The 61,096-nt window shown below is 37.6% G+C and overlaps 1 protein-coding gene across 2 annotated transcripts; it reads left to right on the top strand.

Annotated features, from left to right (window-relative positions):
- The first annotated feature begins 810 nt into the window (after positions 1 to 810).
- tsc22d3 (TSC22 domain family, member 3) lies at positions 811 to 34,674 on the top strand. 2 transcript variants are annotated; one of them, XM_044126913.1, is made up of 3 exons: positions 811 to 1,537; positions 32,363 to 32,414; positions 32,956 to 34,674. In XM_044126913.1, the coding sequence occupies exons 1-3, from the start codon at positions 1,197 to 1,199 to the stop codon at positions 33,223 to 33,225; spliced, it is 663 nt and encodes a 220-aa protein (XP_043982848.1). In that variant the 5' UTR covers positions 811 to 1,196; the 3' UTR covers positions 33,226 to 34,674. The 2 variants fall into 2 exon arrangements, with proteins under 2 accessions (XP_043982848.1, XP_043982849.1); XM_044126914.1 differs by lacking the exon at positions 811 to 1,537 and adding an exon at positions 31,106 to 31,998.
- The last annotated feature ends 26,422 nt before the right edge of the window (positions 34,675 to 61,096 follow it).

Here is a 61,096-nt window from a genome sequence, read left to right as displayed (position 1 = left end):
GCTCAAACTTGTTTAGATGCTCAATTTAAAAATCTGTAGTCTTGAACATTTTTTTAACATATGGTGGTCAAATGAGACTAAAACTGAAGTTTATTTTCCATGTGACACGATCTCAGCGTCTCTACTGTGAAATGTGGTGGTGGCATATTGTGGAGATGCTTATTTAAAGTAGGAAAAGTAGGAAACTGGAAGCTGGTCACAGTTGATTGGAAGATTGAAGGAGTGCTGCAAAAAATCTATGATTGAGGCCACAGGTTTTTCTTCCAGCAGCACAATAACCCTAAACATACAATGAGATCTACAAAGGATTTGTTTAGATCGCACTTTGTGCTCTAAAGACATTTATTTGAGTGACTGCAACGTGACAAAATAGGAGAAAATACAACGGGAATTTTTTTTTGCAAGGTCCTAAACTGTGTAAAGTCATAACCAGAAGCAGGCCTTTTCAATTAAAAGTGCCAAGTTTAGCTGAGGGAACCCGTGTGTGCTTTTATTTTCACAACTTAGCACATCTTATCACAGTTTAGAGTTGCTGCAAAACTTTCTCTCTCAGCCGCTCCTTGGGCTGTCAGCAGGGTGAGGTGGAGCTTAGATAGCTGCACATGTTTGAAGCATGCTCAGCAAAGTCCCCTCCCTCTCTGTCTCTTGTACTCACTCTGTTAATCTGAAGGAGGAAGAAGGAGGGACCAGTTTCTGCAAACAGTGATGCTTTTTACCAATCACAGGTCTTTCCACTCCCTCTGTGTGTCTTTCCCTCCTCTTTTGCTCCCTCCTCCGTGTCTCTAGGCACGCCAACTAAAAAAAAAAATAAAAAAAAAAGTTCAGGGAAAGCAGTGATAAGCAGCAAGCAGCTTCTGGGTTTTGCTTACAAGAGGACTCCCGCTGAATCGGCGCGAGAGAATGTTTGCAAAGAACTCTATTTTCCTGCCACTGTAGCAAAACAGTGCAGCAGCGTCGGCTCGGAACAGAAAGCTGTAACTCAGGACAGCCACAGGAGGGGAGACTCATTGACAGAGGCAGGCAGAGTGCGTGGCGACTTCTCAGTAAGAGCTCAACCTGACGTTTTAGCCTCACTGGCCCAGGCGAGGGGACAGGATGACACTCTAGACTGTCCCTGAACTTCTTCCACTTTGTCCTCACATCAGTCTCTGTCATTCCTGCACCTGCTCCCTTTTCTCACTCACCTACCCACGAAGATGTCAGACGAAGACTGCCGCTCGCCCATAGGCCTGGACTGCTGCAGCTGCTGCCTGGACCTGGCCAACGGGTGCGATGACTCCCTGTCCAGCAGTGCAACTCGAAGCCACGGCACTGCGGGGGCCCTGCCACCAAGCCCCACCAGCCCCAGTGTGCACCACTTCCGCCAGCTCCGCAGCCAGCTGATGTACCAGAACCTGAACACAGACAAGCTGAACAACATCATGAGGCAGGACTCCCTGGAGTCGGTGGTGAGGGACCCCTGCTTTCTCCTCAATGAGGGGATCTGCAGCAGCAACATCGACCAGACTATGTTGTCCATTCTACTCTACTTTCACAGGTACGTTTAATATTCCTGATTTGATTAAGACATTCTTTATGGTTCTTGAAGAATATTTATGAAGAAGTTTGCCTTATCACCTGTTGAAGTGTGCATAAAATTATCAATGAAACTGTAACTTATTTTTAGTTATTCAAACTGTTTTCAGATTTTATTGAAAACAGTTGTCTGAGATCTATAACAGCTAGGTGAAAAGATCCAACTTCTAAACTAAATGATTTCAAAACACTTGCACACCTTCTCAAATTCTTGCATGTACTGACATGTGCAATCAATCGTACGCAACTCTGACAAATCTGTGATTTTACTCTGTGATCTGTGATTTTATTTTTGAACTTCCTGACTTTACATGCAGTGACTATTGTTTGCATTACCTCGAAAATAAATCCCTTTGTTGGACCAATCGGGAGGGAAAAAGTAAAGTTCATTGTGAGAAAGCAATTTCTTCCCATAAATTTATGAAAATAATTATTTTATGGTTTGACACTTTCAGTTGAAAGTGTCTCATCTTAGGTCTTTTTTATAACATATTTTTAAACCTCATAACTGAATTCTTGAGACGGACCAGAACCTATTAAGTCTTAGTGATTTAAAGTTTGATTTGCTGCAACAATAAATGAAATGCTGCTTCAGTTTTTTTCTAGCAAACTGCAGTTTTCAGTGTTGTTTAATTTCCTGGGTTAAGGTCAGGCTGATGTAATTTTAGAGAGGAAAATCAATACATATTCAGAGAAATTAAATCCCAATAACAACATTCATACACAGTATGCGAAACACAAAAACATCAAGGTCGACTGTTGACCAATGAAAGACATATTTTTATTGATTTAATTTTACAGGTAATCTTGAGGACATTCTTGATATTTATCTCAGCTTTCGTTTTCTCTTTATAAATACTTAGTTTCACGTAATCTTGTATTTTCTTTAACATTTACAGTCACTGTTTCATTGTTATCAGAGAGGCTATTATTTTATTGCTGTTCTTCTGTTATTACATATAATTACCATGACAATAAAAAAATATATAAATAAATTAGTTGTATTTGTGTGAAAATACAAAAACAAAATAAAAGATCATAAATGTAAATTCACTGCCATCTTTTCATCTTATTAACAAGTCAAACAAACCCCCATTTTGTAGGTACTGACTATTTGGATTTAAAAAAATCTATACAATTGTTTGTTTTGATTCAACCTTTAGGCTTCACTCTGGAAAATGTAGTTGCTGTTAAATTGTTCACTTGTTTGGAAGAATTACCATATCAGTTATGTTCTCTGGATAAGAGCCATAATAATGCAGATTATCCATACTAGTTAAACTTTAACCATGCCTTTGCTTTTCTGTACTGTATGACTGTTCTAATGTCTTTGGCTCATGAGTACAGACCATGCAGAGGACATAAAGCCATTTATTGCAGACTTCACCTGATTGGGCTGCACAATTATTACTATTACTGTTTCTTTTGGAGTCCTGCTGATGGAGACAATGGTGATAATTATAGTTATTCTTTAGCACAGCCTGGATAATGTTTGTATTTGCATGAAAACACCACAGTGGCAGCAGTCAGAAAATCTTCTATTATAAATGAAACAGCACTTACAGGAAGTTTCTAGGAGGTCTTGTTGGGGTGATTGTTGTTTGAAGCAAAGCCAAAAAGTTCAGACTGGGCCAGGATTTGTGATTCAACAGAAATGAACCAAACAATATTAATTATTTATCTAGAGGCGACTACAGGTGACTGCAATGCTGGGCCACTTTTGTCTCATTTTCAGTCACAAAAGTGCCATCATGTGACAAACTTGAAGAGTTGTGAACACATACCGTACAATGACTGATCATGAGACTTTATGTTTATGAAAAGAGCCAAATAACAGTCAAAACACAAAGGAGTGAAAAACAGCAGCACAGTGTGTCAAAGACCTCATAAAAACCTCCCCATGAACTTTCTGTACAGGAATTTGCTCCCTTCACACAGCACTTACAAGCAGTAGGACAAATGTCTGTAACAAACCAATTATGCAATGCAAAGGTATGAAGAATTTTATGTTCCTGTCTGAAACTTAATCACTTTAAGGAGTGAAAGCCTCAGCTATGCGTGAGAATGTTCAGTAATGATGGGCTTGAAATAACAATGAGCTGATAAAACAGCACAGGCAAATGTTGCATAATTCACATAAAGATGAGATTTAACCTTAATCTCCCAGATCTTGCCTGCAGACTTAATTTTCCAGCTCCATTGGGAAAATTGTGATAAATGGCTAATAATGCTTTAAGAGAGTATAGGGAATGACAGACAGTAACACTGTTTACATTTTTGCAGAAAACAGCAGAAGTGGGACAGAGACAGTCACTTTCCTTAGTTTCTGTTTTGTTTACAGCAAAATCAAAACCTTATTGTATGGAAAATTGTTGGCCAGTTTATCTTGAGTTTATTGCTGGGTGTGTTCAGGAAACATCATGATCTGACCATCTCACAGAGAAGTAAAGACATGATCAGGCTTTTTCATAATGCCTTTCACAACATCTTGGTTCAAGTACTGTATAAACAACCCAAAAGTTTTAATGTGAGATCTATGTTTGTTCATCTTTAATGCTGCCTTTCTAAAGTGCTTGCATTCCTGTCCACATTTCTTGACAGTTGGTGTAAAACACAGTTAAAACACTCATATTTTAATGCTGCAGCATAGCATCAGATGAATAAATAAATTAAAATCCAGCCTTTAATTTGAGTACATTTTGTTCCGATTATTGTTTAGAGATAAAATTGGCGGCCTCACAATTAGTGGCACCTATAGAACTGTTTACTATAAAAACAAACGTGACAAAAGCCTTTATAAATATAAATAAATTAAGCCATGCTAAGATGTTTTTCTAATCACTGAAGCCCTTGGAAATAGAGAAAAGAGTAACATTAATTTCTTCTAGCATTTATTCAAGATTGGGAATAAAAGAGAACATGCCATTCCCATCAGGCAGTTGTGTGTTGACCTTTTCAATATAAGAATATGACTAAATGGAGCACTTACGTCCTTAAACTTGCCCATTTCTACAATCGGTGAAATAATTAAAAAGCTTAAAACAACTGGAATAACTGTAATAAGCGAGCCTGGACGAGAACATCAGCTCATCTTGCCACCATGTATGGTGAAGAAGAAGTTAAAAACAATGTCCAGAGCTTAGAGAGAGCAAATCTTTCCATGTGAGATTGTGCTGTTTTCAGTAAATATTCCTTTATTCCAAGGTTTTTTAATACATCTTTATCAGGTGTGCAAGTAAAGAAGGAGGCAAATAATACATATCAGTTCACTTGGAACAATCTGTGACATTCTGAAATTACAGTGCATCTAATCTCTGGTGAAATTTCGATAAAATGCTCCGTCAACAAGACTTCCTTGTTGCTTTTACATCACTATAAATATGCAGGAGACGCTGTAAATTCCTTCTTAATCCAAGGTGTGCCCAGACAGAGACCAATTTAGTTAATTTATACACAAGTCACACCTGAAAATGTGCCTCTTATCAGTGAAACTTGACCTGACTACAGCTCCTCAGCTTTAAATGATTTGCATGAATGGTGAAACAGACATATAGAAAACCAAAGAAGGCTCAGTGTGCACTCAGTTCACCCATGCTCTGTGCAGTTTGGCTGCTTTATGTGCCATTCTTTGAGATTAGTTTCTGTATTAACATCTCAGAATGAAACACCATCTCTTAAATGCCTTTCTATGCAGCTCATATTAATGTGGAACAACTCAAAACAGTCTGGAGTTCACTTTCCAAATCCTTGCCATATAATGCAAAATGTATTTTCTGGCATGCGGGTTAACAAACCAAATGGATTGCGTGCTGAAACAAGCCCAGAGATCAGAACAAAATCATTGCGCCACCTATAACAGTTAAACATCCAATCCCTTTTCCAATGTTACAAAGACATTCTTGTGCAAGAACGATGGAATCTTAAATCCTGCAAAGACATGGCACAATACATGATCTGGAAGAAGAAATGCTGTTCCCAGAAAACTGTTATAAGCTATCCCTGCGCTGCCCACATTAGAGGCAAAACATCATCATAACATTTCCAAATTACATAACTTGATCTGAGCTTTCTTAAGAAAAACAAACCACAAAGACAATTTATTACTTGTAAAGCAAAGATGACAAGTGTGTTTCACAAAGGTCTAAATAAAAAATTAACTGTATTATAATGATTAGTGGGTGGAAGGATAAAAGGATCCAAATACTTATGAATTATTAAATCTAATTGGATTTATATTTTCTATTACTCATTTAATAAGAGAAATACAACTATAAAATAGATTATGTTCAATAAGTTAGCAATTGTTCTTTTAGTTTTTCTTTGCACTATTATCTGAGTTAAGTAACACTGGTGATGGTTTCAAAATCCATGTTGTTTCCATGTAAGTAAATATGTATAATATAGGTAAATAACGATTACTGAACAAAAAAGCAATATCATTATAGGACAACAATTTTGGCCCAAATTATCATAAATTTCCATTCCTAATTATCATATGTAAACATTTTCTTAAAAGAAACATTTTCTTGAAGAATTATATATTTATATTCGTTTTAGAAAATATAATATTCCATACAAAATTAGATATTATTTGAAACCTTGGTCTTAATAAAATTACCACCGCTTCTCTTTTCAGTAGACCCATGAAATGACAGAAATTCCCTAAATGCACACAATCTTATTATTGATTTAAATAGTAAGAAGAAAAACATGTAAAATAATACCTGAAGTATTTTAAAATACCACCATTAGTAAGAATCAGATGCGACCCAGCTCTGTTTCTTCTTGGCCTCCCTTCAAAATCAGTCACACTGACACAATTGCACTTCAAACTTTGTGACAATTTATTACTTTTGGCTAGAAAACACATTTTAATTAATTGGATTAAGGATAAACCACCAACTATCACACAATGGTATAGAGAAATATTTAGGGTCCTCCTTTAGTGCAGTTCTTAAGGGTAATGAGAAACATTTCATTGATATGTGGTCTCCTGTGCTAAGCTGTTTGCCTAAAGAGCTGACACAACTTGTGATGAGAGGTCAGAATCCTATAAAGTGGAAGGTCTCACCAGGTCTTAACTAATGAACATCCTCCTTTGGTATTACTATGCGTCTTTCTTCTTTCTTTGATCACCCGGCTAGTCATGATTGTGTTGATATCAGGCTTTAAATATGTTAATGTTTGGCGACCACTGAAGACATGATTTAACTAGAATGTGACATTGCGGGATGTGCTGTGGTGGCGCAGGGGTTAAGCACAACCCACATAAGGAGGCCTTAGTCCTCGACGCGGCCGTCGCAGGTTCGATTCCCGGCCTGGCGACCTTTGCCGCATGTCTTCCCCCTTCTCTCCTTACCCACTTTCCTGTCTATGAACTATCAAATAAAGGCCACTAGAGCCAATAAAAAAAAAATAAAAAAAAGAATGTGACATTGCACGGCGGCTTCCTTTTATTTTATTTTATTTTTTTATTTGCTCTTTATGTTTGTTTGTTTTCTTCTGTTGTTTTTGTTTTTGTTCCGTGTCCCATATTCATGTAAGGTGACTGGCTGCACAGTGTACAATTTTTTATTTTTTCTGTTTGTGAAACACAAAACTAATAAAAATGTTTTTAAAAAAAATAAAAAATACCACCATTACCTCACAACATGAGCGTTTGTACATAAATTCTGCTCCTTTTGAATGACATAACTATCCGTTTCATTTCAATGCTCACATGAGGTCACATAGCTTCAATTTTTAACTCATACTCCCTTAAATGCATCTAGTGATGTAAAGTGCAGATGTTTGATGGCCTTCTCTTCGACAGCTTGTGAAATGTCTTTATGCCCCAGGATACAAAATCCATAAAAAATAAAAATCTGCTCTTTTCCTGGTCCTTCATGGCACACAGCTAGTTTGATTTTATGCATTGGGTATTGGCTTAGAGTAAAAGGCACATTCAGCCAATAAAAAGCAGATTTAGTCACACTCTGGACCGAGGCATTAAAGCCTAAAATGGAGTCTTTAAGGACACCTGGTTTTTGAGTTGATGCCTAGAACAAAGTGCAGGCACACTCTGGTCAGTTTCTCTTTTTACTACACTTTATTTTTTTGTGCTTGTTGAAGAAAAGTCTGAGCTGTTGGAGCATCTGTGTTTGAAACACAGTTGCAGAGGGCAATAAGGCCAAAAATGTCAGGGGGAATGTAATAGATTCATGGCTCTGACAAATAAAGGCCATGAGAAGCAATGCCAGGATGGAGAGTTGAAGCCTCAGTAAGAGTCAGGCTGTCAGACAGGGGGCTGGAAAGAAGACAAAACATAATCCGGACTAACTAAAAATAGGGTACTGTTGATAGTGAGCGGAGGTAAGATATAGGCAGAGTGCTGATGTTTGTGGTATAAATCAAACAGAGTGCCAAAGAAAGAGGAAGTCTTCATGAAAAGTTTTTTCTTCTCGCTTTCCAGAGTTCCCTCTACAATAACAAGAGGTGGTCGGGGATCACTTTCTAGCATAAAAGACTACTTTAACAATTTAGCATGTATTTGTTTGTCTTTGAAACACATAGTGAACCCTTTTGTTCACTGGAGGACCTGGTTAAAAATGAATGCATAATAATTTCTTTTTAATTGGGCTTTTATTACCTTGTTGTGCTGTGTGAATAGCATGGGAATGTTCTTGGTGCATTGCCAGACAATTCTTGGAACCACCTTCACATAGTTGGTGTTCCAGTTTATAACTGTGTCAGACTGCTAAGTGCCTCAGACACCAGGCGATCCTGTCTGTAAGAAAATGGTTATTAGACCAAAGACAAAACATGAAGAATACATACATTTTATTTCCTAAACTTGCACAAACACACAATGGAAACCATTGTTATGATCCTGTTGTGCAGACAGAAATGAATGTGTGTATAAGTGGGCGTGTGCATGCATGTGTGTCTCAATGTATTAAATGTACTGACACACCCTGAACCACAAGTTCATGCAATCTGGGCTGTACAACTCTTTCTGTGGCAACTGCTGCCACTTTGTGCTCAGTTGCTCTTAGCAACATTACAAATATTAGATATATTGCAGAGAGCTGTTCCTTTTCTCCATAAACTTTGTTTAGATTATTTTATCTCAATATCACTAAACAAATTTTTCTTCTGCACAGACATAATAATAGTGTGGTGTAATTGCAGACTCACTATCTTATTGTCACCAAAGGAATACAGGTTATTCAGTCAATAGGTGCTGGAAACACCAGAAAAATTGCAAAATTTCCTTCTAAGATTTTCTTAAATGAGTTATGGCAATAACTTTTCACCTATATTTTAACAGAATTATATATTGTTTTCTCAAATGTTTGCATAACAATTTATTCCAGTTCATTTTGGCTCAGATTCCCATTTGCGCCAGCTGACTTTTGACAGATTAGGACCCCTAATCAAACCAAAATAATTTTGAGAGAAAAATGCATGATGAATCTCAAAGCTCTATGTTAGACTGTCATGAGAATACAGTATAAGCACTATGAAAAAACATATAGGTTATATCTGTGGAATGCAAAAACTTAAGTATACATTTTCAAATTTAAGACTTGGATGAAGCTCATTTGCTGAAAAAATAATGAAATCTTCTTTTCAATAAAATAAAATCTGTTTGTGTATTCTCTGTGCATAAAACAACCAGGGTTTATTACAAAATAACCATTTGTAAGTGGTCCAAATAAATTTTCTGCCAAATATTGGCCAAATGATAGGAATAAACTTGGAAACTGGTCTGTTATTAGTCGTTTCAGGTTCTGCGTTGAACTGACATGAGGCATTTTAAAAGCACAGCAACACTCCTGAATACTCCTTTATTATACAGAGGTGACCCAAAGCATTATTAGCACATCACAACAACTGAATCCATCTAAGCTTTTTTGTCCCGAGCGTAGATACCGTATGTACCAAAGGAGGATTAAAAATCTATGAGTAACACGTGTTAGTCATTGAAGTCACATCCTCAAGATCAGATTGTGCAGAGAAGCAATTAAGAATTATGACAAGGAGCTGACCATGGCCTCTTTCCAAACCATTAAAAATAAATGCAGTCAAACTCAACTTTGGCCAAACTATATATATATATAGATCTATCTATATATAGATATATGGTGTTACAGGAGGTAATTTCTTGAAAGCCCAGAATGACCTCATCAACTCCTCTTGCCTAAGCAGACACAACCAACTAAGCCCAAACATAAAGGGAGGCATTAAGGAGAACAAGATATCAGATTGCAGGACAAAGGAAATTGGGCTACCAGTATGTCAAAAATGCGACAGTGTTACTGAGCACTCAGACTGACTCGCTGGTATTTTGCTTTGTCATCTGAGGAGCAGGATTCCCCTGTGGCTCCCAAAAGTATGCTTCCTGCTCACTGCCAATGCTATACAGGTTCACAAAACTTTCCCTACTTCACAAAATACTAGATGCATGTGTGCAGGATATTTTAGTCCACCTTCTATATTGTCAATGATAAATTGGCCACAGGATCATGTAACAAGAAAAAAATGACAGGCAATTTCAATTGTTTTGAAACGGCTTTTTGTAATATATGCTGGAAATTCTCATGACTTACTGGACTGATTGTGTAAAAGAAACCCCAAGAACGTTCTTTTAACACTGCTTGAAATAGAATGTTGCTGTAAAACATAACAATTGACCAGAACCTAAAGAGAATGTGGTGATTTTATAAATGTACCCTCTGAAACTATATATTTGTGGTTTAAAAAATGAGAGGAAGTCCTTCAGGATCCAATGCTCATTATTGCCTTTTCTCTCTCCTTGAGTTTTGTTCTACTCCACATCTCTCTGAGTTCCAGTTGGCAGTTTCTGGGATTATGCAAGTGTACAGAGAGGAGGTGGTGATGTGGTGGGGTGGAGCAGCTCTGACTGGTGCTCCCTGTCTTATCTTTCTGGACCATGGCTATGGCGCCTAATTAGATAATAAGAGAGCCTGTCAACACACTCTCCTTTGCATGCAGCCTAACTCAAATTGTAAGTGTAGTCATCCTGCCTCTATTTATATAGATGTTTTACTGTATTTAGTTTGGAAAGTGATAAGGCTCAAGGGATGGCCTCTAAGGTTGTAAAATATTCACACGACACGAGTCTTTGCACATTTTGACACATTACAACCACATTACAACCACCAACATAAAGTAGCACATAATTGTGAAACGGAAAGATAAAGGATGTCAAAACATCCTGATTTAGATTTTAAAATCTAACAAGTGTTCCGTGCCACCTTGTCTCTAGTTGTATGTTTTAGTTTCATTTTCCAGCTGGAACATTTTGTATGTGAGCTAAATTGTTTAATTTTGGCCTCCTCTGAGCAGAGCACCTTCTTCCACATGCTTCCCATGTCCTACATGCTTTTAACATTCTTCCTTCAGAAATGGCTTTGTTTCTTTCTGCCACTCTCTTCATCAAGGACAGGTTTGTGTATCGCATGACTCATAGGTGACTAGTCAAGAAATTCTCCGTCATGTTCTTTTTGCGCAGTCTGTCAGCATTGGTGGACAGCCGTGTCTGGTGTGTTTCTTTGTCTCCATTACTGAGAATAAATTATGCATCTTGTTGGACTAAATTTTCTGTTGGGGTTTCAGATTAAATGTTTAATATAGATTTCAAACTGCTTGAAAGAAAAAAGCATGAATAAATAAATTAATAAAACCCTCTAAGACTTTAAAAATGATGCATAATTTTTCCATGTAACACACTATTTTGTGCTGCATGGATACAAAATCCCGACAAAAATACATTCAAGTTTGAGTTTATAATGTGACAAAGCATGTTGTTACATGATGTCTTTATAGTAGCCTTAGTGGAAACTGATGCAGGACTCTGAAATGTTCACCGTATTCTGCTTTCCCACTTGTTTTCTGACTTTGTGTTAGTTGTGATGTTTTGACTTTCCTGGCTACAATTTGCTAACTTAAAGAGGAGGTGAAACGTAGAGACAGTGGAAACAAATTACTATTGATGAGCATTGAGCACTTCAGCAGGTATATAATAAGTATGTTGCTTGAAAAGCTTAAACTCTTTGTGCACCTAGTTCATGTAAGATAGAAAATATTTTCCAACAACAATATGTTTCAAAATCCTGAGGTAATTATACCTTTCTATCGTTAAAAGACTGGCATCCTCAGACTTTATTTGAAATTAATTCTGATGTTGCTCCAACTGTTTTTCTTTCTGTTAGATGCCTATTTCATAATCCCAAGTGTTTTCATCTCACACTGCATCACTTTCTTTTTTGTTTAACCACAGTAGCCAGCTCCACACAATGCACCCAGACAGTGCTTTTGTGGAGCAGGTCTGAGCCAGGACTATCATTAGCCTATCTTATTCTCCCTGGGTTTTATTCATACGCAGGTTTGGGTACATGCTGTACTCTCAGTGTACACATGCACAGACACAAAGGGAGAGTGAGAGAAAGAAACAGAGAGAGAGAGAGAGAGAGAGAGAGAGGTGCAAAGCAAATACAGAAGAACTGTGGCTATGCTTAGATTAACTACATGAAAGACCACAAAAATGTGTGCAGCTTCATTAATAATGGCTCAGAGAAACATACATCAACCTGGGGGATGATCTTGTAACTCGTAATGAGATATACTAAAGCAATATTGACCCAGCATATTAGTAAACTTTGCAGCTTCTCAGGGCCTCATGCTGGCCTTGGAGCTACAAAGAAAACTTCAATTCACACAAGACCAATTGACAATTTCACTTATAGTGTAGATCCTGAGAAAATCCTTTTTTAGTTTAAATTCATGTGTGCATAGTCATAATTTGAAGCCAGGTTAATAATTTATGCTGCTTGAATCTGAGCTAAAAACAACTTTATGTACACAATAGCTGGTTACAAATAAATCAGAAAGTTACAGTCCTATTTTCTTGTTTTCATTCTTATTTAGAACAAGTACGAGTTTAATCCCAATGTTAACCTAATGAAAAAACTGAAAAGTATTTATGTCACCAGCAGTATTTAGATTTAGGTCTTAAAACCCTTCTTATAACTGCAGACAAGCTTTACAAGAGTGCTAATTTATAGAATAACGTGATGTTTTGCTGAAAGTAACATAAAACACAATACGGTAAATGCTGCTAAACCACTTGCATTAATACAAAATGCGCAATTAACCATGAACAATTTAAAAAGGGTAAAAGTCAGTAGAGCTGAACTCACTGGTGGGCTCAATTCACCCTCCAAATTAAATTCCTCTTGAGGCTTCCTATAACATTGGGGCATCTCTGCAGACGCAACATCTCATTTCTTAGAAAAAAATAATAACTTCTCAGAGCTTCAGCAGGTCTTGGATCTTTCATCAGGACTCAAAAGTTGCCACATCAGACCCCAAACCCACGTTCTGCTTTTAAAGATACAGGATGACTGCAGTTTGCCAGCGCTGATGAAATGTCTGTGTTAGTAAACAGCTTTAGGTTCTTGGGGTGGAGATGCAATTTAGGGAGACCTGACTTTCCTAAACAAGACTCTTCCTGTCGTGCAATGCCTAAAACGGTAATGAGTTTGGTAATAAGAGAGGGAACATAATTTTGGCCAAGCAGCCCATCTTGAATTGAGTTATGCATCACAAAGTTAAATGGGTACAAGCGTTCTCCTTATATTTCTCTCTGCGGAATAAACAGTTATGTACAGAGGATGTTTTGAAAGTAGAGGTAAGCAGGATTTATGTTGAAACATCTCACATGTGATGTGTGGTTCCAACAGCACCTAGAGAACGTCTGGGAAAAAGCTTCATTAAACTGTGCAACGCTGAAAGATCAAGAAAAAAAGGTAAACAAGCTGTGCACCTCACCCAGGTGTGAAGCTGGAGAAAATATTGGGCAACCTAAACGCTCTGTGGTGCAATGGGTTTGTTTCATAAAGTTGGCAATAAATTATTTTTTTTATTATTCAAGAAAGCTAATTTCCCTGTTAAAATATACTGGAACTTTGCAGACGCTGAATAAAATTTATCTGGCATTGAGAGTTAAGGTTAGAGTATTCATGCCTTGTATTAAAATCGGCTTGCAGATCTCCATGAACCATCAAACTCTGGGTTTGATGAATAGAGTTTCCTGTTTTACGGCAGCAGTTCCAAATTTCCATGATTTGTTGTACATGCACTGGGTTTCTGCACTGGCAAAGAAAGCAAAAGAGAGCAACTAAAATAAAATAGAAGGGGAGTTTGGGCAGGGTGAAGATTAGAAAATATTTGCAGACAGGTAGGCCTGTTCAGTCTGGCTCTACTCTTTCTGGGAAACAATATGTTATGAAGGAAAATCTGAACATATCGGCCAAGTTTTAGATAGTCTGTAATTGTTTCTGGCTGTTTGACAGAGAAAGAGATGAGACTGAAAGAGTGGGAGGCACTAGCCAAGTCAAATGAGCGAAAATAACAAGATGCATCCTGTCCGTGACCTCACTTCTGTCTGCTTCGCTCTCCAGCAAGGAGCGGTTTAGACTGGTTGGATCTAACAAGATTCTCTCTCTCTGCCCCTTTGTGCCATCCCACCACCAACAGGGACAATTAACACTAGCGACATTAAATGTCCTCCTTCTGCATTCTTTCCAGTATGGTGTCATGGAAATGAATGACTCAGGGATTCATCATTATGTTTGCACTCTTTGTTATGTCCACAATCTGGGATTAAGCGAAACAGTAGTCCTGCATGAAGCATGTCGATGTTTCTGGAACAAAACACAGTCAAATGCAGCCATGCTGATGAGAAGAAGGAAAGGTTGACTATTTTTCTCTTACTTAACACTATTTCTACTCATATGTACCCAGATTCCATCTAGGCTGCCACCCACATCCATGACACAAGCCTTTCAGGGGCCTACAATGCACACAAAGACCTATTTATTACTAGCCTGAATGTAAGGTGTCACATAACGGGAAGCCTCGGAAGAAAAGAGAGACAGAGAGAGAGAGAGTCGTTTACGTAACGCTTAAGGTTGCAACCTTTCAGTATTCGTTGAAGTTGTGGTTGGGGTCAAGTGGTTTTCGTGTCAGTGGGAGGATCTTTTGTTGTGGGAGTGCCTGAGCAAAACAGGAAGTCCAGCATCTACGCCCTTTCTTCACCGAAACTTTGCAATCACAGCTGGACATATATCACAAGTCAACTGTAAAATGTCAGAGGAGCAATAACACAAATGGAAAAAAAATGGTTCCATGTAGCCAGCAGTACATATTCAGTTTTTCAGTAACTTTCCACAAGTGCTAAATTCTCCCACATTTACGGGGATCCAGCAGGAAATAATCAACTGCTGCAGGAGCCTTTCCCTCTTTGCCTTGCATCGCCTGTTTACATGTCAGTTCCACACACTTGCTTCATCTGACCTTTAAGTGCAAATTGATCCATCATCCTTAGGCTTGTTTAACTTTCATATGAGCAATACTTCTTCTGCAGGCTGCTCTCATGTGCCAGGTCATGGTGTGGGTGGGAATAGTGCACATGCTGAAGAGGAGGTTACTAAACTCTGCTTTTTTGCGTTGAATGTTTATAAAAAGTCTGAAATGTTCAGTCAAGGTGCAGAGAAAAACATGTTGTTATGTTTTAAGCAGTTTGAATATCAGGTGTGTTGTTGTGCTGCACAGACCTCAAGATGGTAAAAATATCCTGAAAAAGGGGATTTAATAATGACGCAAGCAAGTATTGTTGCATACATGCAGTACCTTGCAAAAGTTATAAATAGCCTTTGACTTTTGCCACACAGCATCTCTGTACCAGCTGCAGAGATGCGTAGTTCTGGTGGACGGATCTGTTGACAGAAAAACACTCCATAAAAACATCACCCCTATACCAAGACATGGTGGTGGTAGCATTGTATTGTAGGATGTTGCTCTAGGAAGGCAGTAAGCAATAGTGGTTTCTGGTGTGGCTTTGGTGGCTCTCTGCTGAGGGCAGTACTGTACAGAACAGGATTGTCAAATAAGAAAAGAAAAAAGTAATTTATCAGTTTTACCCTTAGCAATTTTTCTATTGCTTACAGGCATGTGCAGCAGAACAAAGTGGAGTTGGTACCAATAATGTGCAAGGTGTATTTGTAAAAAAAATATGGCTGTATGCCGGAGCTGCCTGGAGATGCTGAAGACAGTATATGTCTGAAGTTTCTCCATTAGCACCCCGAGTATAACTTAACAGACTTTTAAAGACTTTAGTCTGAGCTTGACAATCAGTAGTTCAAACTGTGAATACACATTCACAAAATGTTATCTCTACTTAGCATTAAGGTTAAGACAAGCAAGTAAACAATATAAACACAGGACAAACCTGGACTGAATAATTTAAAACTGATCACAGATTGTTTTATAAGGTGCAAAGGAAGCAGCTGGCCTTGGGCAGCAAACATGCAGGAATCCCTAAAGAATATTGACTCAGGTTGCTTCAGACAAGTGCTGTCCACACTTTGGCTTTAATGTGACAAAATGTTCATCCTTTTTGTTTCAATTTCAAAGATTGGCCGGACCCTTACTTTGAATGTTGTGATTGGTTTTTATGCTGATACTAAAGTTGATATCAACAAGGTGTAGTCTTTTTGTTGATGAACTGATGCTAAGAGAAAAAGTGGACAAACCCAAAAAAAAAAAAAAAAAAAAAAACTCACTGCTTCAGCAATCACGCTATGAGTGATGAAGATTGTCTTGGATTAGGATGACCCGTGGTTAATGTTCTGACTCTCCAACCGTGAATGATGTGTAGATGTGCTGTAATGGCAGAGTGCTCCCAAGGCTGTCCTGTTCTCACCAGAGGTTACACAACAAACACACAGAAAAACTGTGTGACTGTGTTGGCAAAACAACCCTTCAACAGCTTTGTTCATTATATCACCCATTGAGTAGCCAGCTTGAATGAAACTCTTGTTATTTGAACCACCATTTTTTTACAAGGGCTTTTTGGGTTTTCTTCTGTTTTTGTTCTCAGACTTACTTTCTGGTGGTTCAGAGAGAAAGGAAGTTACTGTAGCTCATATCAATGGGAAGAGAGCATTTTTTCTGTGCTTTTCTGAACAGTTAGGAAGCATAAAAAGAAAACCGAAGCTGTGAGCTTAGCAAGATACTTCCACCTATTCAAATTTAAATGTTTCGCAAGGAGGAGATATCAAATTTAGACAAAGGCTTTCTTGTGCTGTGAGTGTTGTTTGCACCTGAAAAAGCTTCCTGAAGCACCTCTTAAGATGCAATTCAATTTTGGGGAGCTTTTCCTCTCCTTTTTGCACAGACATATTCTTCTTGTGAGACATTTTATTGAAGCAGATTGAGAATATTGTAGCTGGTCAAATTAGACACTCAGCTTGGAGTGAGCATTTAAGATGCTGCTGGAGGCAGCATCAGGTGTGCTGTCAGGATGTTTTTTTTCCTCCAGGAAGCTAGTCAAAGTTGATGGGAAAATGGATGCAGCCAATTACAGCGCAGTACTGAAAGCAAACATGTTGCAGGCTGCTGGAGGATATTTTGGTGGAGGTTCACCTTCTAGCGGGTCAGTGTAGGGCTCTGATCTTGAGCTATTTTACAAAGACGAATAGGTAAAAATTTTTATTTTAATCATGAGTAAAGTTTGTATAAACACACCACAGAAGAATTACAACTGTAATGCAGCAACAGGTGGTTCTGTAATGCACTGACTAAAGGGGCTGAACACAAATGCACTTATGGAGATTATTAACAAAAACCTTTGAAGACAAAAACTTCTTAGTTCAGTGTGTATTTTTCTTAGTCTTAAAATTGTAATGAATTACAATGATGTTGTAAGTGGTAATTCATCTCATTCTGGGGAGTGTGAATATTTTTGTAAGGTACTTCATATATATTCATTTGTATTTTTTTCTTGCACATCTTATACGCCAGCACTGCAGAATCTTGGTAATGTCACCAGTTTGTTTCCTGGTGGCCACTTCTGGGAATCGATGCGCGTTTCACTCATTATCTATGACCTTAATTGTCTTGGGAATAGAATGGAGTAATTATGCAAACTCTTGACCTGCAGTGATAGCCTAAAACAGGCTGTGACACCTGTTTCCACAAACACATTGAGACATCCAGTGGGACAGATTAAAGACTTAGATTCTTCTTATCATCTTGATCCCAGGATAAGAGGCTAACATGTTTTGCAGATGTCTGCACAGTTACTCTAAAGCATCATGTTGAGCATGCACAATAATGCTTTCTAGGTACACATGCAACGTAGATGTCATAAAGTAAAAGGTTTTCTCACCTTTGGATTAAGAGCTTGACTACTAATTGGGTAGGATGTTTCAAAATTATGCTGCTGCGCACTTTTTCCTCCTGACAAGAAAAAGTGCTTAGATACTTTAGTTGATTGTGCCAACTCCATTTAGAAATTCTTTTTTATTTATTTCAAGAGCTTAGTTCATTTCATTTTTATGTTGACAAACTAGCATGACCCCCATCACCCTGTTTTCCCTCCCCTTGTTCCTTGAGGTAACCATGTTTTTTTGGTAGTTTACCTAAAGAACAGAACTGGGAGTACAGCCAACATCTCCTATCAGAGGAAACACCGCAGAACAACAGCTGTGAAAGCCCTCCCTCTTCCCCACCTCCTCCTCTTCCTCATCTTTTCTCTTCCTCATTTATGCATTTTCCTGTTTTGGTGTTTGGTCATGCTCTGCTCAACCTTCATGATATGAAGCTCTCTGTGAACTGAACTCTGATGAAAAGCGATACACTGGTTTGACGTCTTTTGTCTGCCTCATCATGCCTGTGCTCGACCTGGAACATGACTAGAAATAAAACGAAGAAAAAAAAAAAGAAACGCATATTTCCAGTTGTGTTGTCTCAGAGTTGCATTGTGTTCTTTTAAGCAAACAGAGAGTGGCGTTGGATGTGAAGAAATGTGCACATCTTGCAGCATTTCTTTGTAATCAGCGATTGTGCTAAAGAAAAGGTCTTTATGTAATTCACTAGTTAATACACACGGACAAATATACATGCAGGTTTGCTTATCTTCAATTGATTTTTTTTTATTTACTCTAGTCTCAGCAAAAATCTACAAGTTTATTCATGTGTTTGGGGGGAAAAAAAGTTATTTTTCTTTTCACTTTCTGGTACCAGGGTAGCGGGGCATGACCGGGCAGCCTCGTTGCGTGTTCACCTTTAATCTGGAACACAGCTCCGACATGGTACACTTGCAGAGTAAATACAAATATCTAAGTCCATTGTCCACAAAGCCGAAGTTGTTTCACGGTAACCCTTTCTGCCTTGTGTCCCCTCATGTAAGGTCCTAACACTTTCGAGTCCTTCCCATTGTATAACAGCAACACCTGGGCCAAATACAGGCGGGGTCGTAAGGCAGGCAGCAATTAGGTATATGACGAGACAGGTCAGAGACAGGATAATTCTCTAGAGACAAAGTTGGGGCTAGGCTTTCCTGAAGCACACCACTCAGAGAGGCTTTTATGCACAGGGGCAATGAGGACAGACAGGAATAATATTAATACCAGCTGTCAATGAAGGAGGTGAGCTGTGCAGAAAGGGAGAACAGAGACAGAGAAGCAACCAAACAGACCCGATTAAAGAGCTGCACAGCTGAGGCAGCAGGACAAACGGTTGTGCACAAGGTGGCAGGCAAGACACAAAAGTTGCATGGCAAGTCAAAAGCAGCACATTTTAAAATTGATTTAAATATCTTTGGAATTAATATTTAAAACAACAAGAGCTTCACACTCCTAGTAATCCGCAATTGTTTACTTTGGAAAGGTTGTTAGATATCCTTGAGGCATTTGGTTGTTTTTACACCTTTGCAGCCAGACTTTGAATACAATCTAACAACAACAAAAAAAACCAAAAGCATTAAAGACAGCAATCAATCACAGGAAGACAAGACAACAAAGACAGTGACCAATAATTTTAACAGTGAATGCACATTTGTGTGTACGTGCACATTTTGGGAGTTACAGAAGAACCTGAAAAAGGTGTGATTTTGTTTTAGTTCCTCAAATTTTGACACAGTTCCTCAAAATGACTTAACAGACTTTAATTTACTTTAGAGTACATGAGTGAATCAGTTATAATGACAAATAAGTGGCAGACAGGAAGCAACTTGTTTAAAGGGCTCAGTATTATTCTATTTAACATAAGAAATCCTTTTTTTAGTTAGTTATTTAAGTATGTGTTCATTTCAACACAATTTAAACATTTATCACATAAATACAAACTGTATCAATAGTTATTAAAATAATCATTTATGAAAAATAGAATTAAAGAACTAACAAATTTAGATCAGTTTAGTTAGTTATTATTTAAATAGAATTATTTTATGTTTGAATGATATCTGTGCTATAGCTTGTCACTAAATAATAAATCCTAAATTATCACTTGACAGATCAAATAGACAAATTCAAAAGAATCACTCTCTCTAGCAATGGTAACAGAGTCCAATGTTTTTGAAGGGCAAGGCTAAGAAATAAGAGAATAATTATCAAAATACTTGTGTGTTTTTACATATTTTACAAATACAATTTTATTAACTAAATATTTGCTCAATTTTATAAATTATAAATTTCAGGAATACGTTTAAATCAACATTAATAAAGGTATTTTTTTGTTTAGTGAATTGTTTTACAGTTTCCTTTAAACGATCTCCAACATGAACATTTATTTAACAATTTAATGACATATTTAACAGTGTAAGTATTATTTTTTTTGACTTGATAAACTGAAACAGCTTTTAGTTAGTGGACAGGATGATTGATAATGGCTCACAAACAAGCTGGCACACATATTTTTATTGGGTGTAGTAATTCCACCTTGTATTTAAGAAGAACAACCCTGGATGAGCATTCTGGTGTGCAGTACATGTTTGAACTAGTGAGTCTCTCTGAGTCTTGTTTTCTCAAATTCTATGAGTTCTTTCCACATTTCAGGTCTAAAAAATATGTATATTTCTTCACCATTTACAAGCAGTTGCATTTTTATTTTCTTTTTTGCAATTTTCTTGGCTTTTTACCTTGATGTGTCAGCTTAAAACAGATACACTACCACCATGGTGCGAAGCTCATACATCAAAGCAGGATCTTGGTGATTTCAGCATTGAGATAAAATGACAGCTTCTTGGCTCCCAAATATTGCTTACGTGGGGAAATCTGTGCTTTTTTAAAACAATAAGCGGCTCTTACGCACACTTTCTCACTCAACTGCCAGATCTGATAAGATGTGTCACGTCAGAAGCAGTTTTCACTGGAACAGAGTTTTTGTCTGCTGGCACATTTGTTTTTGTTATGATTTTTTAATTGACCGACGTGAGAGACAATTCCAGAAGCCATTTTGCTTCATTTCACCTTCTGCTACCATTAATCAGTTTATTGCCAATTACACATTTTTAAGATGTTTATTGTGAAAAGATCACAATTTCAGAACAGCAAAAATTTAGCACACAGTTAGGTTAAGGTACAAAACAACATGGGCAGAGAAAAGGCAGACTGGTGTATTTCCATTTACATGTGTGTCTGAGCTTCGTCTGAATACATCGCTGATCTTTAATTTGCATTCACATGTATTCTTTGCACGCACGTATGTCTTTGTGTCAGGATGCACTCTTGTACTTTTTGCCTGCATGCATTGTTGGAAATCTTGCTGACATCCATGCCTGAATGCACAACTTTAATTGCACTGGGCTATGACTGATCATTGTACCTGCACAAAGTGTGCGTGCAGAACAGATAAAACAATGTTCCCTGGATTTAAAAGTGAACTTTGGACACCTTGTGTACACGGTGGAGGTGCTTCAGCCTGAGCCTAAAATGATCATGATAGCAGATTTGTTTACCCTCTGTGTGGCTTTTAAGCCAAGATGCATCTACAGTTTGTCCTGTCTGTTGTAAGCAATTGTGAAGTCAGCAGCAACTTCAAGCGCCAATATTTCCTTTTTGTTCAATGGAAAAGATGGTTAAAGAATTCCAAATAAGAAATTTTATAATTTCAGCCATTAGCTAGTTTTAATAATTAAGGCAGCAAATTATTCGTGTTAGATCAAGAGTTTTCCATCAACTTAAATTATTATTACAGTTAGCAATGGACAAACTGGTTCCACCTCTAATGCTTCCTACAGTAACTCCTAAGTTATATTAGAAATGGCAACACATGCAAACAGAAATATTAGCTTTGTCAGAATGACTCGTAGCTGATTCTGACTAGGATGCAATAAATACTTGTAAAATGACTCATTCAGTCAGTATGTCAGAGGGTAAAATGTTCAACATCGGGGTTTGATGAGGCAAATCAAAGATAAAGCATGTTGATTAATAATAGATAAATATAAAAACATTGCATTTGCGGTCCGTCTGAAATTGTGCAAATCCTTAAATATGCTTCAAGTATTCATGTCATTGACAAGTGCAGGATGTTTGGAAGTCTCAGCTCAATAGCACATCAGAAAGGAGGAAATGAATTGATTTATCAGTTATCGTGAATAACTGACTCCCAGAGATAAATTTTCTGAAATGTGACTTAAATGAATTTGTTTTCCAACACATCCTCTTGTCCATTTGTCTAAATTTGAATTTCTTTCGAAAGATTTAAGTAGGTTAACAGGATCTAAGACTACCTATCAACCATATTGGTTAGTTGTTGGGTAGACTTTATTAAGATAAAGTGAATCGTTCAGTCAGAGGAACAAGCAGCAAACGTTTAGAAGCTCATCAAACATTGTAGATCATATTATGCAGAAACAGAGCAGGGTAGCAAATTGTTGGTAGATTAATTCTGGTCACAGCTTTAACATATTGCAAAGAGAGATGTGATTAAATTATTCTATCCAAAGGAGCCAACTCTACTTGTCATGTATGTGTGAAATATGCTCTAATCCAGTTTTGATCAAATATGAAGCATTGCTATTAAGAGAATAATTATTTTTCCCCCAATATGACTAGTTCATAAAATCAAAAGTAAGTAAATTTATTTGTAGTCATATTTATGTGATTCAGAAACTGTACCTGCCTGGGTGGGCGGCAGCTGGACACATATTTCAGTTTGTCTTTTATAGTAGAGAAAGCTGCTCCAAGCTTTCCTCTGCTCTAAATCAACATGTTTCCTTTTAAGAGTCTTCACATCTGTCCCTGTCCCTGTCCCTGCTTGTCTCACGTTGTCCCCTGCTGGTGGGGGACTCTCACCATGCAGACAGGCTGTGGAAATATTGCAATCATCACGTTCTCTCAGGCCTCAGCTTTCCTCTCTGAGTGAGATTCTCACTGTGCCTTTCTGTTCAGATCTGATCGGCCTGCTGCTTTTTAATAGTACAACATTCAATGGTTTTAATCTTTACGTTTTGCTGAAAGAGAGCGTTTCAAGAGGTGCTGAATAGGCTCCAGTCCCCCTTTGTATTCCCTCACAGCAACACTATGTTATATCAGGTTCCCTGGTGATAGGAAGCAGAAGTTTCTTTTCATAGTGAAAATTTTAAAAGCACCTTTATGGCTTGGCTGAATTTATAGATGTTCATGTGTGTGAACCCTGCTTAGCTTTATTTCTGAGTTTAGTGCTTTGCTTTGCTTTAAGTTTAAACATAATTAAGTGGTCATATATCCCAAAGGAAGCATACAATGGTGCAAATAAATGAAATTTAAATTCCTTGACTACATATTCAATGTGATTTAAATTGAACATTTTTTGTTTCTATTTTGCATTCAAAATAAGAGGTAACTGCAAAGAATAACAAAAAGATGACTAAATAAAAAAAATGTTTGCTTTACTTAAACTCCATTGACTCTTACTGACATGCTTCTGCAAACAGGTGTGTTGCTGAAAGGCTTTCATTTCTTCAGATAATTGATTAAGAAAGAGGATAAGTTTAGACTAAGTCTGATGAGATCTGTCAATAAGACACAAGCCACGGTTCATTTGGAGAAGTGAATTTACAGTGTTAGATTGGATTATTGCAGAAACAACATTGAAGATGACTTTTAATATTTCAAAATTAAGCACTTCATGTGTAAAATAAGGATATTTGGAATAATACACTAGATTTGCTTTTAGTTTTTCTTTCAGTTTTGCACACGTCTAATGTTAATTTCCTAGTTTTTCAGCTTTCTGTGATAACATGATATTACCTGATGAGCATATTTCATCTGACAGCTTTTTAAATGAAAAATACTCTCTATACATTCAGTTGATGGATTATATGTTGACTTGTCATCTTTGTCATAATTTAGAGCTCCAGTTGTGTGATCTGAGTTATTGCGGTCTTGTCAGAGGTGTATAACACACGTTGTGTTGCTGGCAAAGATCAGTCTGATGTAACATCCTCAGGCTAATACGAAAAACAGAGGAAGAAGCCACAACTAGTTACTGATTCCACTGAGTTGTCCTACATATCCAAGAAAATAATGCATGGTATGGTGGAGCTTTTTATCACTTGGTGCATGAAACTAATGGAAAAACATCTGACAAACAGCCTATTACAGTTCATTGTCTTATTGCAGAATTGTGTGACTTTTGGTCATTTGGATATCTTATCATCAGAATGACCGCGAGTGACTTAAAATAATCCATGGGAACTTAGTCACGACTCCATCGTCATCTCACAGGTGACAAAGAATTAGCTTTAAGGCTCAGCAGAGGAGCCTGCAGGAGTCTGTGGGAACAACTCAGTGTTTGGATGACACCGACAGTGAACATTAGCAGGGTGCCTATCATCCAGTTAAATCCAGATCCTGCTGACAAAGTGGGACGTGCATGAGCAGGCCACGCAGGCACACAAAAGTGCGGCGAGCACCGTGCATCAGCGTGCACACTGGAAAACAAAAACAGAACTAAGTGCATAATCGCACGCCAGGGGGCGGCTCATCGAGGGCCTGAGTTGCTCCACTGTTGTTCCAGTTGTTGGTGACTTGGGTCACACAGCTGCAAGCTCAGCCAGAAACATGACAGGGAAAAAAAGGAAGAAGAGATACGATGGGAAAGAAAATTACATGAGAAAAGATATTTAGAAAAATACATGAAAGAAAGCAAAAAACAACAAACTTGTTTTAAAAAGAATATCCCATCAAGAGGCCTTTCCTCTTTTTGTTCAAGGATATCTTCAGTTGGTTAAATATGAATGGAATAGATTGTGTATGCCCCAGGACTCTTTATTTCAGAACAAAAAATTGCATCTGCCAACCTGCCATTGTTGCTCATCGTAATTACTCAACAGATGACATAATTTGCAATAAAACACCTGGTGACTAGGCGCATGCAGCATGTAGCTGACTGGTTTTCTTCCTAATTAGTTTTAGTGCATCATTCAGCTTGAAAAAGCCATTACTCAAATGATGCAAAAAAATGTAGACACCTTCACAACAACTCTGATAGCTGACTTGCGGTGTACACTTAAATATCCAGGGATATTGCAGGGTAATTCTTTACGATGTGACCTAAAAACACTTGACTTTTGTTGAAACATATTCTGGTGTCTACACTTACAAAGTCCCCAAGCTTGTTTGCTCTGATACTGATCACAGTGCCATTTGACACATTTTCTTTTTGTCCCTCCTTTAGTTCCAGCAAAAGATCCTTTTTGGTGAAGGTCTATATTTATGGTACCGTACATGCATTAAGGCAGACTTTAATGACACCTGTTTGTTTATTATGTTTAAATTAGAAGAGACTATAAATAAACAACTTATACCAACCAGTATATGTTCTTGGATAGTCGTATTTTGTAGAATCATAATCACAGTTGATATCATATGAAAAAAGTTTTTTTTTTTGCCTATAGTCCATTTCAAGATCAAAACTGAATTAAGATAAACTACTATTGGAAATGTGATGAAGATAGGTCAGGAAATTAACAGAGATGCCCACGTGCTTTGAGTGAATATAAGCAAAAACTTAAGACATAAAGTAAATGATAAATGACACATCCAAAGCATACATTTCCAGGAGAAGAAGAAGAATCTCTTTTCCCTCTCCCCCGTGCTACTGATCTTTTTTTGTAATTGTAAATTACCTAAAATTTTATAATGAGTAGTTTAAAATATTATTACAGGATGCTTCTATAAATCTGACAGATGGTCCATGGAATGGAAAATCCAGTTTTACATTGCATGACTACCTTTGCCACCAGACTTGTCTGCACTGCAGTTGGGATGTCAAATGTCACAACATTATTCCCAGCAGACAGGATTAAGCTTAAAATGAGATGTGAGATATTTATGCAAAGCTGTCAAACTGGAAAGAGGCGTACAATTTGTCAAATCAAGACTGGCTTAGTAATGCTGCTTAGAGCTCTTTTTCCATAGCAGTGACTCTCCAAACAAGTATATCCCCGATGACAAAAGAGGATTTATACATCGGGCAAACCCAGAACTTTGAAGGATTTCCTTAACACCACATACATAATATGAAATGTTACATAACAGTCAATTAGTGTCATTAATCTGTCCCAGCTTGCTTTTGCTTGCAAACAAATGTCGATATGTCAGCTGTTGTTTGATCAATTTCAGATTCCCAGAAAGCTCTTGATAAGCTTGCGATATTTATATGTACTTTGAGCGAGCTTTAATACTACTGTTACAATACGGTACAGACATGGCAATTGCTTTCTCAAGCTGCAATTTCAGAAAGTATCTTCTTTTGTCTGCCTGAGAGAGATACTCCGGCATTGCATACATGAAGCAATTGGCCCCAATTCAAAGAACTGTCACCTTCACTGGGTATCTAGGACTATTGTATTCCACTATACTGGAGTCAAATCATTCAAGTATCAGTCTGAGCATGGCACTCAGAGCCATGGTTGCAGAGCCAGAAGTATCGTCATTGCTCAATTGCCTCTTTGTGCCCGGAGGAAACAGTTGCCGGGTACAGACACCCACAGAACAGTGTGAAAACGGCCAAGAGCCTCTCACAGCCCTGACAGTCACTAACACCACGATGGGACAGTCCCAGACGTGTCCCACTGGAGTTGCCTCTTCTGGGGCAAGGCCACCTTCTCCTAGGATTGTGACTCCTCTTCAGGTGATCGAACCACCTCAAAGATTCTTTTATTATCATCCCCATTTCCCTTTCAGCTTTCCAGACAGAACTGTGAGCTACTCTCCCCCATACTCACCGAGTCTCTTCAAGAGGCCGGATCGCCGGTAAGTGAGGGCAGCAGAGGAGGGGAAAGTAATTTGTCTTGTTTCGAGCAGGACATTTGGCATGATGGTGCCATAAGAGTGACAGTGAAAAAGACAGATTAGCACATGAATGGAGCGGAAGATATGTAATTTGTCAGCGACTGAGAGATCTTGAGTTGTGGGTGGATATTTTCTGTTTTTCTTTTTAACTAAAACAACATAGATTTTATTCCAGTTTAACAGCAGAAATACATAACTTAGTATTCTTTATAGCAGATAGGATTGCATTGTACACTGTGCAATCCTGCGTACAGGATACCTTATCCGTATATTACTGTCCAAGTAAGTTTTGCTGTCCAAGAACTAATTGGACAGCAAAGGTTTCACTATAATTATTTAACTATCTTGTATTAAAGCTCTGTGAGCCTGTTGGTAACAGTTGTTTAATGCAAAAATAAAAGTTACAGAGCTGGGAAGATAGTCAAGTCATTAAGCAACTAGCTAAGTTGTTTTACTGCCAAAACAGCAGATGCCAGGCAGGAGTAACTTTTTCAATAACACCCCGTTGTTAAGAAGGAAAGAATAGATTACCATTTCTTCCAATTGCTGGATAATCTACTTATTTTCTGGAGTCTATGTTCTTTTTGAACCCCAACCAGAAAGACATTCGCGCTTTTTAATTAAATGTTTATTGCAAGTCATATTGCTACTGCAATGTTATCCAGTATTATCACATATCAAATGTTTTCCTAATATCACGCAGCCATAATATCAGGCACATTGTCGTACCCTGACACAATATTAGATACCTGCCTTCTATTTGAATAAGACCAGCTTTGCCCTATTACTTAACCCTGTTGAACTTAGAATTTTATTGCCTAATAAGCCAAACTGTCATAGTTTATTTTAGAGAGTCAAAACAGGTAAGCATCTCCTCAACTGAATTTACGTAAATGTGACTTAAGTAGCTAATCAGTGACTAAATTATAATATGAAATCATTATTAAAAAGAAATGATGGCAGAAAGGCAAAAGCAACAAACTGAGTCCGATCACAGCAGAACACTAAATGCCACACTCTTGATTCCAGTACACATGCACTATTCAGAGCAGAGGTTTATCAAAAGAAGCACACATAGTTCAGAGGTGACGGACCAGCGCGTTAAAAAAATCTGCTAAAGTTCCTCACATTTGGTTCCATGTAACATCAATTCTTATATATGTATATAAAATACATATAACAATATGACTCCACCTTTACTGATTTGTTGCCACACTAATGAATGCTGAATGCTGTACAGAGCTCTTATTAACTTCTGAAATTGTGCTGCATTAATAAAACAAATGTGCACATTTTCTTGTTTATCTATGGAGCATTAGTAGCAAAGGACACTGAATTGCAATGCCAATTGCAGAATATTTTATGTTAAATCTCATCAAATATTCTGTATCTTCTGCATAACATTTTGCTAGAGAGAATATTTCTGAATAAATGACATATTGACAGCATGTTAAATTTAATGAAACATCTCATTAGAAATATGAAAAACACAAACCTTCTTGTTATTTGTTGCTCAGGACACTGAAGGAGATGTGGTAATGACCGCCTGTGGGTGTGCTGGTTTATGGAGACCATTCAGTATTCAGTGTTTGTAGCTAGTGTTGTTGCCCACATGGACAGCTTCCTTTGAGATAGCCGCTGGCTGCAGCCTGTGGCGATTATCCACATTGTTGGACCACACTTTCACTACGCCATACATTATAAACTTATGGAAAATGAGAGGAAGATGACCAGAAAACAAGCTCAAAATAATGTGCCTGTTTTTGTTTATTTGCTTACATCTTCTGTTGATTTCACAGTTTGCGTTTCTGGCGGTTACTAATGTGTACATCTTGAAATTGGTGTGTCAAAACTCAGAAATGTTGCTTGTGGCAAGAGCTTAACAGTTGGCAGCATGACTTACCCTCTTTCTTCTTCAGCCATTATTGCATATGAACAATATTTTATAACATGTTTGGCTTTGGAACTCTGGACATCTGATGGAAACTGTGGTCTGGCTGTAATATGACTCACTGAATGATACTGGCATGCATCGAATGTGATCAGACACCAATGGTTTCTCAGAAATATGAGCCACTTCAGCTACTAAGAAGGAACAAAATTATGTCTATGTGGCACATAAAACAGTTTAGAAACGGGCTGCTGGCAAGCTAAATGAAGTTGTTTATGCAGTGAAAAACATATTGTTGTCAAGATTTGTTTCACTATTTTTCTGAAACTTAGAGTAAAACGAGGCAAAGCAAGGAAATAAGCGTATGCATTCATCTTTTTGAACACCATGCATTCAGTACATATAAGACATGTTTTGGAGACTGAATTTCAGCCCAGCTAGAAATATTAAGTGCGACTCCTGCCAAAAAGAACTTGTACATGCATTCGTGCCCTTCACATTTTTCATAATTTTGTCATTTTACAACCACACACTTGAATTAAACACATATTTTTTCCCAAAACAAAGTAGATCACAATACTGAAGTACAAGTAACATTAATTATTAAATATGTTTTTCACAAATAATCTGAAAAGTGTTGTGTGCATGTGTATTTTATTACTTTCATTCTGTTCCCCTTAAATAAAATCTTGTCCAGTCAGCTGCTTTATAAGGTCATTTAAGTAGTAATAGATTAAATGAGTTTGTAGTTTGTTCTTGGCAGAAATCCAGCTGTTATCTGTAGGCCAACAAAGGTGTTTTGTGCAATGTCAGTGACCAAACAACGTCACAAAAAACAAGAACCACAGCAAACTAGAATGGGAGTTATACAGAGGGTAAAAGACCAGACGAGGAGAATATTAATCAGAGAAGCAGCAAGGAGGTCCACAATAATTCTGGAGGAGTAGCAGAAATCTGTTGCTCAGATGGCAGAATTTAGTGAAATGTCAACTAATAGTTGCATAATTTGACAATCTGTCCATTATGGAACAGTGTTAAAGTTTGCAGTTGTCTACAAGGTAGTGCTCAGTCCCAAGTTAGTGCTTGTGCTTGTGGTCATTACAGTTTGTAATGATAAAACAAAATATCAAATAATTGTATTAAAAACCTGATTATGTTCAATTAGATATGAATGATTAAAAGTCGAAGGCTCTCGGAGTTCAGAGGAAAAATTCCATGGAAGTTACTGAATAACTTGGAATGTTCTTCCTTATGTAGTAGAACAAAATGTTTTACCTAGAGGTGTTCAAAAAATACATATCCAGCTCATAATTGATACAGTATCACTAAAGTACACCTACAAAAGAGTACACAGTGTGACAGCTGAGTAGTTGTAGGCAATGACATAAAATCTGTTAAACGTTGCATCAATCATAAACACATCTAACAACACATTCAGGTGCTGCTTAATGGAAGAAAATATGTTGACATTCTGTGTGCTTTATCAGCATGTACTGCTGCCCATAATCTGTTTATTACAGTTTGGAGGAGACTTAGTGCAATTGCGTCACATGTGGTAACAAGTTCAAAATGCTACCAGAAGTGCAGAAGGGCATGCAAAAGGGAGCAGGGATAGTTGAGTGATTATTTATAGTTTGCACCATTATAGGAGTAATTGTTGCAGACTTAATAACCTTTATTTACATCACTAAAATATTTCTGATGTTTTTGTTGTGTTCTTTAGAAATATAATTCCAGCAGTGTGACATATAAACATAATAAAGTAAATGTATTGATAGCTGTAAAAATCTAGGAAGGTAAAGCAAGTTGAAACTGGGTGCCAGAGGATGACTGGAAAAAAACCAAAAGGAAAAAGAAGGCTTTCTTATGTACATTATAGTGTAGAGTGTAACTTACTTTCTCACCACTAGAGGGAGATGGAATTCAGATTTAAATTGAGGAAATTTACTTAACTAAATGGAAAAAATACCTAAACAAGGTGTAAGTGTGCACGTGCTTGGATGGAAAAAGACCTTTTGATAAACAAATTGTAGGTCAAATACCAAGTTGTTAGGGAATCACACTGACGACAACAATTTCTGCACACAGCGAATCAATAACACCATAACAAGAAACTCACATGAGCAAATCAGTGAAAATCTAATCTAATAAAACATAAAAGGACTTCTAAGAAATACCCTATTTTATTGTCCAATTCACGTGAGAATCAGATTTGATTAAGACGACCGCGCAGTGCATGGGACATTTGATCAAATCAAGCGTTTGTTCACAAAGGCTGCACATTGTTTACGCATATGCAAAAGTTCATTTTGTTATGTTAGGTTGGTTAGAATTGGAGCACATCTCGGTCTGTGGGTTAAACGAAAAAGAACTGAAGTTCAACAGCGGGGCACTTGCGATGCTGCGTTCAAAGCCTCATATTAAGAGTCGTTCGCCAGGAGGTTGTTTTGTCTTTTAGTGAAAGCCGTTGCCCTGTGTACGAACTGACGTGTTGCATAAAAATATGATAATGCATTGATTACACTTTAAAATTGCAGTGGATTATGCTCGTGTCATTTGGCTCTCAAGAACATCTGAAAAGTTTCTGAGTAAAACTAAAATATACACCGGATATCCACTATCCAATGTGGAAAAATGCTTATAAAGTACCTTTCTGCAGCATTGAACCTTTTCACATTCAATCATTTGTGATCATTTTGTTCATGTTCCATTTTAAGCAATGATTAGAAGGAAAATTACTGTGAACAGATTCTCATAAAACAGCTTATGTACATATCAAAAGATATCGGGGTGAATTAGACACTTGATGGACCGTACAGAACAAAGTGTACCCTGTTGCATTATGCAAAAGCAGAAGAGGGGGTGTATTTATCACAACCCAAAAACATGGCTCATTAGTGATTTGTTTTTCTTCTGATAGTCCTGGAAGGCAACAGAAGCTCTGCCTCCTCCTCTCCCCTCCCTCCCGCCCTAAAAGCTAATTTGCATAATTTATGCATGCGTCACGAAACCAGTCTTACAAATACAGGCTGTGGGCAGAAATAGCAACAGACAGTCGCTCGTACAAATCGGCGAAGCTTGACATATAACCCTGACACAGCACTGAGCTCTAAGGCTTTATAGAGAACAAGAGGAGCCAGTGCAGCGCTACTAACTCGACGAACCAATCAAACCGAATCATCCCAACCAGATCCTCACTTATTGACTCACTTCGGTGACCGACCAAGTCGCAATCGTGGCGAGAAGCATCATCCAAACGAGTGTGGTCCTCAACATGAGCACGGAGATGTTCGCTAAGACTCCGATGGAGGTGGCAGTCTACCAGCTGCACAACTTTTCCATCTCTTTCTTCTCCTCGCTGCTCGGAGGAGACGTCGTCTCGGTCAAACTTGACAACAGGTACATTTTGTCGATTAGTGTCTGAATGAAACACGACGCGAGTTCATTGTAATCCCTTAGCCTCCCTCTGTTGCTGTTTACTGTTACAAACTCTTTGAAAGATCAACTTCGCCACTATTTGCGTGTCATCAGCTGCCGCTGTTTACGGTGCAATGAGTCTATTGCATTGTACTCGATCTGAAAAGAGTCACAAACTTCTTCGTGCAGTTCACGATAAGCCATCTCAGATAACAGCAGGGTGGTGATCTCTTTCCCTTTCTGTTCTGGGAGCGTTTTATTTCAGTGTGTCAGAGGTGTTACGTCAGGAAGGAACGGTGCATGTGAAGTTATCAGTGTGTTTATGGCTCTCTCTTCTTGTTTGCAGTGCCTCTGGTGCTAGCGTGGTGGCCATTGACAACAAGATCGAGCAGGCCATGGTAAGTAGAGAATGAACCCCAAACACGATGCTAATGCATGCAGAAAGGTTATATAGTAGACTCATGCATCTTTTAGCCCAAACTATAATGGCTGCATGACAGTGCAATCAGTCTGACCTCGATTTAATTTGTAAACAGAGAATTAATTCATCACATGATATGGGCTGTTTATCCCTGTAAATAAGCTTGTGACCTTTTTCCTAGAATGATTATTTGGGACACTTAGAATCACTGGCATCTGCAAGAAATGATATATAAAACTAATTATGAATAAAAGTAGTGGGAATCCCCTGATGTGAGCAACAAGTACAGACATGGTTTTCCTCACATCTCAGAGTTGAAGATAAGTCCTAGGAGAAAAAAAACAATCCTTAGAAATGACATGGTTCATAATATGCAAATTTAACTGTAATGTTACCCTTCAGAAAATCAACAGGCGAACCAAATGCATGCATCAGTTCTGCGATAAACTCATTTGTCTTACAAGATTTTCTTTTCCATGCCTATTCTGAGTCTGATCCATCTCTTTGTCAATTGACAGGATCTTGTCAAGAACCATTTGATGTACGCAGTGCGTGAGGAGGTGGAAATCCTCAAGGAACAGATAAAGGAGCTAGCAGAGAAGAACAACCAGCTTGAGAGGGAGAACTACCTGCTAAAGAACCTGGCCAGTCCGGAGCAGCTGGAGAAGTTCCAGTCCCGCATCCCGACAGATGTGCTCTTGGATAATCAGAACGTCCGGGTGACCCCAGCGCCACAGCAAAAGAACCAGCAGCAGAGCTGTAGCCACAGCACTGGCTCTGCTGTATAAGTGGCTCTGCCTTGGGGCGGGCAGAGCCACTTTGTCTTTAAAAGTCGTGGACCTCGTTTTTGAACGTAAGCGTTATAAATCGCCGCCACCGAAACCCTTTCGGGACATCGAAGAAGAATCATCGGTGCTGTAAATGACTGATGGGACTCAAATGAACTGTTGATACTGATAAGCAGAAAACCAGAACTAGAGACGCTCTAAAACTGGTGCCTTGTCAGGCCCATCCTGTGTACCATCCAGCTCTTTGTCGTAGTCTCTCTTCGTAGGCATGAGTGTTAAGCATAGAAAGGGCAGACTAGCCTAGACAGAGGGTGGGGGATTTCCCTCCCTAGCCAAACTCTTCCAGCAAAGTACCCTCCGTTTTTCCTCTATTGAGGAAGGGGGTGAGCAACGAGGTGTTGATTGGGCTTGCCCTGCAGGCGCTAACCTGGAAAGTACTGAGACTTCATTCCCTCATGACCCAAAGGAGACCCAGAGGAGACCCAAAGGAGACCCAGAGGAGACCCATCTGAGACAGTCCTCCAAGTCTCAACAAGAACAGACCCATTGGTGTGGAGTCACCTCATCTCAAAATACTTTAATGGACTTCCAACTGCACACTTCAGACACATACAGACTTTTGATCTACCTACAGTGTAAAGCTGCCATGTTCCTGTCCATCCAAAGCATAACAAGGAAAATACACAGGATAAGCTAAGGCTACAGAGGTGGAGGTCAACGCAATGTTCTCCATCTAAGCTGATGAACTGCTGCAGTAAACTAACAGAATACTGTAATATCTCATAAAACATGTAGACTTGTATTGTTTGCTGCCGGGGCTTGCTGCTTATGGGAGTGAAACTAATTCTGCTATATCTTCTGTTTTTGTTAAATTCAGAACAAAAATCAGTTGTTTTGTACAATAAGAGCAGTGTACTAGGCTTTCAGAAGCTGTCTTTGTTACAGGTCCGTCCATATCTGCCATTTTGTTTGCTTAAGTCACAGGAAAACTACAATGTACATACAGATGAAAAGTCTCTGAGGTAAAAAATGTTAGGATGGTTTGCAAGCAGACAGCTGCGTTTCTAGCAGCCTGTGCACTCCTTTGGTTTGTAGGTAGTGCCGTCCAGTATATGGTCTCTTTCCTTATTCAGATGGCAACTTGAAAACAATGGCACGACAACAGTGCCTGTGAGCGGTGATCGCATTTCTGACAAGACTTTGGTTATTGTTGTCGTTTTTTCCAGCTACCAAAGACGTACTTTCACACGGCAACAAAAGCTAACCAAATGAGGACCATGTGTAAAACTTCACAGGGAGAAGATTTCTTTGTAGCTAGTGTTAAATTTGGTTTGTGTTTGTTTTGTAAAAATTACGATTTTGTTGCTATAAAGTATCCCTGAAACAGTTGACCACTGTAATTTTTGGATACAACTGCACAGTTGCAATAAACCGTATGTTTACATAATATATCATGTTGGTCTTTGGCTCATAATTCTATCATAATGAGATGATGTATTCTTTTTGAACTGCTAACAAATTGTATTCAGTTTGTCCTGTCATCTTCATGAAACCTAATTAGGTGTAAGTTAAGCTTTCTCAAGCTAACACTTAAATTTTTACCCATTTCTGCTTGAGGACACTTAATGTGAAATCCACTGAAATCCCCCTAATCTTCATCTTGAAGTAAACATTTTAAACAGATTTTTAAAATGCTTACAAATTTCTAAGCACATCGCAGAAGGAATTTCTTGTGTTAATTTCTTTGGGCCTATTTTGAGTCTTTTACAGCCTCTATCATTATTTTCTCCCAGTCTCCATCCATCTTGCCATCTCCTCTGATTACATCACCTGCCCCTGCTAAACCAAAGCATGACCACTGCATTATGTTTTGCTGGACATGGTGTTTTCAGAATGTTCGTTTTATTTCACACATAGCATGTATGTCAGAAAACTTTAAATTTAGTCTCGCATTACTAAGGCACCCCTTGTCACACATGTGTCCTAAATGGATTGTGAGCAACCATGCAGGGAATACTTTCGATTTTCTTTTTGATTCATTTTAGTGGCCTTTGATTTGCAACTAATTGAAGACAAGTTTCCAGGCATGCTTCATACGTGACATAACACCAAAAAATACAGCTGAGAAAATAGATGTCTCTTAACCACAGCCATGATGTCTGTTTCACTGCCGTTTGCAGCTTCTTTGAAAACACATCACGTAAACTCTGAGCCTAATTCAGTTTAGCTTCTTGAAACCAGATCCAAATGAAAGTGCAAAAATACTCTAAACAAATCCCTAAAAATTTCATTAGCCCAAACTTTCAAAATTTGTGAAAGAAAAAGAAAGAAATCCCTAAAAACTTCATTAGCCCAAACTTTCAAAATTTGTGAAAGAAAAATTCTCACTTGAGAGTTGTCCCACTATCTGACAAATACTATAAGGCAACCCTGCTTTAAAATTCTCCACACCTTTATCCCAGATATGTCTGCTGTGTTCCTTGTTCGTCTTTATGGTGTTTGTTATTGAACAAACTGAACAACTGTATTCATGCTGATTTTATATGATATGCAGACAATCTTTATTTATGTGGTTTCAGAAGACAGTGAGTTTCATAACATTTTGGGGTCCCCAATTAAAAAAGACATCATCCTTTCCGCATTTGAACGATTTGAAAAGAATGTATTACATTCATCTCAAAGTTTCCTTTGTGTTGATTTTCACATATAAAAAGAAAACTGTTTCTGACAAAATATGTAAAGGTACAAGAGCTGTGAATACTTTTACCTGGCACTGTAGCACAGTTCACCACCACATGGTTCCTCCTGCAAAAATAAGCAACTTGAAGTCTTCTCATCAGACTTGAAAAAGACAAATTTTATACTCTTTAGTCATTGTTTCTAATCGTTATGGAAGTGTTTTCCCTGCCCAAAAGTCAAAAACAGCACAACCACTAATGATAGTGAAGTAATAATGGCTAGTTTGCCTATGCACTGGAATTTGCAAAGGAGGGAAAAAACACTTTGTACTAGTAGCTATTTCCCTTTAGTCGAGCTGCCAGCCTGCATGTAACCAGATATGTTGTGGCTTCATGATGCAAAGACTGAACTCGTATCCATCTATTGCTGAAAACATGGTGACTTCTGGCCTGAGACTCATCACCATCGATTAAAATCTGTGGTCTCCTTCAGGTGTTCTGTGACAGAATAACTGATTGGTTGTGTAGCTGATGGTCTAGATCAGACCTGGGCATTTTAAGGCCCAGAGATATGGCCGTTAGCATGCCTATGAATCCCCAGTCAAAACAAAACACCGTATTTTTGTGCATGCGACACAGCTGTCTTTTTATTTTGAAGAGGGCTTGACGCACCGTTTATGAAAACGCGTCACGTAAATGCTAACGCGCACAGCAACAGGTGATGCTAGCAGCCGAATACGATCCCCACAAAATGTCATCTCACGGTAAAAAGAAAAAGTTGATTCGAATTCTGCATTTTAACAAGGCATGGACAGCGAAATATTTCTTTATTGAAGTCAAAGGCAAGGCCGTGTGTTTGGTTTGTGGTGATGGCTGCGTTAAAGGAATATAATATCCAGTCACTATGTGACCAAACAGAAGAGATACAAGAACTTTTCAGAGAAAATAGAGCACATCACTACAGCCATGATGTCTGTTTCACTGCCGTTTGCAGCTTCTTTGAAAACACTTTTTACAAACGCCTGGCATCTAGAGGAGCTGCAGTCAAGGCAAGTTTTGTCATATCCACAAGATTGCTAGGAAGAGCAAACCTTTCTCTGACGGAGAGTATATTAAGCAGTGCTAATATTTCCTGAGAATAAAGACGCTTTTGAGAACATCTCCCTCTCCGCCATAACGAGAAGGATTGAGGACATCGAACCTGGTGCTGCAACTGAAAGACAGCGTGAATGATTTTGAGAACCGGTATTTTCCCTGGCTTTGGATGAGAGCTGTGACATGGGACACTGCCCAGCTGCTCATCTTCGCGCGGGATCAATGCAGAATTTAGCATCACGGAGGAGCTGGCAGGCATGCGGTCAATGAAAGGGACAACAACAGGGAGTGAGCTCTTAGTAGAGGTAAATGCGTGTCTGGAAAGCTTGGGTCTGAACTGGGACAAACTGGTGGGCGTGACAACAGATGGGTGTCCAAATCTCACAGGAAAAAAAGTTGGTTTATTAAAGAGAATCCAGGACAAAGATACTTGAAGCTGTCTATTCCTTGTAGTATTTCAGTTTTGGTTCTTACAAGTTTTCAAGTCATTACAGTTTCAATTTGTAATTACATTTTGTAATGAGTTATTTTAATGTTACCTAAAGTGATATTAAACTCTTTAAGTTTCTGCTGTATTTAAAGTACTTTGTTTTCCCATTCATTTGCATCTGATTGGAGGTACTTTTGTGTTAGTCCTTCAAGTTGCAGCACTGCAGCTTCGTCAGGCTTTTTCCAACACTTAAAACCATTTATTGCTCATATATGCAGTTGATCAGCTGATTAATATAACACACACCATTTCAATTGTGGAGAGATTAAAAAGTTAAAAATAAATGCAGATGTGATATTTTTTTAAACTATTAATTTGATAGTATTAATTCTCACTTCAGCCAAACCACAAATTAATTTTTATTAATATTTACTGAATATTCTTCTTAACAAAAGAATATGATTTAAATATTTTATTACAACAAGAGGTATGAGAAAATGAATAATGGGTCAAGATTAAATTTGAGTCATTGCTGGATCGGCCCTCCAACATATTTCAGATTTTTCATGCGGCCCCCTGAAGAAATTAATTGCCCACCCCTGGTCTAGATCAATGCAACCTCTGCTTTAAGTCGCTTTCTGAATTCCACTAGAGGCAGGGTGGGTGTGCAGTTTTAAATGAGAGCCACATTAATTATTTAACAAAGAGGAAACAGTCAGGTCTTTATTGGCTGTTTCACACAAAATACTTCTGGTCAGTCTATCAATGAAAGAGGCTTCAGGGTTATTTACAGAAAGCAGTGCTCCAGTTTAATCACACTCATGTTAATAGCAAAAACAGCTTCAACCGCAAAGGAAAAATTCAATCTGGCTGTAGAGCCAGCATGCCAATAACTATAGAGGCCCAGGAAAAGCCTGAAGACAATAAGGACTGTGGTTTTTGTTAATACTTTGCTTGCTTTCTTGTTCTATTTTAAGACTGGTTCCGAAACAGTGTGTTCCTGATTCATTTTAGTGGCCTTTGATTTGCAACTAATTGAAGACAAGTTTCCAGGCATGCTTCATACGTGACATAACACCAAAAAATACAGCTGAGAAAATAGATGTCTCTTAACCACAGCCACGATGTCTGTTTCACTGCCGTTTGCAGCTTCTTTGAAAACACATCACGTAAACTCTGAGCCTAATTCAGTTTAGCTTCTTGAAACCAGATCCAAATGAAAGTGCAAAAATACTCTAAAGAAATCACCTAAAAACTTCATTAGCCCAAACTTTTTTCCACAATATTCAAAATTCAATGGTCCCTTCCCTTTGCAACATGTGAATAGTTTCCCCTTTCGTCACATTGCAACCACAAACGTCAGTGTATTATTTTGATATTCTACACAAGCCATCACAAAGCGGCTCATAGTCGAGAAGTGTAAGGTTTTACTTTTTTTTTTTATAAATCTGAACAGTGAGGTGTGAAGGTGACAAGTATGCAGTGGTGCTCATCTGCTGAAAAATGTGAGTTCACCTAAACTGACAGATCAGAAGATTAGTTGGAATAGAAGCCAACAAAGGTATAGTGACTCTTAGGAGCTGCAGAGAGCCACAGCTCAGGTGGAAGAATCTATTTACAGGAAAACTACCAGTTTAGTACTTTAAAAGTCTGGGCTTTGTGGACGATTGGTCAGACGAAAGCCATTATGGAAAGAAAGCACTGAGAAGCTCCATTGGCAGTTTGTCATAAGCCATGAAGGGCACAAAAGAAACATGTGCAAGAAGGTGCTCTGGGCAAATAGCATCAGCATACATCAGCAACCAAAGCATGGTAGTGGCAGCATCATGCATTGGGAGCTCTTTTATCAAGATGGATGTAGCTAAATGGAAGGTAATCCTGGAGGAAAATCTGATACATAAGAACAAGCACAGGATGGTTGGGATCAAGGCTTGAAAGGTTTTGTTTAGAAAAGCTTCCTCTCCAACCTGACAGAGTTTAAACTATTCTGCAAAAACAAACAAACAAACCAAAAAAAAATTGGCAACCATTTCTGAAGTGAAACCAGAAGAGACCTCAAAAGACTTGCCTCTATACCTGCAGCAAAAAGGGAATACTATAGTGTATAGACTCAAGACGGCTGAATTCAAAAAAGTAAATGTTTCTGACTGGAATGTGCAAACATGTGAATGAGATCAAGGGCTACGAATACTTTTGGAAGACATTGTATTCTTTTGTCAGTAAGTTAAAATCTCAAATCAATACTTTCTTAAAAAATGCAGAAACTCAAATCTTCACTTACGATTCTGTGAGTTTAAGTTTTATGAAACTAGACAGCTTGAAGAGGACTTTCTGCTGGATTACTGAAGTTATGCAACACATACACACACATGCATACTGAAAACACATCAGTCTCAGATGGAAATTTGGGCTTGGTGCAGGGAAAGACTGATTCTGCCTCCAGGTGGTTGGGTTTGCATGCAGGTGAATCATTTGGTCAGATTGTTTTCCATTCCCAACTTGCGTGCTTTGGTAAAAATGTCAACATGAAGAATAAATTAAGCAGCTGCTAAATATTTATTGCTACGCTACACCGTCTACAAGTGAAAATGAGCAGTGCATTTCTGGCACTAAGAATCAGTAATTCTAGAAAACGTTGCTCAGAAGAGTCACAAATTACTGAACATAGTTATGTTATGGTTATGTAATGTGGTTTTTGATCTCCTCCACACAAAAATCTCATTGATACAGAACTTACAAAACAACTTTATTGATACCTTTCGTCAATGTGGGCGGCACATCCAATCCTGAAAAACAGGAAGAAAAATCAAATTCTAAACAATTTATCCAGACATCTGTTCCAAGTGGTTTCCATTTTACGTACGTCTAAGAGTCATAGAAGTATTTACCCACTTTTAGTTATTCATGCAATCCTTTCTTGTGTAATTGTGCGTCAGTCACAGTTTCTCACAGAGTGAGTGGAACTCCTGCCACCACTGGTTGTATCCACGCTGATTCTTAAGGAATTCTGCCAGTTCAGAAAATCTTACTCAAATAGACAAAAGGTCAAAAGCCATCGGTTTTGAATTTACACTGATGCCTCTGTTCCTGGAACAAATGCTCAGCAAGACAATACACACATAATTGAAACCCTCCACTAATCCCCACTTCCAAATAAGGCATATTTAAGTTCCTGAAAGAAATGGTTACATAACATCGATTAGATAGGGTAGATGTATTTTTCAGATGTGAAAAGGGATGCAATTTTTAAACATGGGAAACTTCTTCCATTTAGCCTAACATGATGGCAGCATAATAAGGGTTTCAAAAATTAATTCTGTGTATAAAGACTGTGAGACATGGGCTGTAAAGCATTATGTAACTCCCCCCGCTGTGCTCCCAACATTGGGCCAGTCTGGTAAGCATCTTTTAACTGTTGCTTCTGCTTTGAGCTCAGTAAAGCTGCCGGTGGGCTGGAGGTAAGTAACAAGACTGAAATTTAAGAAAGTTTAACAGTTTGCAAACAAGTGGAGAAAAAATAATTTCTATAGAATTAGTGCTAATTAGCACAAGAAATAATGATCATCTTGTTCCCTAAAAATGCATGTGGACAATATTGATATAATCCTTGACAAAATGTGCCCAAATAAATCTGCCTTTTACTGCAGTGATATATCTCACAATATTGTCCTCACTGATTATATGTAGTCAAATTAAAGGTAAGATTTAAGAAAAATGAATGTTTATTAAGCACACTGTCACTAGCTCATTCACAGTTCTGAGTCCTCTCCATTGCTCTTTTCCTTTTAAATTTCCAAATGTAATTTAATTCTTCCACCCTCTGTAAAATGTTATAAACAATGAATTCTTTTAACGCTAACATGCCACTGATATGGCAGGAGCATGTGAAAGATGTCTTTAGCAAAGCTTTTTGACATTTATTAACTGTCAAACCATGACACCGTAAGGTGTGACTGATGATGATTTGGATTCAAAAGAGAGAAGCATTATACTTAATTTCGGGGTCCTGAAGTGACTTATATAACAGCAATTAAGGTATTATCCATTCATCTTGGACTGCTGCTGTGACATGTCAAACTTCTCCTGAGAAAACTTTAATAAGCTCACTGATGAGGAAGTTTAAGATGTTGAAGCAGCAATCTTGCACAGGCTTTCTTTGTCCAAGACTTAAGGTTTTAGTCTGAATGGGGAGGAGCTGGGAAACAAAGCAGTCTATAAGGTGAGATGACTGTTCTCTCTGGAAACATTTTGCACTCGGTTGGATTTTTATGCAACAAACTCTGATGCAGCTTGAAATTCCCTGCAGAAACAATCAGCATTACCCCTTATTGAAGTTACGCATTTTTCCCCTCTCCAGAATTTTCTGAAGCTGTGAAATTCAGAAAAATGAAAACAGCAGTTCATACAAGATGTGGCATGGTAATGGTAAATGGCTTTGTACTTGCATGGCGCCTTATCAAGTCCAGAGTACCCCAAAGCACTTTCAGGGCTCCTGTGTGCAGCTGAGCTCTGCACTATCCCATCCAGTGTTGTGTTTTCCAACAGTCAGAAAACACTACAGTCATTCACCCATTTACGCACACAGTCATGGTGGTAAGCTACTGGATAGTAGCCACAGCTGCCTTGGGGCAGCATGACAGAGGCAAGGCTGCTGTGCACAAGTGCCACAGGGCCTCTGACCATCACTAGTCAGCAAAGCAGGTGAATTGTCTTCTTGCCTAAGACAGCGGCGGGTGGAGTGGGGATCAAACCAGCAACACGCTGATTGTGGGGTGAACTCCTACCACCGTCTGCACCATCGCCAACTGTCTTAAAATTATGAAATGTCCAACATGACTTAAGAATGTTTTCCTAGGCACTCTTTTTTTTAAAGAAAAAAACAAAAAACAAAAACAGAAAACAACGTGTCACCTCAGGTTACTCAAATATGTGTCAAAACAGGCCTCAGCTACTGTTGATTTTTTTTTTTTTTTAACTGGTAATTGGATGTGTGTTGAGTGAGTAGATCTGTGCCAGACAGAAAGCGGTTAAACGGGCTGCACACAGACAACTCCTTCAACAGAGAAAATATGTCTCGTTGCATCTCTGACGTCTCATCTCTGACAACTCTCTTTACATGTCCGTCATCTGAATAGGAGGCAGCTTAACTGGCAACACCAAAACCTTTCATAATGCTGAGTTGGACTCTTCACAGAAAAACACTTACAGGTAGCCTGGTATGCATACGCAATGTCTGTTTGTGCAAATCATAACACACAAACAGACGTAGCTATTTTGCTCTTTCTTTTTCGTTTTCCAATAATCAAGCATAATAGGATTGACATAATAGACTTTCCAGATTCTTATGTTTGACTTTAATTTATTTATTTTGCAAATTAATTGTATTTTAGCTTAATACTCAACTTTACATCGAATCAGTCAAAAAAATAGCTTTAATTAAGAACTAACTCTACATAACATGGCCCCACATTACTTATTAGAATTATATAAAAATAAGAACAGTGATGTTTCTTTGAAAATATCTCAAGTGTGACCTAATAACCACACTTAACCTTGCTATTGTGTTGGGAGGTTGAATGCTTTGAGCTCCTTTTGGATGGCAGAACATCATGTTCTTCCATGGTTTATTGCCTTCCTGTGGTTTTCCGGGTTTGTGAACTTTATGAGGATTGCTTTACAGCCGTTTAACCTGTTCCCAGCTGTGCAAAGCTATTGCAGATCAGAAAGCATTGTCAGTGAGCCAATTCTTTATACTTCTCAATTGGCAGCTAAGCTCCATGGCTATGATTTTATTCAATTACAATACAGGCCACCCCCAAAGCTTGCATGCTTTGCACTATTGCTGGAATTTAGCAGCTTTTACAGGAGACAAAAACCCCAAAATAAACAACAACAACAAAAAACAGGCCAGATTTGAAGGCGGTACCTTATGTAACTGTTATACAACAAGTCAAAATAAGAGGTTTCTTAATTGCCAGGGCAGGACCGTTTACGCTCTCTGTATTTTTCTGTTCCCTACAATTAAAATTTTGTACTAGCAGACTAAGACCAACATCATTCATAGCTGAAGGCCAGTGGCACAAAACAAAGACCCAATGAAAAACAAAAAAAACTTTTACTACACTGAATAAATGGCAGTATTCTCTATGATATTTACTTTTTGGTCTTTAAATTGACACTAAGGTGCATTAGGACACTCAGTGGACGTACATGTGTGGTGGGGATTATTGTGGCTCAGCTTATTGTGACAGTAAGTGGCCAGCATTTGTATAGTGCATTATCAAGTCAGAGGACTCCAAAGTACTTGACACAACATTTAGTCATTGATACAGATATTGATGGTGGTGACCATTGAAAAACGTAAAATTCTTAGCAATTTACTAAAATACAGTATAAGCACAACTTGTTTGGGGGGATCACTTGTGTATTTTATTCATTCTTCATCTAACAGAATGCCTTTTGTCTTTCAGGGCTCCTGTGTGCAGCTGAGCTCTGTACTGTCCCATCAAGTGTTGTGTTTTCCAACAGGGAGAACTGACCTATTTTTGTGACCATGATTATGCATTTGCGTCAACGATTAATGCCTTATAATTGATTCTTCAAGTGAAATCCGCAATAGACAATGTCCAACATTGACTCACTGTAATTGTATGTAAAATTAGTAGGATTATCACTACAGTAAACTAGACGTCAAAGGAAAGCCCAGGATTATTGCTAGATCAGTGGATTACTACAATTTTGGAGGCAGTTATTTTCACTTTTTGAGGTCATTAAATGTGACAGAGGCACATCTTTAGCTTTCAAGACTTTATTTAGATGTATTAACAGTAATCTACACTAGGTTAATAAGCAATCATAAAGTTATACAAGTCAGACCAACCTTAATGCAAAGAAAAGTAGCTAAGTTACGATTATATATCACAAAACATTTTATGTTTCAGAGCCACAAATAAAAAAAACAGTCGCACGCAACGCCATGTGTGCTGAAACACATAAAGACTTAATGCACCATTTGTTGCTGTGCTTCATATAACCCTGCATAGCAATTAAAGTGTTATTTTACTGCTAGAGACAAAACCAGCTGAGAAACTGTGGATCACAGAAACACCCCTCATATGAAGTCTCTGATCAGGTGACAAGGTCGTCTGGTGACTGTATTGGTGTAAACAAAGTAATAAAAAATTATACCTTGAAAAACTATTTACAACCCTTAAACGTTTTCACACTCAAACTGCAAACTTTAATATATGTTTTGAGGATTTTATGTGATAGAGTAGCAGGAAGGACTGCATACGTGTAAAGTAACACAAGACGGATACATAGTTAAGATCATTTTGGCAAATAGAGATCTAAAAATGGTGTGCATTTATCTTCAACTCCCTGAGTCAAAACTGTGCCGAACCACCAAGTCTTATAATTATTGTATTATCTAGCTTTGAAAATCTGAATTGTTTTTCTATTAATGGTCTTAGTAAAATAACTGAAACTCATTCAAAGTGACTGTAGAGTGTGTGTGAAGGAGTAAATATCCAAGTATTTCTGCAAAATGGATTTCCCTTGGGTTTCAATGTTTTCATCTCATAATATTAGCACAATTTACATGTCAGAGTCATGTGAGTGTCTACTGCCTCTTTAGTCTGTAAATCATTTGCTTCAAACTGCTAATTTGCAGGGGAGACATATCTATAAACACCATTCCCAGCTGCTTGTGTTCAGATAACTGACACCCTGATGGAAAGAAGGCCAAGCTCATGACAGCTTGTCGGTACATAAGACACTCAATACCCAGTTTATGAGGACACTGACAGGTTTGTAGACTGCAGACATACATCTTAATGCATGAAGTAAGAACATCCTGCGTTGCGTTGTACATTCCAAATATTTTAAAATACAGCCTTGTCATGCGAAGCAAGCTTTTTTTTCTAGCACATGCTTTACGTGACATGCAAGCAATGCAGAAAGCAAGAATCTAGGCTTGTCCGGCTTCATTACAGCTTTATCTGATTAAAACATACCTTCATGACAGGAGACAATTGAAGCAATGCTGATGACAGTTTGAATGTAATGTGCTATTTTGTGTCTGTCTGTCACCCTTATTTGTAGATCATTTGTTTTATAGTGTTTGAAGATCTTTTCTGATGTACATCTTAAACACAATAAAACCAAATATATTTTGCAGTGATTAATTCAAAAAAACATTGGCTATGTGCTTTATTCCAGGCTTGCATCTTCACTTTCATGGCTCATATCTTTCACACTTGATTCTTAGGCTTTCCAAAACATCAATGTGAGTTGGGTCTGTCTTGTCCAAAGACAGTTTTGGGATCACCCAATTGTGTCCAAGTTTCCAAACAGATGCTCCAAACTGTTACCCTAAGACTAAATAAATGGTTTGAATATTCAGAAAGAATTACAGAACCTCTAAGGCTCATGCTGATCATAAGCTGGAGATTACTGGACCAGTAAAGCTGGTTCAAAATCAACATGAAGAAAAACCCTGCTCCAGAATCAACACCTTCAAGCTGCATTGAATTTGCAGGACAAGTCAAAATTCTTATTCAAAAAGATTTATGGTCCAACAAGACAAACATTGAGCTACCCTCTCACAATGACAAGAAGATTACATCCTTAAATGGCAAAACAAAGCAATTACAAAGTTTTAGGGCATTTCAAAGTCATCTTCTGGTTGAAAGCCATTAGGTTTCAATGAATGTCCATAATTAAGCAAGGAAGATCAATGAATTAAATAGATGCAAATATGTTGTTGACTGCCAATAGCAAGTAACAACAAGTTGCAAAAGGGCATTTATCCAAATGTCAGTGGACTCTTAAGTAAATATTTGAGACTGTATATTTAATTTTGACCCAATTGTGAATTATAGTAAATTAACAATACATTAAAACTAGTGCTCTCATTTCTTGCTTTTAAAAAGTATTATATATGTGACACAGTAATTCCAACCTTAAATTCTTATTTATTAAAACCCAAAGATTTTGATATTAGACGTTCAAGATTAATTTATAATCTTGAGATGCATTGTCCCAAATTATCACTAGTCAGTATTTCAAATACTGCAAACAAGTTCTTGCAACATGACCATTCTTGTTGTGTTGCTTGAATGCACTGGACAAACATTGGCAGGCCAGAACTTGTATCCTATGTCTAGTTTGCCTGCTCAGGTGAAAGAAACATTCAGATTAAACAAGCACACTCAGATAACTGGTCAGGGACAAAAACAAGTTCACAAGCTTTTATTCTGCATGAATATGGTGGACAGTGAAATGAAAAGCACAGTTGATCACATCCAGTTATGTGCATCCTTCATGAAAAACTATAAAAATATAAACAAACTACGGGAAAAGCCTGAAATAAGATAACCAATATTTGGTTTAATACTGAATCTCAACCACCTGAGAGAACTCTGTGTTTGTTGGAAGCAAGCTGGATCTAGATGGCCCTGTGTGGATTAGCTGTCCAACCACATGTTTGCCTTCCTTCATAATCACTGAGCCTTTTAACCCAGAATTCTCATTTAACCTCCCCGAGCCTGCAAAATGCCACATCAGCATTTCCAGAGGATATAGAGTTTAAGGTCATTTTACACTGTAAATGCATCAAGGTAAGGAGTTGGAATCATTTATTTGATGTTTAACAAAGGAGCAAAATCAATAAAAAGAAATTGTGTAAAACTTTTACAATATTTCATTCATGGCAGAATATCCTCAGACCTTTGTGAAGCACCAGAAATCAATACATAAACCTGTTTCCAGGAACACAGCCATCATTTGCTCAGGCAGACTGTACAATGGGTGTTGCCAGGTAGGTCACTGGCCTCGGTGTTTATCATGTGGTTGGATTAAGCTGTTGTTCAAATGACAAGAAATAGATAGATAGATAGATAGATAGATAGATAGATAGATAGATAGATAGATAGATAGATAGATAGATAGATAGATAGATAGATAGATAGATAGATAGATAGATAGATAGATAGATAGATAGATAGATAGATAGATAGATAGATAGATAGATAGATAGATAGATAGATAGATAGATAGATAGATAGATAGATAGATAGATAGATAGATAGATAGATAGATAGATAGATAGATAGATAGATAGATAGATAGATAGATAGATAGATAGATAGATAGATAGATAGATAGATAGATAGATAGATAGATAGATAGATAGATAGATAGATAGATAGATAGATAGATAGATAGATAGATAGATAGATAGATAGATAGATAGATAGATAGATAGATAGATAGATAGATAGATAGATAGATAGATAGATAGATAGATAGATAGATAGATAGATAGATAGATAGATAGATAGATTAACTTGATCAAATGATAATTTATGCCTGACTGTGTTGTAATGTGATTTCTACTGTTAGTAGGGACTCATTCAGGTGTTAATAATGGAAAGCTTTGCGTGCTTGAAATCAATTTTAGGTTCTAAATACCAGGAGTATTGGTGCTTCTGGTTTCTGTTAACCTCAGAAAAAGAAAAAAATACAACTTGAAATACTCAATGTAGTTTTTATCTCTGGTGATCTCATGTATTTTACCAGATATCATAAAGTGATTTTTTTTTTTTATTAGTGCATAGCTGAGGACTTATTGGACCTTCTATATCTCAGTCTAAGTCATACTCCTCTAATAGTAGAGATTTTTCTTTCCAATGTGTTTTTGTTTTTGTTCTTTCATTTCACTTTTCTTTCTTCCTGCCTGCAAAAAGCGAAAATAGCAATTTTGTTTAGTCGCTGAACATCTTTGATCCAGCTGCCAAAATGCCACCATGGCCGCTCTAAAATAGAGAACAGTCATTCAAAACAGCCCTGCACTCAGTCAGAGTGACTCCAGAGAGAAACCGTTTTGGGGGAAGGGCTTTCAAATCAGCAACTCCCGCAGAGCCAATCAAAAGTCAGCATGTGGTGCAGCCAAGCCTGTGTTGCATAACTCTGAGGCAGACAGAGATCAGTGCATGGACTGTCTCGCTTTGCAGACTCAACAGTCTTCACACGCAACACTCTCCAGCCAAAGGTTTGTGTACACACGCATCGCGTGTGTGTTAGTGCTCAAGTGGGTGTGCTGACTTTGCCCTGATTCCCCTGACTAACTACTAATAGCAATTTAGTTTATTTATAAACAGATTATTAAGGTCATCAATTAGGTTTGATTTTGATGGCTGTGTCTAGCACCTTTTCTTTGGCTTCTTTTGATTCACTTATGTCAAAAGTTTTTTTTAGGACTTTCTAAGAGTCTGAAAAGTTGAAGAGAACTTACAAAAGGTTTACTGGCCAAAATACTAGGTACACCTTTAATAGCATCAATGTGAGAAACATTTCTCGGATATTTTGGTGCACAGTGAAGTCATTGTCAAGTTCAAGAAATCAGCTTGAGATGAGTTAAAGTTTGTGTCCAAGTTTGGTGAACCTCAGTTTCCTGTTCTTAGTTGACAGGCGTTACACCCAGTGTGGTGTTCAGCAGCTGTGGTCCGTCTCCTTTAGGCTTTCACGTGATGGGTGTTCAAAGATAATATTAGTGCTGCATTTTAATCCTTACAACCCCAACTTACTGGGACATGAGAGATGGTTTGGATGAAATCAAACAAACTAGAAATCCAAAGTCACTTAAAAATCCTTTCTCCCATATTCTGATACTTGGTTTATACTTTAGTGGTGATTGGCTAATTTGCAGACAAGCGACTGAACAGCTATACCTAATCTAGTGGCCAATAAGTGTATGTACAATGTGACATTCACTCCTTTCAATCCAAACTTGACACTTATTATAGTTAACAACTTAAGAGTTACAAAAAATTGCTGTATAATGTCTACTCTTGTCTATTATATAATCTACAATTCCTCAAACTGATTTACGGAGAATGCCTTCCTAACGAAATGTTCCAGTAAAAACATCACACAGATCATTGTGTTTGATTCTTCACACTCTCATGCACATGATGAGCTATCTTATTTAACAAAAACAAGTAATTCTTTGTGATTTATTGATGGTAAAGGTTTGTCCATAGATACTGAAGTCAGAAATGGGGGAACACCACACTCTCACCTCTAGGAGTTGACAGAAATCTCTAGTTTTAGAAGTCAGGCAATCGAGCAGTCAATAACTACAATAAACATAATTGAGATGCTTCATGATTTCCTAAATTCATTAAAAAATTTTTTTGGGGGTTTTTTTGCAAAATGATGTGATGGTAAAAAATTTATAGGATAACCAAGATATCGAGAAAAGTTTAAACTCTGTGTAATTTCTGTGAGGGAGCCATAGGGAACAACTTGTTTTTCTGGTTGCTGATTGTCCAGGCTGATTGTTTTACACAAAAAGACAGAGCAAAGACCACGTCAGGTCTGGGGTGAAAACACAGGAAGCAGTTGGCTGTGCAGAGAAAACAACATATGGAAAAATACAATGGTTGTTCCCTACGGGGCAAGGTTTACATGGCCAAACAAGGTCGAGCATAAGTTTGCAATTCTTTGTCTCAGAACCCCATATTAGCCAAGAAAAGACATTTATTCTTAGATTATCTATAAAATAGAACATTAAAACATATATAAGTGAATGTGAACGTTCTGATGAGTTGCTGACTTGCAGTCTGTTGCGTAAACTAAAGTAGATGTGACAATTCCCTAAAATTAAAGGCTTTATTTAGTGAAAGACAACATCATTTATTTCATCATTACTTGAAATAAAAGTGCAAACCAGGACACTTTGTAGGGTTGTGAGATCAGAGTGCTCTCCAAGCTGTAGCTCCGCCATATCTCTGTCATATCCTGTTACCTGAGCCGTCTACTAACAATAGTTTTTCTGGGTGTCACAGAGATTCAAATAAACTAAAGAAAAGGGCTTGAAATCCTTCTAGCTTTTCCTGCTGCTGCCTCAGCTGCAGTGTGGGACACACAAAGCATTCTTCAGATCTGGCACTGCATTTTTCAGGAGTTTCCTGAGGGAAAGCTGTGTCCTGGCTTACGGACAAAACAAACACACTCACTCTCTCTTCTTCGGCTTGTGGGCCTGAAACTCAGAAAGGAAGGATCACCGACCTACTTCACTGTCATTTCCTCTCAGCTGTCAAAGCATCGCCCAGTTCTGAAGAATGGGTTGCCTTCCTTATAACACTGGAAAAAGGCCTCCAGGCCCATGAGGCTCAGCTGTGTGCTGAATCAGAAGATGAAACCACTGACCTTTGTCCCTCAGAAAGTAGGTAGCAAAGGGAAAAAAAGTAGCCTATTGTAAACTTGTCAACCTTCAGTCTAGACCAGGGGTGGGCACTCCTGGTCCTCGAGGGCCGGTGTCCAGCAACTTTTAGATGTGTCTCTACTTCAACTCTCCTGAGTCAAATAATGAGGTCATTATCAGGACTCTGGAGAACCTGACTGCACTTAGGAGGTGATTCAGCTGTTGGATTCAGGTGTGTTGGACCAGGGAGACATCTAAGAGGACCAGGAGTGCCCACCCCTGGTCTAGACGTTTTTGACTGTCATGCAACAGCATTCACATCCCTTGACCTTTTTCCCATTTTATGCTACATCCCCAAAGTGCAATACATTTTATTAGAGTCATATGCATTCGACCAAAGGAAAGGAAAGTGCATTATACAGTAATTGGAAAGTAAAATAATAATAAAAAAAATTAACCAAATAATATAAAAAGTATAAAAATAAATAATTTTTATTCATCACCCTTTCTTTGACAAATAACTTCTAGAGCTAACCACTGAACACAGAAGCCATTTCAGTTTATTAGTGAATATTACAGAACAATCTAAAGACGAAGGCAGACATGTCATAGATAAATATGTGTAGAATTTCTAAACATGATAAGGTTAAGATACAGTATTAAAAGTTGTGATTGTCTCACAAAGCTCTGTTCAATTGCATCAACTGAAAATCAAAACGGCCATGGCACAACAACAAACCAAACAAGTCAGTGCCCTTCTGATGACAGAGTAAATCAGCCATGATCCCCCATGGTAACTCTGGAGGAGCTGCAGGGAAATAATTAGTAGACCACTACACAAATCATGCCCTTAAGGCCAAAAGGAATAATTGCACACATTCAAAAACATATTTTTAGGAATTTGCATCCAGAATCACATGCCTTAGTTGCTCAAATTACTTTTTACTCCATTTATTGACTGTTCCTATAGTAAAAGAATGTGGGGTAAGTTGTTCAATAATTTAGAGTCGGAGGAGAAGAACAATACATGTGTGACGTCTTTTAAAGTGGTTTGTTACAGTCAAAAGATGGTAAGTTTTGATTAACAGGTCCGTCCAATGTAGCAGTCTAAAGGTAAACAGGAGGGAGATAAAACTTTCGTTACATTCTTTCTTGCTTGTTTGTTCCATTCCTGTGAATGTTTTCCTGGAACTCTTGATCAGTAAAGAGAACAGAGTTATCGTCTTACTAACATTCAGTTAGATCATTCAGTCAACTGATGTTTTACAGAGTCAGTGAATCCACAGGAATTATCCACACATTCTTTACAATGTTTTTATTTAATTAGCATCTATGCTGACAAACTTTAAGAACAAACAAAAGATTATAAATGTTTAATTTGAGATAATATTTACAAACACAATGTTTAGTACTAATGAAACACTTCATGTTTGCATATTGTAGGTTTGACCTGTGGTATTTCTTTCCAAACATTTTCAGCTGCATCAATTCAACTGAGTTATTTACCTTTGCCTTTCATTATTTGCTCCTTCCTAGTGGATATCCTATTCTATTTCAGCTGTGTTGCTGTTCCGTTATTTAACACCAGATTACTCTGCACTTGATTTGGGTGAGTCTAACTGTTAATATGTAAACTCCAGAAACTATGAATCCAAACCCGAGTCCTGGAAGAATTTTCAACATTTTGTTCTGGATTTCAGTCTGTGGTGTTGAAAGAACTAACCTATATTCATGCACATGTTGCATGTTAACCTCCATCTAATCTCTGCCTCACTTCATTTGTTTTTTTGGGTCATGTGAGCCATAGCAAACAGATCATTTTTAGCTGACCTTCATTAGGTTAAGTGTGTTGGAAGTGTGCCAATACAATGTAGTGAATCACTAAACGTTTTCCACCAAATGGAGGAAGATAAATAATTAGTATTTTTAATTGTTTTTTATATTTTTTCTGTCCTTTATTCTTTTGTTCTGGTTAAACTTTAACAGCAGTTGGATTAAGACGTGATACTTGGCCCACAGTGCCCCTCAGACAACAATAATCTATCTGGAGCAGATGTCTGCTTGTTTCTTGTTGCATCAGACCTTGTCTGGGCAGTTGCACACAAGACAGACATGCATTTTAATTTACTTTGTTCTGAAAGGTACTGGTATGCTTTGTGTTTGGGTTTAAGCAGAATTAATCTTTTTATGTATTTGCTACACAGCCATTTTGTCTTGATTTTAGTTCTTTAACATTGATTTCTTTGTTCACTTGTGTTGCTGTACTTTACTTTTATGATATATTTTTTATGGCAGACTTGAAAACATACAAGTGACAGTAAGAAGAGATTACAAGTTTTACACCTGGACAGGAGGAAAAACTAGAAATACATTGATGAAGCTGTTTATGGGAATGGAAAATCAAGCACTATATTGTGTGTATTTTAATTTACTTCCATTAGGTCTATCCCATTCTACTCTATTCTATGAAGACCAATTTTTAGTTTCCCTCCAGCTCAATTCACCGTGTTTCAGTTTAGTTCAGTTCATCTCAAGTCAGCTTAATTCAGTTCAATTAATCTTTTTATGTTGTCAAAGCAAACAATCCATAATAGGAAAACAGAGGTTAAAAAAAAAACACTTCTTGTGTCTCAAGAAGGAAATCTGTGTCAAGGTAATGTGTCTAGCAACTGGTGTTACGTAAAATATTTTGTTCTTACAAAAAGTACAGCATGTTCACTTAAGGTGTGCCTGATAATTAACAACGCATTAAAATTAATTTTCCTTCAGACTAATGAGACACCTTTTATGGCTTAATCTTTATTGTCGTTGGTGTTTATTCAAGATATTTTGTGCTTCTTTGCAATGAGTTCAAATGTAGTTTGCAATTTGATGGAGTAAATGGGTAAAATAACTATCATTTGTAGCCCAACAATGTAATCTTCACCAATGCAAATTTATGTACGGTAAGCAAGATAAATGCCACACTGGAGTGTGGCTTATTTTGTTCTCTTATAGATAGAACTTCTCAGTTTGTTTTTAATTGGAGAAAGCTAAAGTTTCATTTCAAAGGTATGCTGCAGGATATTTGCAGTACATTTACAGTGGTAGCTGCATTAAAAAATGTCACATAAAAAGCAGAAACATTACGATTTAATTTGAGAGAAAATCCACTGAGAGTTTTATATTTCTCTTTAAATTACTTTACTGGCTGAAGAGAGTAAAACAACAGATGCTAACATATGACACCCCACTATCAAAGTTTGAAAGCGCTAAACACACTGACAGGCATCCCATTTATATACCCATAAAACCAGTCAATGAAAATAGCTGCTGAACTGAAAAACAGGCACTTAATAAGGCTCGAATGCAGGGTGTGTAGAGTGGAGGATTTGTTTGCAACTCAGATCTCAGTCTTACCGAAGCTGCAATTTCTAATCCACTTTAAAGCCGTTTTACAATCCACCAAATAACTAATCTAAAATAAGATTTAGAATCAAACAAACACACAAAGCTGCAGGGAAGAAATCCTCATGAGAACTACTTCTCTGGGAGCTTCGTTTTGATGAAATGTCCTACAAAACAAGTGTGATCACAGTGTGCAGAAACAGAGAATGTCATCTTTGAGGAAAACGATATTGCATGTTACCAATTCAGGCCATGTAGGAGAGCTTTCATAACACAACAGTGGAGGTCATTGTTTATATTGGTTGAGGCAGCATCATCGGGATGCGCCACTGATGTCAATTGGGGCAAAACAGTCTAAATGCGTAGGCAAAAATGAGTCACAGACTAATAAATGTTATAATAGTGCTTTGTTCCGAGAAACAGTTTAGAAAAGGACTGATGAAAAAGCTTGAAGAAATGCTTTGAACATTATCAGATTCTATTGCATAAGCACTGTGGGAAACTAAACAGAACCAATTTTACATCACAAATGAACCGATTTCAGTCAGTGAAATTAAGTAAAACAACTTATCATGTTAATCAACTTTATCTGCTTCAAGAAACAGTGTCCTTATTCAAAAGTCTTAAATTAGAATTGATAATATCATTGTTAGAATATTTACCAAATATATATATCCTCTGTATAAGCTGAAAACTCAGTGATAAGAAAATAAATCTGCTGGCTAATTAAACAGCACAATGACAATGCTAATGAAAAGTCACATTCAATACATATGGATAATGTTAAAATTGTTGATATACACTCTCTGGTCTCTTCGTTCTTCAATTGCTTGTTCACGCAAATAGAAAATCGGTCAATAACATGGCAGCAACTTAGTGCATTAAGAGACCTAGATGTGGAGAATGTGTCATGGCTATTGGTGCTAAAGAAGCTGTTCTCTCTTGTCAGAAACTGTTGATGTACTAAGACTGTCACACTCAACCATCGCTCATCTATGTAAAGTATGGCAAAAAGAGAAAGCATCCAGTGAATGTTAGTTGTGTGGATGAAAGTATGTGGAATATGACCCCCAAACAACCAGCTGAACCTTCAACCAGTTGGACTACAACAGTAGAAGTCCACGCTGGGTGCACCTTCATTAAAACAAGAACAACAAAGTGAGACTGAAAATCCAGTCAACAAAACTGGACACTAACATATTGGCAAAACTTTGCCTGGTATGATCAGCCCCAAGCTGTACAATTGAGAAGATATAGGATTCAACAACAACAACAACAACTAAAAAAAACATAAAAGCATAGATCCATCCTGCCTTGTATTGCAGTTCAGACAAATTTGCAAAGATGTATTTCTTTAGGATCAACTGAACTTCATTTAAAAGCCACAACTTAAATGAGTATTTTTGATGACACGTCCATTTGTTTAGCAGTATATAGGCTACCAATCTTCTGACGGCCATGGTAACGCACCATATCACAAAACTCAAATCAACTCAGACTAGTTTGTTGAATGTGGCATTGAGGAACATTTCCAACACAGAAATTTATACCATTGAATTTTTGCCATGCAGAAGATTTTCCATGTTGTGCTAGTTAAGTGTACACCTAAGAAACAGTGACAGTCTAATTTATAGAGTAAATCAAGTTGATCTAAATTGTTAAAACGCCGTACTTCTCTGTTTGGGATGCAGAGATACTTTTAATATATTACAACTGTTATACCTGATACCCAAATAAACACAACATAAATCAGGCTCTCTTGCTGTGTTTTCATTTCGTTTCCCCTCAGGAGGTTTCAGAAATCAGACTGTGGGAGACAAAAAAACAACAACAAAAAAAGAAAGAAAGAAAACACTGTTGGTCTCACATGTCTTTAGAAGAAAAAAAAAGACAGTGTTATTTTTGCTTCATCTTTTCCAAAACAAAACTGTTCTGTGACAGTACATGCACAACGGAAGACCGAACACATGTCTTCCATTGTGATGCCACACTTGACGAATGAAAATGCACAATTAATTGCAGACAAGATCATTCAACACTTTCTGGTGTGGAGCACATCTGATAAGTTGAGCAGAATCAACAGTCTTTAGAGACGAGCAACAGCCTGCAATTTCCTAAGTTCCAAGTTAATTCTACTCGTTGCAAATGTTCTCAGTGTTGGCGGTCCAAAACAAGAATGACAGACTGACTGTTTCAAATTGAAGGCTTTACAAGCTCCAAAATAATTTCCTATGACAGTAAAATGCAAAGTGTCTACTCATATTTTAAACCAATAAAACGTTTGTTGATTTATACCTACAGCATAATAACACGTGTAAGTACTATGAAATAGCAGTTTTATTTTCCATTCCTTGATAAATTTGTACTGTCTGAAAGTGTGAGTTCATGTTTTCTTCTTCTCTGTCTTTACAGATATGCACATACCTCCAGGTTTTTGCTGTTCCCTCTTGGTTTTTGATGCTCCTTTGGTTATTTCAGAGGTTCCTTTATTTAAGAAAGGAAATATTTTCCTCAAATGTGAAATCAAGTAGGCACTTACAGAGGAATGTGTTGGTCTTGTTCTTTATGCCTTCTTGTGTTCAACACAGCACAGAGGTTCTTATTCTGTAGAATTTAGGTCTGGGGTTTAAGATCGCCATTCAGCGTTGAATTCGTCTGTGCAATCAATTCTATGTTGATATGGCTTCTTATCTTTGAATGTGATACTGCTGAGCGATTCAGTGATGACCTATATTTGAGTTCTCTGGTAGAGGCCACCATATCCATTTTAATGAATAATGTAGAGGTATATAAAACATTTCATCCTGACATACACTCTAATAAGGTGTTTGAAAGGCCATCAGAGCCTCCTCAACAATACTTAAAATTGGGTTTGAGCTACTTTTCCCTACTTAACTATTTGTTTTACAATCTGTCTTCCTTGAGGTTTTATTGCTGAAAAGCGCTGTCTTATTTTCCTGAAAACACTTCCCATTCAGATGAGTGAACTCCACACAAGTATGATTACAATGACAACATAGAAAGTTGTTTCTCTTGAATGCAACAGTGTTGTTGAAACAAACACAAAAAATGATAGAAGAAAAAAACACTGTTCCTTCACCAAACACCAACTCATCCATGCACAGTTGGTTTGATGTTAACTTATGATAATGTAAAACTGTTGTTGAATTCATTCATCATTTCCCATGCAGATCCCATGCAGACTCTCTGGAACAGCACTCAGAAGGAGACTCCTTCAGGCCCCTCTCTATATTTAGACAGCTGCACACATCATCCTGCTCTGAGCTATACTTTAGGGTTATATTGGATTAAATAAACCCAAATCCTATTGCATAACGTGCATAAGAGTAAACACAATTTGAAGCAAGCTTTATTGATAATAACTCTAATGCAGTAATAATCTTTCAATAAGCCTGACGGGAATTACAGTTTTGTTTAGTTTTTTTCTTTTGCCAAACTTTAGTTTTACCAGCACACTTTGGAACAATAGCCACCAGGCACTGAGCGCAAGTAGACTTTGACCAGCTTTTCTGTTGAAAGAAGCTGTGCCAGGACTCCTGGTGACACACATCTGTGCTGAGTTGGATTTCTATGGCTGACCAGGGCATGACCGATTTTCTTCTCTTTTACTTCTTTGTTTCTCAGTTAAACCCCTGGGAAAAACTGTAGGATAAATCCCCATCCAAATAGTGGCGTACCATACAACAGCTACCACCTTCTCTGCTTTCAGTACATGAAAGTACAAACCAGTCCCAGAGGCTCAAGAACTTCTATTCTGGGTTCCTGTCATGAGCAGGGGAGGAATTTCTTCATCAGATTTTGTCTGCAGATTATGGGTTTCCCTCTGCCGCTGTTGCTATAGACATGAAAGCAAGCTCTGACACAAACACTGTAGACGGAGGTGACGTAAGAAGTGAAAGGAAACAAGGACTCATCCCAGTTTTACAAATGATTCTCTTAATACCTCACCCTGGGAAAGATGTTGCATTCTGGTGTCTCACACTGAAACTGGGTGTGGACGAAGTTGGGTAAAAAATAAAACACAAGGGTGTGTGTTTGTACCAGGATGATACTTTTTCCCCTGGTGTGTTTGCCTCACCTTTTTTCCTCTTAAGAGCAGAGAATCATACAGAGGTGAACAAACTAATTACATTAACCCAAAAATTATCAAAGGCAAAAGCACCAATTACACATGATTCTGAAGATGACTGTTATTTACAGAGATTGTGCAAACACCCATTTCACTCTCTAAAATATAAACATATTCCAATAATTCACAGACATAAGAACAAACACAATGGATAGATCCTCCCACTATCCCTTGGCTCCTTATCCAGGTATTTGTTTAAAATATCACACTAAGAAACAGGACTAATAGCTTGATGAATCAGCAATCCTCATTCATCCTTTGAAAGTAAACCTTTGTGATTTAATATATCAGCATCTGTTGTTCAAACATTCTTGCAACATCATTCAGCATATACAGAGTTTTATGATTGATTTTTGATTAGACGGAATGCAAATAAACTAGCACATGTCAAGATTTTGTGACATGCTTACAACATTTTTGGCTAAAATAACATTAGATCAGCGTTTTTATTTGATTTTACAAATAATATAATTTTTTCTCAACTTTTTTCAAACTGACATTGTTTTTTTTTACAAAATACATTACATTGCATGAAAGTACATGGTACAAATGCTGATGTGATGGCAAAATATTAAGAATGAATTTTCACTTTTTTTTGCTGATATGTGTGTTGAAAATCAAAAATATTTTTTCTATTTTTTTCTTTACCACAGTTCCCAGCATGATCACTTAGTACATGTGTAGTAAAGTGGGTATTAAAATTGAAATTCACACACAGTCACAAATCTTCATGCACTTCTTTCATCTGTAAGCATATTCAACTGGCACCCTATTCTGAAGTAATTACAGTCCTAATCATGCAAGATGAATTGTAATGACTAGCATCAATGTGATTTGAATCTATAAATCAACTAAGTTGCCAATCAATTCACTGTCTTATCCATGCCTCAGTTGCTCTCTCTAAACATCTATGCAATGTGTTTGTGTAAATTTGTTTCAGCACATTAGCACTTTGATAAGCAAATGTTTCTTTAATTACAATGTTTATGTGCTGATTGGATCCCACAATTAGTTTTCATTCTGCAGCTGGTGTAATAACAAGGAGTGACCTGCAAGCAAATATGAAATATTAAAGCTTATAGCAGTCTCGCATTGAAAAAAAAATAAAAGAAAATAATGTCCAGGTTTACAAAATTAGAACAGAAATTGGTTCCAAACAAAGGAAAATAGCATTTTCTTACACTAAGTAAAAGTATCTTTAGTGATCACTTTAGTTATGCAACAGACACACTTGTCAAAGTGCATGTCCTTGAGCAGGTTTTGTCCTGTGTGTGTGTGTGTGTGTGGAGTGTCTGACTGCAAACAGATGGTAAAGCAAACATGCCAGGATGATCTCTAGCCCTAAACACACAATGGGATAATTTGGCTGGAGAAAATACAGGTTTTGAAGTTTGGCTGGACTTAAAGTGCTTTCAGATTTGGAGGAAAAGGTGGGTTGTTAGGTAATGGCACCAAAACAAAGTGAATCACAGACTGTTAGGTGACTGCTAAGTGGTCGACTTCCAGAAAGTGCTACATTTTTTTTTATTCTGTTCTCCATCCCATACTCATTGTTGATGCTAAAAGAAACTTGGATGAAGTAGTGCAATGTGATGAATGAGTAAGGTAACAGAAAAAGAAACAGCAAAATAATACACAATTCAAATTATGAAAAGTGCTGCGCAAAACCAAAACAATTACAAAAAAAAACATGCCAGGAAAACGAAAGGTAATAATATTAATACATAAGGAGCAAGTAGAAAATACTAAAGCACAAAAAATATAGCCAAAAGGAATCATGTAGAATGACACTAGGATGAGAATGAAAGATTTCCAATGGCAACAGTAAAAATCTTTCCAATCAAGAGACATAAGCTCTGAGGATGAATTACCTTTATTACATCATTGGTGTAGAAGAATAGTGTGAGAAATTGTATTCATGGATTCACCAACATCTAAGAAAACCTAAATAGCATGCATGCTACTTTTACCAGAGAGCAGCATGTCACTGCAGACATTTTATAAAACAAAGTTGGCACAACGGGCCCTGAAAAAAGGCAGGAATTTTTTTCAGCATGTTTGGTTATGTTTTTTTATTCAAAATAAAAACAATCCACGGATGCAAATAATGAATGAAATGCGAAAAATAACTTCCCTCACGGGAAACTGTTTGGATAGATTTACAAGAAAACAAAACCAAATTCTTTTTGCGTAAGATGAAATTATTTCTCAACCATGCCCAGGACCCTATTTAATACTGTCTGCTATTTGTCACCAGCTTCATCCATTTTTTATCTATACAACACCAGAAAACAGCAAGAGTCATTTTATAGAGCTTTATCAGGCAAAGATCTTGCGATTATAAAGCACCAAAGTCAAAGCTTTCCTTTGAGCAAATTTCCAGTGACAGTACTGAGGATAAAATCAGACAGACCACCTGCTGTGAGTCCACTTGTTTTACACATGAGACACCACATGCCCTCTGCCTCGAAATGATGCACAGTGACAGTCCAGCAAGTGCTGGTGGTAAACACAGTCAGAGCACCGTCTTCGAGAAAAAGTGGACTCATGCTGGAACAGCTCGGCAGCATGTGTTTAAAGTCTCGCGGAGGCAGCTTTGCAAGCACAAAAACAAAATGTAACTTGTTGACCTGTGTATTTCAGAGCACATTCCCCAGTCACGTCTAACGTTGTTTAAAGTGTTCCCAGTGCTTGTCACTGGTGGTGTGTTGTCAGTGCCATCTGGCACTGTTTACCCTTTTCAGCTCTGCTGGCTGATATTCAGGATCTGGTGTTCAGTTTGCTTTTTCAACACTCTGTATCCATAGCTCTGGTGTTGTTTGGTATCTGTCAGCTATTTGCTCTCTGTTATGCAGATTCAGGAATCAGTATTTATTTTATGATGAAATACCAGAAAAACTGACTCATCGGCATGCCTTGTC

Source organism: Gambusia affinis, linkage group LG09, assembly GCF_019740435.1.
Source record: "Gambusia affinis linkage group LG09, SWU_Gaff_1.0, whole genome shotgun sequence".
NCBI classification, from domain to species: Eukaryota; Metazoa; Chordata; class Actinopteri; order Cyprinodontiformes; family Poeciliidae; genus Gambusia; species Gambusia affinis.
Note: the sequence above shows the minus strand (reverse complement) of the source record. Positions and strands in the feature narration are given on the sequence as shown.

Coding starts and splice junctions, on each gene's coding strand:
- tsc22d3 (XM_044126913.1), top strand. CDS start 1,197: ATGTCAGACGAAGACTGCCGCTCGCCCATAGGCCTGGACTGCTGCAGC. Junction 1,538..32,362: donor ATTCTACTCTACTTTCACAG/GTACGTTTAATA, acceptor TCTTGTTTGCAG/TGCCTCTGGTGCTAGCGTGG. Junction 32,415..32,955: donor ACAAGATCGAGCAGGCCATG/GTAAGTAGAGAA, acceptor GTCAATTGACAG/GATCTTGTCAAGAACCATTT.